General features: G+C 34.4%; 2 protein-coding genes across 2 annotated transcripts; both read left to right on the forward strand.

The window, feature by feature from the left end:
- Positions 1–3,129: 3,129 nt before the first annotated feature.
- On the forward strand, positions 3,130–6,021 carry LOC136235304 (subtilisin-like protease SBT3). The gene has a single exon (XM_066024905.1). It carries the CDS (start codon positions 3,130–3,132, stop codon positions 5,434–5,436), a length of 2,307 nt encoding a protein of 768 aa, XP_065880977.1. The 3' UTR covers positions 5,437–6,021.
- Positions 6,022–26,449: 20,428 nt separating this feature from the next.
- On the forward strand, positions 26,450–28,124 carry LOC136201098 (uncharacterized). Its single transcript, XM_065991675.1, has 3 exons — positions 26,450–27,098; positions 27,202–27,387; positions 27,476–28,124. The coding sequence occupies exons 1-3, from the start codon at positions 26,619–26,621 to the stop codon at positions 27,758–27,760; spliced, it is 951 nt and encodes a 316-aa protein (XP_065847747.1). The 5' UTR covers positions 26,450–26,618; the 3' UTR covers positions 27,761–28,124.
- Positions 28,125–72,089: the final 43,965 nt, after the last annotated feature.

The raw sequence follows: 72,089 nt of genomic DNA on the forward strand, positions 1-72,089 counted from the left end.
AGATATGAGTGATTTTGCAGTTCATAGACGAACAACGTGATAAGCAGCTTAACCATTCTTGCTTAACCCTCCATGGAACCGCAGTAGATTTTTCACTGAGCAACTTAACCGCATATGCCGAGTCAGATTCAATCCATAAATTGTGCCAGCCTCTTTCCCAGGCAGCTTCAATAGCAAAGACGATCGCCATCAGCTCAGCCGTATGAGCATAAGAATCGGCAATGGGAAAGGCGAAACAGCCCATTACAAAACCTCTTCCGTTTCTGAAAATCCCCCCAGCGCCAGCGATGCCAGGAGCACCCTCAGCAGCCCCGTCGGTGTTAACCTTAATCCAGCCTGTCGGGGGCGGACACCAACGCACCGTAATGAAGTCCGGTTCCGGAGGTGGCCTGACCCGAGACGTTGAAGAGGAGGTCCATTTAGGCTCATGGAAGAGGAAGAACAGACGGTTCAGAAGAACTTGGATTGAAGGGAGTTCGTTTTCAAACACAGCCAGGTTCCTGATATGCCAAATATACCAAACCGTAGTAACCGTCGCCAAGTTCCACAAGCGGCGTTTCTTCGATCGGAAGCCAACCGCTCTTATAACGCTAAATAAAGCCTCAAAAGTAGTCACAAAGCAGAGAGTAACCGCAAAGTTATTAAAGACCATCACCCAAAGACGTCTCGCAATCCAACACGTAACAAAAAGATGATCCAAAGTCTCGATATTGCAATTACACAAGGCACATCTCGAAGCAAGAGAGAAGCCGCGTACCTGAAGATTAACCTGAACTGAAATTTTCCCATGAATTACCAGCCAGCAGGCAAACGAACGTCGGGGAGGGACAAATGCATTCCAGATAAAGCGATTCCAGGGAACCGCCGGTGAAACAGAGCAGAGCGAGCTGTACAGGGATTTTGTCGTAAGTTCTCCTGACATGGAATGTTTCCAAATGCAGGTGTCGGTTCCATCCCGATTACCTTGAACCCGAAGAATACGAGTCTGGACTTGTTCGGGAAGCTGATCCAAGTTATTCCACGAGTTATCCAACCTGTAATTTCGCACTGGCTCAAAAAGTGTGCGCTGATTTTTAGGCGGAATGCCAAGCTGATCAGCGACAGACGGGGATATCCACGAGTCGGTCCAGAAATTTAGCCGGGAGTTGTCTCCGAACCACCACACAATGTCCTCTCTAACTTGTTCATATACCCTCCTCATGGAAGACCAGACCGACGAGTTTGAGATGTATGGATTTGGTAAGCCCGAATGCGTGTGAAAGCGAGTAATCAGAAGCTTAGGGATGAAGCCTTCGCCCTTTAAAAGTTCCCAACTGAATTTTCCAAGAAGTGCTGAATTAAACATACCCATGTTTTTAATTCCCAAACCACCACACTCTAAAGGTTGACAACAGATACGCCAGGCAACAGTGCAAAGTTTCCGCTGATCCCTATTTCCCGTCCAAAGAAAGTTCCGAAGGGCTTTATCAATTTTTGTGATAAGCGAGACAGGCCATCTGTAAACCATGAATGAGTGGATCAAAGCTCCCGTTAAAGCAGATTTAATTAGAGTGAGTCTGCCCGCTAGAGAAAGCGCTTGCCCTTTCCAGAGATTGAATTTAGCAATAAAGCGATCCATTAAAGGTTGCAAAAACTTTGCCTTCGGGGCCCCCTGAAAAAGCGAAACACCAAGGTTAGTTATATTTGCAGTTTACTGTAATGTCTAGTTTAATTATGTGGTATTAAATTGTTGTTTGTTAAGTTCCTTGTTCGTTGTATTAGGAGCTGCATGTTATTTTTATTGATGTGCATTTCTATTTGAATGTTAATTTATATGGTTTCATAATTCAATGTGTTGTTTATCTTAGTCATTTGCATATTGTATAGAATTTAGATAATTACAAATTAAATATTTAAATTTTTGATAATATTGAGATATTCGCCTAGAACGGCCACGTATTAATTGCCTGATACCGGAATGTTACGGCGTATCAAGCAAGGGGATCCGACAGGCGGATCACCAAGACCTCACCACAAGGGATCCGCGGGCGAACCTATGTGGCGAATCGCCATAACCTCTCAATCCGCCAGCGGAACAACTGAGCCGATCCCGCAATAAAGACTATTAATAAGCTATTAATAAGCTAACGGGCATACTTAAAGGAACATGTAACCGCCATTAATGAAGCATTAATGGAGACTTTCTAGTTACTAATGGTTACAACTTCACTACTATATATAGCTTCCCCCGTCGAACCCATCCACAGGGACGGAAGCTAATCGGAAATTCTCCACAAGTCATCAATTTTTTAGAATGTACAGCTAATATATATTCAATAATTTATTAGAAATGAAAGATCAAAATATAAATATATAATATATAGCACATTAACATAAACAAAATAATATTCAAACACAGATATCACTTCTTCCAAAAAAAATATCACTCAATTATTCAAAATATTATATATATATATATATATATCTTTTCAAAAAAAAATATATATTAATATCATATTGTAATGTCATATTTTGGTGTTATAATAGTTCCACATTAAAAAAGGCATGGGTTGGAGATGCTTACCTTAAGAGAACATGTACAAGGGCATTTGCAAGTTATATGCGTATTTTACTATTTTCCCAGCCATTTGATTCACCTTTGTTTACAGTCAACTTGATGGTCCTTCCATTCTAACTCCAAGTTCCAACACACAGTATACGAAGAGCATCCAAATCAAAGTAAAATCTTAAAAACGGAGTAGTAAAAGGTGAAAGTCATATTTAAAGAAAGAACCGCCAAATTTGAGTAGAAACTTGACTACCATTTTTAATTATAAAGAGAGGACAGACAAAAAGTTGGAGGGAAGCTGCTACCTTGGATAAAAGAACTGAAGAATTTTCTTTATTATCATCACCGTCACTAACAACTATCATTTTGCCGCACATGCCAACATGGTTTCTTGCATGTTTCTTTTCATATTCCATAATTAGCTGCCAACTAGTCATTTTCAGAATTAAAAATAACACTGATCAGATCTGCATCAGGAAATAAAAACAATTAACGATCAAAAAGTAATTGACCACTGTCTATATAAACAGAAACCAAGTCTACTGTCTCAGCATATTATTTCATATCCTTCAGCCAAAGCAATGTTTTACAATATTGATTTGGAAGTATGGCTTGCTCTAACCACTGCTTTCACACTCTTCATTCCGGCACTAGTAGCACAAACCGACACCTACATTATCCACATGGACGTATCTGCCATGCCCAAAGCCTTCTCCACACAGCACAGTTGGCACTTGGCTACTCTTTCCTCTGTTTTCACAGACTCTACAGCCACAACTTCAATCTCTGCCGCAGCAGCCGCCTCTTCTAAACTTCTCTATTCTTACACCCATGCTATCAACGGTTTTAGTGCTTGTCTTACTCCTTGGGAGCTTGACATTTTAAAAGCTTCACCTGGCTATATTTCCGCCTTCAAAGATGTAAGAGTTGAAGCGGACACAACTCGTTCAACTTCATTTCTTGGTCTCAATCCCAAATCCAGAGCTTGGAAGAATTCCAATTATGGAGAAGGTATGATTATTGGAGTGGTGGATTCAGGTGTTTGGCCGGAAAGTGAGAGCTACAGTGATAAAGGAATGTCTAGTATTCCAAAAAGATGGAGAGGAGAATGTGAAAGTGGAACCCAATTCAATTCCTCGCTGTGCAACAAGAAACTCATCGGAGCCCGGTCCTTCAACAAAGGAGTGATTGCAAATGATCCTAATGTCACTATATCCATGAATTCTACCCGTGATACAGATGGCCATGGGACCCATACATCTAGCACGGCGGCAGGGAATTTTGTGGAAGGAGCATCTTACTTTGGTTATGCCATGGGAACTGCCCGCGGAGTGGCTCCGCGTTCGCATGTAGCAGTTTATAAGGCCCTGTGGGATGAAGGGACTTTTGCATCTGATATAATTGCTGCAATTGATCAAGCAATTATTGATCAAGTTGATGTTTTGTCCATCTCATTGAGCGTATTTGGGGTTCCTTTCTATGAAGACCCTATTGCGTTGGCCACATTTGCAGCTGTGCAGAAGAATATAGTTGTGGCAGGCTCTGCAGGGAATAGAGGGTCTTCCATCTTGACAATCAGGAATGCTGCACCTTGGGTTCTTACTGTTGCTGCTAGTACAATAGACCGAAAGTTCAATGCTGTTATGAAACTCGGAGATGGAGTTACAGTCACTGGCCTAGCTATCTATCCACTAGATTTTCCTTCTAGGAAACTTCCAATTGTTTTCACCAATGGAGCATGTTCCACAGTCGCCGAATTTTCTGATTTTGATAAAAGTGTTGTAGTATGTGAAGAGACAATTGATACCTCACTCGAAATCCAATTTGGTACTGTGGGAGCAACAAATGTTACTGGAGGTGTGTTCATTACTAATTCCACGGAGTTTGATTCGTCTCTCCCTTCCCGATTTCCAGCAATATTTTTGAATTTTCAAAATGGGCAAAAGCTCAAAAAGTACATAAATGCCAGCACTTCGCCACAAGTAAGCATAAAATTCAAGAGAAATAGTGTGAGAAATACAGCAGCACCAAGTGTTGCTGCATACAGCTCAAGAGGACCATCTCGCATTATCCCAGAGGTGTTGAAACCTGACATTATGGCTCCTGGTACTCAAATCTTGGCTGCTTGGCCTGAAAAAAGTTCAGTGGGATTCAAAAATGGTAAAAAGATATTCAGTAATTTTGAAATTTTATCTGGGACATCTATGGCTTGCCCACACGCAGCAGGAGTAGCAGCTCTTTTGAAGAAGGCACACCCTGATTGGAGCCCTGCTGCAATAAAATCCGCCATGATGACCACTGCTGATACCATGGATCGCAACAATGAGCCTATCAAAGATCTTGGTCTCGTTAACCTGCCGGCCACTCCAGTAGCGATGGGAAGCGGCCATATAAATCCCAACAAGGCACTAAATCCTGGCCTTATCTATGACTTAAAGTCAACCGACTATGTCAAATTACTCTGTGCCTTAAATTATACCCAAAGCCAAATCCAAATTATCACAAAATCACCTTCTAATGATTGTTCCTCCCCTTCATTGGACATCAATTATCCCTCTTTTATTGCGTTCTTCAACGGAGAAGAGTCAGAATCCAACTTGACCACCGTCAAAGAATTTCACAGAACTGTAACCAATGTGGGGGACGCAATTTCAACCTATACTGCGAGTTGGACTCCTATTAATGGATTAAATGTTAGTGTTGTTCCAAAGAAGTTGCAGTTTAAAGCCATGAATGAAAAGTTAACTTACAAGCTAGTTCTTCAAGGTCCAAAGAAGACAGAGGAATTCCTAGCTTTCGGTCAACTTAGTTGGGTAGATTCTAAGCGAAAGCACATTGTCAGGAGTCCTATTGTGGTCGCAAGCTTCCATGTGGATAATATAGGCTAGGGATTATCATAGACATAGAAAAAAAGTAGTGCAAAGTGTAAACATTTCGAATAGACTGATTAATTAGAGTGAGCAGGACTCCTACGCCTAAGCTTTTAGTCACAAAAAAAAAGTGAGATCTATCCTGTAATGAAATTAGTAATGAGAAAGTACCTAGTGTTGTCAAGATTCAAGGGATACGACTCGTATGCGTCAGTTTCACAAAAGAAGATTCCTGATAAACAAATGCTCGATGTAGTTGTCATGGAGGACGCAACAAATAAGATTATGTCAGAACTTTATATATGTGTATGTTGCTTTCAAGTTTCAAAACTTAAGATTTAAAAATCCAAATTCTAATTTGAGTCTTATTATGAAAAACAGAGAATTTAAAACGAATATGATTCGTTTGAAAAAAAAAAAAAAACAATATCTAACCAAGAAAAGAAAATTTCAACATAAAGTCCTTTCCCAAAATTAGAAGACAAACACCCAAAGTGAGAAACAGGTGATTTTAGATCCAGACAAGCACAAAACAGTCAGTGCCCAAAATTCCATTATGCACAAACATAAAGTCTAATGCAAAGATGAGCACAGAGGCCTGCTTTCTTATTAACTTAATGAATCTGACCAGATCGTATCTCTCTCCGGAATTGTATTATGACCCACAGAAACATGTTACACAGTAAAATGTAACATATCAGAAGACTAGGAGTTAATATCAAACTCCAAATAGATCAACTATTAATCCCATAAAACTGCATAAGAGCAGAAATAATCCCATAAATTTGTTAGTAACTTAGCATTATTAATTATTATTCCATCTTTTGCAAAAAAAAAACAAATTGAGACAAGGATTTACGTAAAAATTGCATGTAAAAATCATTAGATAGATGGGGAACTAACTATGTGACGTTACTGACCTTGGGAGCAACATCCATATTGTTCATCACTATGAACTTGCAGTGAACCCCTATTAGAGATTATATTGTTTATATATTGTTTATTGATAGAGTCTATTTCAACCATACAGTTAGCTAGTATTAGTTATTCACTACAACAAGGATTGTACTCTGTATATATACTTTCTTTATAATTCAATAACAATACTCAGTGATTCAAACTGTTACATGGTATCAGAGACTAATCTTTCTTCCTAAACCTACCTTCCTCTCCCCATCTCACCGAAAACCCTAGCTTCCCTAAGCTGCCGCCGCCGCCGCCGTCAAACACAGCCCTCCTCCTCTACCTAAAATGACGAACACCACCGCGGCCTCCAACAATTCCGGCAACTCCAACACCAATACAAACACAACCGCGACCTCTCCCAACTCCGATCCTACTCCCACCACTCATCTATCCCTAACTGTTTCCAATATCTCCACCTTTATCAAAATCACCCTTGATATTGAAAAAGGCCATTACCCGACTTGGGCGGCTCTATTCAAACTCCATGATACAGCCTATCAAGTTCTCGACCATATCCTTCCATCTCCAAACCCTTCCGCTACATCTCTCCAAAACACAAACCCTGCACTCTGGTCACGTATTGACGCTGTTGTCCTCCAATGGATCTACAGCACTATCTCCCTTGATTTACTACACACAATCATTGAAGCAGATTCGTCTGCAGCCGCAGCCTAGACCAAATTACAAGACATTTGTTCTGACAATAAGCACTCTCGTGCTTTGTTCCTTCAACAGGAATTCTCAAAAATCAAACTCGATGATTTCTCCGACATCTCATCATACTGTCAGCATCTCAAATCCCTCTCTGATCAACTCTCGAATGTTGACTGTCCTGTTACCAATGATCAGATGGTCCTGCAACTTATTTCTGGCTTAACTGACGCCTACGACACAGTTGGCACACAGATCCGACACGGAGATCCTCTTCCTCCTTTCCACAGAGCCCGTTCTATGTTGATCCTAGAGGAAACAGCAAAATCCAAAAAGAACAGCCCCTCCACCGACACTGTCGCGCTATCGGCATCCTCCGATGTCGCTGAACAGCCGCCGCACCACTCCCATCGGCCAGCGCACAATCGCGTGCCACAGCCCTATCGCGGTGGGCGATACGGCGGCCGTCACAATCGCGGAAGAGGGGGTCGCTACCACAACAGAAACTCGGTCGGCTCCTCTTACCGTCAGCCGTTCAACCCGCCTTGGGCTCCCCACTATCCCTGGGCGGCGCAGCAGACATGGGCAGCTCCACCGTGCCCCTTCCCGACGGCACCTTGGCCAACTCAGCCACCTTCTGGTCGTCCACAGTCGCACCCCGGCATCCTCGGCCCGCGCCCTAACATGCCACAGGCTCATCTGAACATGGCGCACCCAAGCTATGCCCCTACAGACATTGAACATGCCATGCACACCATGACCATCACACCACCGGATCAATGGCACATGGACACAGGAGCCACGTCCCATATGACTGCAAACAAAGGTACACTCAAGTCTTATTTTCATTCGAGCCTCAATAATAATATTATTGTCGGTAATGGTAATTGTGTGCCTATTTGTGGATCTGGTAATGCATCTTTAGCCACCAAACACTATCCCCTTAAATTAAATAATGTCTTGCATGCACCTCAATTGATCAAAAATCTAATTTATGTCCGTCAATTTACTACTGATAATCAAGTGTCTGTGAATTTTGATCCTTTCGGTTTTTCTGTGAAGGATTTACGGACGGGGACTCCTATCATGAGATGTAATAGTACCGGGGATCTCTATCCAGTTGTGTCTAGCAGTCTCCTATCACTTTCTCCTCCTTCCGCTCTCACTGCATTATCTTCCGATGTCTGGCATCATCGCTTGGGACATCCCGGACCTCTAATTTTAGACGCTCTTTTGAATAAAAATTTAATTTCGTGTAATAGGATTAGGAATGCTTCTGTTTGTTCATTTTGTGTTACTGGAAAACAAGTTCAATTACCGTTTCAATCATCTTTTAATTCTGCTTCTATGCCTTTTGACTTAATTCATAGTGATATATGGACATCTCCTACTTTGAGTTCCAGTGGTCACCGTTATTATGTTTTATTTCTCGACAATTACTCTAATTTTTTGTGGACTTTTCCTCTAGCCAAGAAATCCCAAGTCTATTCTGTATTTCTGATTTTTCGCACTTTCGTCCGAACTCAGTTTGAACGTGACATTAAATGCTTTCAATGTGATAATGGCGGTGAATTCAATAATAATTCTTTCCGTCAATTTTGCGTTACTAATGGAATGGAATTCCGTTTTTCGTGTCCATACACTTCCTCTCAAAATGAAAAATCTGAACGCACCATTCGAACCATTAATAATGTCATTCGAACCATCGTAAATCATGCCTCCGTTCCATTTAATTTTTGGCACCACGCCCTTGCACTCGCCACGTACTTACTCAATATATACCCTCACAAAATATTGGGCTACAATTCACCAACTACAGTACTCTATCAAAGGGAACCCACTTACTCTCACTTACGTGTTTTTGGGTGTTTATGTTTTCCTTTGATTCTGTCTTCCTCTCGTCACAAGTTAGAAGCTCGCTCCCGTCCTTGTGTCTTCCTAGGTTACCCATCCAATCATCGCGGGTACAAATGCTATGATTTATCCCAAAACCGAATAATCATCTCTCGTCATGTCGTCTTTAACGAATCTGTTTTTCCATTTGCTGTCAAAAGCGCAAATTCTACCTCTACTCCTAACGTCGACACTGAAATCGGTGGATTATCACCTCCTGTTCCGATCGAACCAAACTCTACGTCGCCCAGTCCTCCCACCTTGTCGTCGTCGAGTCTCGTCCCGTCCGCGTCCTCCGAAACAGGCTTCTCGTCGCCTGCGTCTGTCACTCCATTTGTGTCTGTATCTCCTTCTTCGCGTCTTGTCCCGTCGGCATCCGCGTCGTCGTCCCCTGCGTCCATTGTGTCCCCTGGCTCCTCGTCGCGTCTGTCCCCTAATTCGTCCCCAACACGACCATTCAGTTCTGAAAATAATTCCTCAAATAGAACAGCGACCGCTGTTCCACAGCAATCAGCCACCAATCTTTCCAATCCCGATCCAAACGTACACCACATGACCACACGAGCACAACACGGGATTTACAAACCCTGTCGCCTGCTCAATTTACACACTTCCACATCACATAATATTTCCCCTTTACCCAAAACACCAGCCCTTGCATTATGTGATCCCAATTGGACACAAGCCATGACTGATGAGTTTGAGGCTCTTATTGAAAATAAGATGTGGGTACTTGTACCCCGTCCTAAAAATGCTAATGTTATTCGTAGTTGGTGGATTTTCAGGCACAAAACGAAATCGGACAGATCATTTGAAAGATACAAGGCCAAACTAGTTGGAAACGGGTCAGGTCAATTGGCCGGTGTCGACTGTGGTGACACTTTCAGTCCTGTGGTCAAACCAGCGACTATTCGGGCAGTTCTCAGTCTTGCAATTTCCAAAAATTGGAATCTTCGTCAGTTGGATGTCAAGAACGCCTTCCTTCATGGGGATCTTCATGAAACAGTCTACATGCATCAACCATTGGGTTTCCGTAATGCAAAATTTCCAGATCATGTGTGCCTGCTTCAGAAATCACTCTATGGGCTAAAACAGGCTCCACGAGCCTGGTATCAGCGGTTTGCCGCATATGTTACTAAAGTGGGATTTACCAACAGTGTATCAGACAGCTCTCTCTTTATTTATCACCAAGGCACAGACACGGCCTATATCCTCTTGTATGTCGATGACATTGTTTGTCACTTCGTCTGACAGTCTTCAGCAGTCCATCATCTCCAAACTCAGCTCGGAATTTGCAATGAAAGACTTGGGTCCGTTACATTACTTCTTGGGAATTTCTGTCACCCAATCACATGGTTCCCTATTCTTATCACAGCGGAAATATGCATCTGAAATTATTGAGAAAGCAGGTCTCGGATCCTGCAATGCAGCGGCTACCCCTGTCGACACTAAACAGAAGCTCAGTATATCCTCAGGATCAGCTTATCACAATCCCACTGAATACAGAAAATTGGCCGGTGCTCTTCAGTATCTGACACTCACCCGACCTGACATATCATATGCCGTTCAGCAAGTTTGTCTGTTTATGCATGATCCAAAAACCACACACATGGCTGCCCTCAAGAGAATTCTTCGGTATGTTCACGGCACACTTGACCTTGGTCTCAGCTTCATTGCTTCATCTCCCACCCAATTAATCTCCTACACAGACGCGGATTGGGCAGGCTGCCCCGATACACGCCGTTCCACTTCAGGGTACTGTGTTTTTCTTGGGGATAACCTCATTTCTTGGTCCGCGAAGAGGCAGCCCACGTTATCCCGTTCCAGCACTGAAGCCGAGTATCGCGTGGTGGCAAACGTTGTGTCAGAAACGTGTTGGATTCGAAATCTTCTTCTTGAACTTGGCTGCCCGGTCCGGAAACCCACTATTGTTTATTGTGATAATGTCAGCGCCGTCTACTTAGCCGGCAATCCGGTTCAGCACCACCGCACCAAACATGTAGAAATGGATATTCATTTCGTTCGCGAAAGAGTAGCCAAAGGGGAGGTTCGAGTTCTACATGTTCCCTCTAGATATCAAATTGCTGACATTTTCACCAAAGGTCTACCTTCCCCACTCTTCGAAGACTTCCGTAATAGTCTCAACGTTCGGCCTCCGAACGTATCAACTACGGGGGAGTATTAGAGATTATATTGTTTATTGATAGAGTTTATCTCAACCATACAGTTAGCTAGTATAGTTATTCACTACAACAAGGATTGTTACTCTGTATATATACTCAGTTATAATTCAATAACAATACTCAGTGATTCAAACTGTTACACCCCCATCTCACTGTTGAACTCTTCCCCCAAGTGTGAACCTCCAGCCTTAAAGCAACAAGATTAAAAGACCAACATGAATAAAATGCATAAGAACCTCAGTACATTATTAAGCTGTGAGAACTTCAAATACGCATCATTTCTTTTCAAGATAAAGGTGAATACTACTTAATTTGGCTATGATAGTTATGGTTATATAAGCACTTCACAACGTTGCTGTCTAATATGATCCAGCTTTTATATTCTTGGAAACAAGCATGAAATTCAATCATATCCTTAAATCTATAGGCACAAGTTATTATAGTTCTGATCTCCTCAACTATGGAAAACCACAAAATAATAATAACAACATAGATGAAGGAAGAGTCTACCATGATATTCAACGTTTAGTAAAGCTTCCTTCTGATGCAGCCAGCCAGCATAGCAACATGACACTATTACTGAATATGCCATCAATTCATTATAAGCTTTCTCCTGAAGCTGAAAATAATGAAACAAAATGTTCTTTTACATTAGCAATCGAAATTACAAGGGAAAGTAATAGTAGGCATAGACAGCAACTTTTACCATTAACCAACCCCATAAATCACCTCAGCTTTCTATAGAACCAGAAGCCCAAGGAAACTTAAGATTTTCCAATCTTAATGTCGAACAATTTACCTATTATCAAAGTATATATTCTTGAAATAGTGCTGATCGTTTCAATTAGATATATTCATCAAAAAGATTTTATCCAAACCGGTTTATATAATACTAGATAATTTATTTGAAAATAGACTAATAAAAAGAATACCTAAATGGAAATGGAGACTCCAGTTATCGGTTGGAGTTCGCTCTTCACGTCGTCGGCCCGCCTTTGAAGTCGCTGTTCGGAGTATGTAGACGGAAAGGAGAAATAGAGAAAGAGTGAAAGGGAAAAGAAGACAGATGATAAAGGGAGGAGGAAGAGAAAGGAAAAGGCTGGCCGGTCGGATGATGTCGCATGGTCGAAATGGGAGGACGTAAGAGCAGAGAGGACTGTGGGCGGGAATCGGAATGAGAGAAAATGGGGATGGTTCCCTCCTTTTTATTTTTTACATATACGACATATCATATATTTACTTTTTCAAATTTACTCTAAGAGAGAGGCCCTATTCTTGTTCTTTATTACTTAACAATCAGTTCAGTTCAGTTCACGAGTAATCAGTTCAGTTCAGTATTCAGTTTTAATATTCAATAATTTATCATTATTTATTATAATTATTATATATTATTATTATTTATATATAATTTATTATTATTATCATTATTTATTTATAATTTCAGCAATTTATTATAATTATTATAATTTATTATATATTAATTTATCTATTTTCATTATAATTATATTTATATATAATTTATGTTTTGTCATTATATATATTATCATTATTTATTATAATTATAATTATTTGGTGCAACTTATTTACAAATTTTACGAAAAGTAAATAAATATTATATTAATACGTTTACATTACAATGCTCTAAAAAATTAACTCGCTCAACTACATTTTAATTGTTTTTAATCATCTTCGTTAACTTCATCATCATCGTCAAGTTCATTCTCCACTCTCAATTCATCCCCCGCTCCCACTTCATTCTCGGCTAGACATGATTGCCAAATCTGTTGCGCGATATCATTCCGCACTGCTAACATGGCGTCTTTACGATCTACATTAAACATATCTGAAATATTATTAAGCCTAGATTATATTTGATATTTAATTTAGTTTAATCTTTAATAATATGTTTATTTATTATTGATATTATTTTTTTTGGTAGAAATATTATTATTATTATTATTATTATTATAAGCTTATTAATGTCCAATATTATCATTAAATTATTTTAAAGTCTAATCATCATTATTGTTACGTTCGATTAAATTCGGTTAAGTTCGGTATCATTCAGTTAAGTTCAGTAGCATTCAGTTAAATTCAGTTCAGTTCAGTATTCAGTTCAGTTCAGTTCAGTTCAGTAGCATTCAGTTCAGTTCAGTTCAGTTCAGTTTTTTTCAGTGATAAAGAACAGAGCCAGAATCTCATTAGAAATTATTTTTTTGGGATAAGTAATAAAATAACACTATTTTTGGAAATTCAAAATTTAACTTCAATATACAAAATAACACTATTTTAGTTTAATATTTATAAAATTATATTAATTTAGTTCTAAATAACGGAATTTAGAAGCAATACCAATTGAAACTATAAACTTAAAATAAATAAAAATATAACACAATTTGAATAAATACCGATACGTTTCTTAATCTCAAAATTACAGAAAAATAGTTGCAATCAAAATTTTATCACTGAAATCTTTCAAATGAATAGATTTACATCCATATTATATAGTAAATTCGTAGACTGAATACTGATATAGCAGTAATTTAGAATCTCTTCGCTTATGTGTCTTTTCCACATATTTTTCAAAAATATTCTAATTTTTTAGGCCCCCTCAACCGGTTTACTTTTATAAAGCTGTTGTTTCTCTAAAACTATTTTAATAGTTATTTCTCATATTCTGAATCCTTCCTTCTCCTTCGCAATGTTAGCAGTAAGCAGTTTCATTATTTATATCTCTAACTCCTCATCTCTATCTCCATCTATCGATTCTCTCTCTTTGGTATTTTTTCTTAATTCCACTTCTTTCTTAATGTTTTTGGGAGATTCTCCATTGATTCAGATTGGGCAATCAATAATGGGAATTGGCTATGGCTACCATGTTCATCATTCTTTTATCAGGTATCAAATCGAGTATTTACATGTGCAAAGCTTTTAGGATTGAGCACTTGATCCATTATATCAAGCAGTCGAAAATCACAAAATGAAGAGCTTCGATTCATGGTTTTTCCCAAAATATTATAGATCATAGACATTATAAAATGAAAAGCTTCGACTCGAGGTCAGGCAGAATGTCAACTTTGATGGCACAAATTCAAAAGTCAGTAAGGAGCTAAGGATCACCTTTTTTGAAAGGTATACTTTCGAAAATCAACTTCTTCGTAGATTTCTTATATTTAATTCTAGCCACTAATCTATTCATGGTTCAATGGAAAATCTTATCGACATAATTGTCGCATCTATGGCTACAATATGTTGATTTTTGTGATAGTGTATTTTGCTAATTAATATTATATTTGCCGATGTGTCTAACCTAAGTTTATAAACTAGCAGAAGAAATTGCATATCTGTAAACTCGGTTTATAAGCTAGCCAAGTAAACTCAGTTTCTATAAATTCGGTTTAGAAGCTAACAACTCCCACTAGAGTATCACCATCTTCACACACTCCATGTTTGACTTCCGTTGAACCAACTTATGCTAATTCATTAATCTTATGATTAGTAAAATGTCTAAGAGTGATAGAAATCCTTCTAGTGAAAAGAACTTACTACATGCATTATGCCATGGACATTTATGTTTGGGGCATGTTTATGTTTGGGTTGGTTACGCAACTTTGTTACTGTAATTGATATTGGCATGAGTTGGCTTTACTTTTGTAGTTGTGTTATTCTACGTAGTATATTTTTCTAGAGTTCTAAGATCTTATACATTTTGTCCTGCAGTATCACAAACACAAAAACAGTAAAGTACATGGTTTAAGTATTGAACCATGGTTTTGGATATTGGTCGGCATCAGTTGGCCTATCGAGTTGTATTTACGTTACTGTCTGTATCAGTTGGATATAGTCTGTAACTTCCACCTACTAATTTTATCTCTCGATTTAGCACTTTTATATGTTTATTTTGTTTACAGTAAATCTAAATTTGATGGGGTTAAGTTATCCGATTCTAAAAATCTAAACTAATCTAAAGTAAATTAGGAACAACTTTGATGAATAAATGAATTTTATGGAAATGAAATGGAATGGTTGTACTTAAAGTATGTTTTCATAAACATTTTTTCTGACTTCATAGGCTAAGTCAATTATTGTTTCCAACTTACTCTCTCGATATAAATTTAGAGTTCTTTATAAGTTCATATGAAGCATTAATTCCTAGTTTTCACTTAGAGAATTAATTTACTAATATAAAAAATTACAAGTATACAAGTTAACATACGACAATCTTTCAATAAACCTGATCTCTTTAGGGCTTGATTGGATGGAGGGTTTAGAGGGGTTAGTAAGGGAAGGGTTAGTAAGGGTTGATAGAAACCCTTGTTTGGTAGGAGGAAGGGTTAGTAAGGGTTTCTACAAACCCTTGTTTGGAACACAAAAAAATTAGAAGGGTAAGGGTTTGGAGGGGTTTTGAAGGGTTTGTTTTTAAGAAATTCTATCTAATTTTGAACCCTCAAATTTGGTGGGTTTGGAAGGGTTAGAAATTACCCTTCCTTCCCCTTCCTTCCCTTTCCTTACCTTTCCTTACCTTTCTCTACCATTCCTTTATTAACCCTTCCCTACCCTTCATCCAATCAAGCCCTTAGTGAATATTGAATGATCAATTCCTTATAATCTTAGTTAGGATCAATCTCTTAATCTGTTTTCTAACTTAAAAATATCAATACATGAAAAGATTGAAAACATTCATATAAGGAAACTCTATAATAGAATTTTACTGTAGTAAATAAAGAATATTTTTTAAAAATAAAATAAAATGAAGAATACTTGAACATTGATTTGATGTAAAATGTAATCCATAAACATAAAACATAACAGTAAACATAAATGTATGTAGAGATTCAAGAAAGAAAAAATGAAGTTTAAAAGGAATGATGATCTCTCTATCCTTTACATGTAGTCTTCTTCTTCTTTCTTGATCTATGTTTTCCAAAATTCACTTGTAGAATGATGAGTTGCTCTCTAATTATTTTGTATTAATTCTCATATGTTTTTCTGTCTCTTATTCTGAATTTGGCTTCTCTTAATGAAGTAATTGAAAGGCACCCCTCCACAAGGACATGAGTTTTCAAGACACCTTTCTAGGAGGACATGTATTTTAGGAGGAGAAGATGCAACTTTTGGAGAGAAGCCAAGTCTTTTAGAATGTTTCCGGAATGATATGAGCTTTAGGATCTGGGAAGGAAACCGTTAGGTGAAGTGTCTGTGACTTTGTGTAAAATCTGAAAATTGCACGTTCGTGCAATATGGAATTCCAGCTTTGTTCATAAGCTTGATTCCTTTGCATTTTTAAGGGAAGTTTATCCTAAATCCTTATTGAGTACATGGAAAGAAGAATAAAGCATGTAATGAAAATATAATACTTAAATATATTAATGAACTCTTGATGTATTTAATAAAAAAGACATTAAGGTACTTAAAATATGAACTTCTTGGGTTCATATCAAACAACACATGGAAAGTTGAAAGCTCTTATAACACTAATAATCCTCAGAGGATTCCACATATGCAAGCATGATTATGAATTGTAAAATAAATAATAAAAAATCCCAATTGAACAACATAATTAAGCAAGAATACCTCCAACATTGAATGATTTGGACCTATTAACAAAAATGAATAATTATTATTTGTATAATAATGGAGGAAATGAGAGAAATGTCAATCTTAAAAATCTAACAATGGATACATAAGAAAATAATATCCGTAAACAATATCCAAATTCCAATACATCAAACAATGAATACCAATATGTAAAACTAAGGTTCTTATGGTATTATAGGTTGGTTTAGTTGCTGCTTAATCCAACAGAAAAATCACACATGCCAATGATTTCCTGTTTATAAATAAAAGACAAGACTCAGCTTCATATTCATCAAACAATTACAACAATGTAAATGTAACAAAGCCAAGGAATAAAAAGAAAAATTCGGCAAATCTGTCTATAGATTTATATTATAGTATAGATTATAATGGTAATAAAATGAAGTTCCATGGGCTTAAGTTACATAAAAAAATGTCAAATTATGTAGTTGGGAGGAAGGAATTACTTGACTCATTTGATCCTCCGCTTCAATTTAAGGATAGTGACCTTTTATGTAAGCAAGAATTATTGAAGTTAAAACTAAAACATAAGCAAAAAGGAAAGCACATATCATTAAGTGAAAAAAAGAAACCCTGGCAAAATATGAATGAAAAATAAATGTCGAAGTGAAGCTACTATCCCTTAAATGTAAATCGAACTAAGAGTTTAGGATGCTGCTTGCATTTCCCTTCGATTTAATTAAAAAAAGAGTAATAACTTTGTTCCTCGTGGGATCGATATCTTTTATTACTAAAAGGCAACCATGCACTTGCGAAAACTCTTCAACACTATGCTTGTTGAGTGTTTATCGCTTCAAAATTTAACAGTCTTATTGGTAATGATTTTCTTTTCTAAATGACAAATGCTTTAGGACATAATTTTATCCCACCATTTGCTAGGTATCTTACCCCATTAAATTACATATATTTTCTTACATACTATTCAAATGAATGTTCATATGAGAATCAAGGTTCAGAACATTTTTTATATTCTTACAATAAGGTGTCAAGCATGCAAGTCAAGTAAATGTTAATTTTTTTTATTAATGTTGATCTCCTATTTATTGTGTTCCTTTTAATTTTTGGCACATGTTTATACAGTCACTGAATTCTATGAGTGATTTCCAAGCCAAAACATTTTTGTCAATTCCATTTTTCCATTACTCAAGCAGATTGGGGACCTTTGTTGTGAAAATCGGTAACTATCATTTTCGTCTCTTCTCAATTTGATTGTCAGTGTGTGTAATTTTTCTTGGAACATTTTGTGACAATGAAGTATTCTTTTTTTAGGTTGTAGATGATGAGAGATACATTTTCAGGTCATCCATGCTCGGTTTATAGGTCGAGTATAGAGTTTGGCCTCATGGCATATCCAATAGTGTAAAAGTATTATATTCTACTTCACTTGTGCTATATATGTCACAAGTAAGCAGAGGATAAAGTTGAAGATTCTATATTCACTGTTCACATTTTGTTCTCATACTTCCTTGAACGTTTCTTTTATGTCATGCAATGTTTCTTCCTAATTTTCTTAGTCTTTTTGCCAAGCTTAGAAAATGTTACTTATTTTTGTTTTGAATCGTTGATATGTCAAACTCATATTCTACTTTGCCTAATCTTGAATCTGCAATTAACTTTCACATTGTATGTCATTTATGTGAATAAATATGAAGAATAATTCATTCAATAACTATTCAATAAGAACCAAATGGCACACTATATTTAGCATGGGACAATATCCAAATATTCCCATTTTCAAATTCCTATACTGACCTTCTTACCGAGTGCAAATCTTTCTATTCCTATAATTCAGACTTATTAGCTCCTAATTGAAATCTTGAAAATTTTAACACGTGACTGATATTTAATATCGTAAGAACCCTTTTCCTTTTCATTTAAATGTCATATTATATTATGTAAGCTAATATAGTGAGATTTCTATGTCAAACAATTGGTACAATATTTGAAAGGATGTTATGAAGCAGTTTTAATAAGTGTTATTAAAGACCTAATCCATTCATAGTTTGTTTGAAATGATGAAACACTTCCTCATGTATGCTAATTCCTAATTATCTTAAATGCTTATTTATTATCTATTAATATAATGTAAAGTTGTAAACATATTGTATGTAAAAATAGAGTGCATTTGCTGACATGTGTATTCTCAGTTTTTAGATTATTTTTATTTTAATTTCTCGCTTCTAGATGCATTGTTACGTTTTATTAATTTTTTTACCCTGGTGTTTACCATTTTAACACGTATTAGCCAACTGCTTTGAGTTGCTCCTTAATCCTCTTTCTAACCTCCATTTATGCTATTACGTTTTATGGGCTTCTCCCATAAGTACTGCTCCAAACTATCTTATTTCTATCTGACTAATTCCTCTCAACGTTAGTTATTAATATTGTTTTCTCTTTCATCATTTCATTTATTATGTTTTTCTTTGCTACAACGAATTTCACATTCCAATTTATGTCATTATTATAAAATCTGTAGCATCTATGATGAATTGCTTCTTTTGGAGCTCGAATCGCTCCTTCCATTATGCATCTCATTCTGGTAATCTTCTCATATGTTAAGGTTTTATTTAAGGAAAAAGTACAACAATAAACTTTGTGGTTTGGGCCATTTTCAAACATAAACTATGTGGTTTAAAAGTTTACAAACAGGTACCTCGAGGTTAATTCCGTTAATAAACACAGTCGAAAATACTAATAGTGTTGAAAAATGATGATGTAGCATTTTTAGTAAAAAAAGTCAAAAGGGTAAATCAGTCTTTTTAATTTATTTTTATTATTTATTAATTAACTTTTATTTTATCTACCCACCAATGATGGACACGTAACCATATTTATTCTTTCTCACTTTGACCCTTCTCCTACTCTCTATCTTCTTCCTCGTCGTAGGAAAGGTACCGCCATAGTCGAACCAGATATGAACAATTCGTGGAAATTGCAAGAATATAGAAAATTATGCACCATGCTCAGTTAGTTTCCACTTGAAACTACAAAATCTGAGTGTGTACAATGGTAAAGAAAATGTAGGATAAGAAGCCTCATCATTCTTCATAGATAAAATATGATTTTTTTGTATCTAGTTATAAATTTACTTCACATATACATCATGATTAACAACATCAACACACCAAGTAGTATTAGTCCCCTTTTTATCTCCTGTTTAGCAACCATTTCCACAAGATCTGGAGTAATGTTCTAGTGAAGCATTGACTCCAACTGAACTAACTTTCAAGCCAAGAGTTTCACATCCTTTTTTAAGAACCTGAATTTGAAATCCCTCCTCAGTGCGATTCCTTACAACTCCAATTCTTTCACAAATGGTATCTATATCAGAAACATATTTAGGACTAGCAAACATCTCAAGTTTCCGAGCAAGGTAAGAAATCTGATGTACATGATCTGTTGATAGTAATTAATATAATTGATATTTTGCATATATTTTGCTTTGGAACTTCTCGTAATAGTGGTCAAGTTTATTCGTTTTAGGAACTTCTAATTTGGAATTGGAGGATATGGAGATTGAAATATTGAAGATAGAGAGTAAGAGAAAGGTCAAAGTGAGAATGCATGTGGTGATGTGTAGGTAGACATAATAAAAGTTAATAAATAAACAATAAAAGAAATTAAAAAGACAGATTTAGTCTTTTGACTTTTTGACTAAGAATGACACATCCTCATTCTTTTTAAGAATGCATCATCATTTTTTTAACAACGTTAGTATTTTGGATTGTGTTTGCTAACTGAATTGACATCAAGGTACATGTTTGTAAACTTTAAAAAATGTTTGAAAATGGCCTAAGGTTTATTTTTGTACTTTTCCCTTTATTTAATCATTCGTTTTACCTTCAATTTATCCTTAAAGTGCACGTTTGCCTTTTGTGCTTAGATTCGATGTACTCTGCAATTTCTTATTATATATTGGAATTTTTTAGTTTTTCATTACAGAGTTGAAATTACTAATATTCTTTATGGAATGGTTGTTTGGTCGACTGGAATTGGAACTCACCATGTCGTTAAGGATTTCATGAAGGAAATTGGTTAGGTATATTAATCTTAGGATTTAGATTTATACATTTGGGGCTGATTGTCTCAAGTCTATCTTCCAGCAAGTTAGGTCGAATTGATGTGATCTGAATACTCTTTTATCAAACTCATTTCTTTCAATTGTCTGTGTTTCTACAAGCAGCAAAATAGACGTCCTCTAGTAACTGATGAATGGCTACGAGTTGAGGGATGTGATAACATATATGCCCTTAGTGATTGTGCAACAATTAACCAGCGTAAATTCATGGTATGTTGGGAAAATTGTAGTCACTTATTTCACACCAAATGCATAGATATATGGGTGGAACATTGACATGGACATGGACATTGACATGCTACATGCTACATGTCCTCTATGTAGACTTAAGTTGTTGCCTGATGAGAAGGAAAAAGGGAAGGCAGATCCATGAAGAGAAGAGATGATTGCTTATCTCTTTGGTGAGGAATATGTTAACTTTACTTTCTAACTATTTTATTAAATGGTTATTAGCTCCTCTAAATTAATGGAGAAAGTGAGATGTAAAAGTGGTCATATGATTTTAACTGCACGTACAATTCAGAGATAATAAGACAATTCAAAAGGAGCTTAATTCGATAATAAAATTTTATATCATTTTATTGAAGGAAAAACAATACTGCAAAGGACAATAAATAAAAGCCAAGGACAATTACTAGCACATGTTGGATTATATCTTAATTGATGTTCAACCATGGTCAAATATACGTGGCAGTTTCAAGAGTTATCAACAAACATGTAATTATACTTAAAATGCAAATTCTAAAGAAGCATTTTATAATATTGAAAGAGTTATTTATTATTCTTCAATATTTTAATACGCCATAATAATAAAAAATTATTACACTAAATTTTAATACCTACATATTCATTGGAGTTTCAATTTGTAAATTTCTTTTTTAAACATCTACACAATGGTGATAAAACCAAAATAAAAAAGATCGTGCAAAGCACGTCTGAGATTAATGGCTAAAGGCTTTTAAAAAGGTTCCAGCAGGTAGTGAAGAAATAATAATTTCTGTGGACATAAACGCCTTTTTAGACTCCTTCAACTCCTTGATTCGGGCTAAGAATTGGGCACGAAGAGACATATTGTCAAAATTACTTGCATCCAACAAAATAAAAAAATAGAATTAAGAAGAAGGATAAAATAAGGTCACATTTTTCTTCTTTTCAGTAGTTTTGGGTGCCCTTATAGACAATTTTTCATTTTTAGGTTGTGTAAGCCAAATGAAGGTTGGACCGAATCATATCCACCATGTCTTGATACGACCATTACTAGCTACAATCATAAAGAAGTGGGAGCCCATCTTTCTCCCTAGAAGTAAGTCCACTGGCAGGTTTCAAAGTTTCAGACACTATAGGAAGCTTCATTCCATTTTGTCTCAGAATGATAACCTTGAAAATAAGGACCTTCGGGAATAAAAGAGTTCGGCTTTATCCAAAACCACTCGGGGTTGAAATCTTTAACACTTTGAACCTTCTTGTTGAGAAAGTCTTGGCGATTTTGATGGGTTTTCTAGTAGATCATGTCATTAGTGCCTTTTTTCATAGAGTACCAACATGCATGCCACAATGCCCTAGTCATGTTAACATTAAGGTCATAACACACCTTAGAGAAATAAAGTAGTTCTAGCCAGGTATTTGGAGAAATTTGGCATGGATACAAACGACATTCGTTTAAAGTCGCTACGACGCCTCGAGGTAAGGGGAAACACATGTCCCACTTCAGGAATTGCTTAAACATCCCAAGGGTATTTTCATGCAGATTAAAGGCTCTCTGGATTTTAGTAGGAAAGCTGACAATCATTTTCTCCAGTTCGGGATAATCAACCACAATCTTTATCAAATCCTTTGTAGTTAAAGTGGAGTACCGAGAATAAACATTTAATTTAGCATGCTTAGCTTTTTCAAGAGCTTTTTCGATTAGATTTTAAGAGGCCTTAGGAGATGAAGCTTTTTGGGATTTGGAAGATTAAAGAGCCATGATAAAAGGGAAGAAGAAGAAGATTCGGAAAGAGGTTTGCAGGAAAGACAAACTTCTTGAGAGTTTTTATAGGCTAAATTCTAGTAAAATCGTAACAAATTAAAAGAAAGAATGGGAAAGAACTTAGAGAGATAAAAAGCAGGAGGCGATTCGAGAGGAAGTAAAGGATGTGATATTCTTTAAGGTTTATATTCATAAACTGAAGGAACCCCAATGACGATATATAATAATAAATAACCTATCCCTAGAGCATTCTCGAGAGAAGGTAAAAAGGTAATGATTACCTCTACGAAACGACAGAAGATCAAAAGCATCATTGGGAAGTGAGAATAATCCTAGTTGACAGAAAGTGGGCTTCAAAAGCTTTTGAGCTCATCATCAAGCTTACAAGAAACACAAAAGAATAAAAATGAAGCCCTAAAGAACTTTGCACTAATAGTTTTAAAGGGGCATCTGATATCACATGATAAAAGATCGTAAAAGATGATGAAGTTAGAAGGACACGTGAACCAATGAGGAGCCTTAGTGAAAATGCATAACCGCCAAGGACACATGTCCCAATCATAAGAAAGAGCTTGAAACATACGATCCTAATCTCTAGAATGCGACGTAACTTACGAAAAAGAGAGACATGTGCAAAAGTTCATAGATACGTGGACCAATTAAACATTCCCACATGGAAACCTATCCAACTATAAGATACCCTTCACATGTCTTTATAAATAGTCATTTAAAAGAACATAAGATACAGAGTCACTTTTACTTCTACTTTTAGTCATATACTTACTTTCACATTAGTTTTCACATGGTCAGTAACTGACCAAATGAATTAGTCAGTTACTAGTCACTGTTAGATCTAAATTTGTTAAAATTATATGGTGAAAATTAAAACAATTGTATGGATTAGATTTTCATCTCCTAGATCTAACCGTGACTGAAAATCTCAGCTTACTCTCAATAGCGTTAGGCTCTGTTCTTTATCACTGAAAAAAACTGAACTGAACTGAACTGAATTGAACTGAACTGAATTGAACTGAACTGAACTGAACTGAACTGAACTGAATTGAATTGAACTGAACTGAATTGAACTGAATACTGCTGAATACTGAACTGAATACTACTGAATATTGAACTTAACTGAATGCTACTGAACTTAACTGAATGCTACCGAATTTAACCGAACTTAACAATAATGATGATATTAGACTTTAAAATAATTTTCATGATAATATTGGACATTAATGAACTTATAATAATAATAATGGTTCTAATAAATTTAATAATATCAATAATAAATAAATATATTATTAAAGATAAAACTAAATTGAATATCAAATAAAAGCCCGGGATGATAAAATATTGGCTCGATAAAAGCCTATGAAATTAAATAAAAATAAGTCTAATTTAAATTAAAAATACAAATTACATACAAACACAAATTTATATATAATTTAAAGCTTATGAAATTAAATACAAATCTTCATATGAATACAAACTCTTAACTTTTTATTTTAATTAAGGGTTAAAGTGCAAAAATAACGTTTTGGGTCAGAAGTAATTTTACCTCTAACGTCTAAAATGGTGGAATTTTATCCCTAACATTGATAAATTGGATAAATTTGAGAAATAATTCATAATATGGATGCAATTCCTAATGTTTAAATATGGATGCATACTTTAGTTTTATTTTTTTTTATTAAACCATATATACTTTAATAAACTATCATTTCTTACTTTTATCTAATTTATAGATAATGATAAACTATAAATAATAATAATAATAAATAATGATAAATTATAGATAAATAATAATAATAATAATAAATTATATATAAATAATTATAATATAATAAATAACGATAAATTACTGAATACTGAAACTGAATGCTGAAACTAGATGCTGAAACTGAATGCTGAACTGAACTGAACTGAACTGAACTGAACTGATTGTTACTGAAATTAGGAATCGGATCCTCTCCTATTTTAGTTCAACAGGAGAGGATCCTGTTACTGAAATCTCAGCCCTTGATTCACTTTAAGGGCTGACATTTTAGTTAATTAAAATTAAGACTTCCGCTTAAATAAAAAGTCTAGCATTTTAATTTTTTTTTTACCAAAAACCCTCACTCATCCTTCTTCCTATTAATTCATTATTTTATTTATTTTTTTATATTAAAAGTTAAAAAGGACTAAATAGTTAAACACATCAATTAATTCTTTTAGTTTCTTTGAGGTGATTAATGGCGAAGTCTAGTAAATATGATAAGATGCAAAAATACTCTTAACGTTTATAAACAGGAGCAATTTTACTCTTGACGTTTAAAATTGTGCAATTTTACCCCTTACATTAGCTGCCAAGAGCAATTTTATCCCTAACGTTGGCAAGTTGGGTCAATTTATACATTATTATAAAACACGGATATTTTGTTCCCTGTTTTGCACAAATTGCACGTAAGTTGATTCTAAGAAAACGATTTTATATTTTTTGTGATTTAATAATAGAATTGAAGATTAATATTTTTAAATTCGGTAAAATATCTCAAATTTTTTTCAACTCGTACAAAATACAGTATATTTTGTTAAAAAAATTCATGTTTAATCATATGCTTGTGACTTGTTACTAATGAGTGATAAAATGACGCACATGTGAAGTGTAGACGACAAGGTTCTAATTGAGAAGACAATTTGATAAATAATTTCTCCAATTGACCCAATTTGTCAACGTTAGGGGTAAAATTGCTCTGGCTGCCAACGTTAAAGGAACACAATAAAAAATCTTCAATTCTATTATTACCGAATTTAAAAATATTAATCTTCAATTCTCTTTATAAATCATAAAAAATATAAAATCTTTTTCTTATAATCAACTTACGTGCAATTGGTGCAACACAAGAAACAAAATATCTGTGTTTTATAATAATGTATAAATTGACCTAACTTGCCGACATTAGGGTAAAATTGCTCTTGGCAGCCAATGTTAGGAGTAAAATTGCAAAATTTTAAACGTCAAGAGTAAAATTGCTCCTGTTTATAAACGCTAAGAGTATTTTTTGCATCTTATCACATTTACGAGACTCTGCCATTAATCGCCTCAAAGAAACTAAAAGAATTAATTGATGTGTTTAACTATTTAGTCCTTTTTAACTTTTAATATAAAAAAATAAATAAAATAATGAATTAATGGGAAGAAGGATGAGTGAGGGTTTTTGGTAAAAAAAATTTAAAGTGCTAGACTTTTTATTAGGCGGAAAACTTAATTTTAATTAACTAAAATCTCAGTCCTTAAAGTGAATCAAGGGCTGAGATTTCAGTAACAGATCCTCTTCTGTTGAACTAAAACAGTAGAGGATCCGATTCACTGAAATTAAGTAATAAAAAACAAGGGCTTAGTAACTTAAGTATAAAAACCATCTACCACAGTTGACGTTGCATATGGAGAGAAATCAGAATGTAAAATATATAAATCTTATTTTTGATGGGCAAGAAAGTAATAGAACAATTTGATTGTAAATATTTTTTAGCAGTCAGTTACTTTTATGCCTCTCTGTGTGCGGCGCTTTTGGCCAACTGTAACCTTGCTGGCTGGCTGTTCTCTTCCTGCTTCCGCCTTAATATTAATACTTTTTACTCTCATCTTTGTCGTTACTGCAAACATTGACGCGTTAATATACCATTAAAATATATACATACCATTTCTTTCTCAATTATACACAGCTTAAGTTGTCCCTTCCCAAACAAATCTTTTCTATCATTTTCATAATCTCTCCATCCACACCAAACTCTTTTTTGTATATGACAGCCGATTGAAGAGTGTAATTGGCGTTCCTGTGTTTCATTGGGGACTTTTCACAAACACTAGAGAAAAATGCACGCAAAAACTGACTCAGAGGTTACCAGCCTTGCACCATCGTCCCCAACAAGATCTCCACGCCGCCCTGTCTACTACGTGCAGAGTCCGTCCAGAGATTCTCACGATGGCGAGAAAACGACGACGTCTTTCCACTCCACGCCGGTGATTAGTCCCATGGGATCTCCACCTCATTCTCACTCTTCTGTTGGTCGTCACTCCCGTGAATCCTCCTCCAGTAGGTTTTCTGGATCTCTGAAACCTGGATCACGCAAAATCACTCCCAATGACGGCTCCAAAGGCGGCCACAGAAAGGGACAGAAACAGTGCGATGTGATTGAAGAAGAAGGTCTTCTTGATGATGAAGAACGTGAAAAAGGCTTCCCTCGTCGCTGCTATTTTCTCGCTTTTGTGCTCGGTTTCTTTCTCCTCTTCTCCATGTTCTCTTTGATTCTCTGGGGTGCTAGCAAGCCGCAGAAACCAAAGATCACAATGAAGGTTAGTTGATCTTAATAATCACAACTAATCTCATTAATTGTTTAGTTTATTTTTCTCCGATGCGAATTTAATTAGTTTTTAACTTGATTTTATTAATTTGCAGAGCATATCATTTGAGCATTTCACCATTCAAGCTGGATCTGACGCTACAGGAGTCGCTACTGATATGATCTCAGTGAACTCCACAGTGAAGATGATCTATCGGAATACAGGAACATTTTTCGGAGTACATGTAACATCATCTCCCGTAGATCTATCTTATTCTCAGATCGTCTTAGCTTCAGGAGCTGTAAGTCACTAAGATCGATAATTTTGGTTCATCATCCATATCTTTCTTTTCAATCGGAATTATCTAATTCGGTGTTGCTAATTTGCAGGTAAAGAAGTTTTATCAATCAAGGAAGAGTCAAAGATCAGTGTCCATATCTGTAATGGGAAATAAAATTCCTCTATATGGTAGTGGAGCGACATTGAGCAGTTCAACAGGGATGACTACATTACCAGTGGCTTTAAATCTGAATTTCGTCGTGAGATCAAGAGCTAATGTTCTGGGAAAATTGGTTAAGCCGAAATTCTACAAGAGAATCGATTGTAATGTTACTTTCGATCACAAGAAGCTCAACACTCCAATTTCTCTCAAGCATTCTTGCACATATGATTGATTGATGACCGGAGAAGATTTCTTTTTTTTTCTTTTTCGAATTATTTTCTAAATTATGGTTAAAAGAAAAGAAATTATTTGAGAAACAGCTAAGCGGGCAGCTTTTGGACAGACGGGTAGGCAATGGAAGGACACTTTTTGGTTGCTCAATTGCCCGTAGAGTGGGAAAACAGGCTGGAATTGATTCGCTATAGTGACTTGTGAGTGATAAATTTTCCTTATTTATTTATTTATATTAATTTGTTTATATATAGAGATTTTATTTATTACATGTAAAAGCAAGAAATATTTTATCTATTAGTAGTATATGATTACATAATGTAATTGAATAATCATGTCCACAAATTACGAAATTTCTTTTTCAATTCGTTAGGTGTTTAATTTCAAAGGTCAACTCAATTTGAGAATTGTTTTTTTGCAATTGGGTTCCGGTTTCCAGGTCAAACTTTATGTTTACTAAAATATGAATTAATTATCAATTTTGCTATTCAAGCGACAAAAAAAAAAACCGTACACCATCCATCTTTCAGTAAAAAAGAAAACCCTTTAGTCCGTGAGTACTGCTATTTTCTGTTACTAAAGCTATAGATCATGGGTTCAATTCCATGATTAAAAGAATCTTCCCACTATCTAATTGTAAAAAAAAAAAGAGCAGAAAAATAAACTGGTGCTACTAATTGCTTAAAGTGAAAAAATTATAATTTAAGAAGTGATATAAGGTAAGAAATACACTAACTTTACAGAATTTGGAAATATTAATCCGAAATTAAATTGTGAAAAAGTGCTGCATTATTTCTATGCATGAAATTGACGAATCAATCAAGAATATCAATTCTAATTAAGGTGATAAAAGAAAAATTAGTACAACTTTTCATCTAATAATTGAAATTTATGAGTGGTAGAATTTTATCACCTATTCAATATGACGTGGCTGTAGCTGGGGTGTGTTTTAAAGGATTAACCCCTTGTTTGGGGCCATTTTTAAAAAAAAAATATTCAACTAGACCTGGTTGGGAAATATTCCCCTAGAAGGGGCTATTCCCAACCATGGTCAATAAATTAACTTTTTTTTTGTATTATATTTAATTTTTTTTTTAAAACTTATATAATAAAATTTTTAAAATTTATTATGTTATATTATAAAAATAAAAATAAAATTATAATCGTAACGTTAGCGTTAAATTCCTATAATTTCATATTAGGACTAAATCTGTACTTTATTTGAAACGCGATTAAATATTTAGTGCATTACTAATATATGAAATTGTGCAAATTTAACCTTAACGTTTCAACAGAAGTACAGATTTAGCCATAATGTATGAAATTGTATAAATTTAACCTTAACGTTTAAGCGAAGTGCTGATTTAGTCCTAACATATGAAATTGTGCAAATTTAACCGTAACATTTTCAAGCAAAATCAATTTTAACCAATCGCTACCGAAAATTTGAAAAGACATGTTTGACTGTTATTTAGCTACATCAGACTTTCTAAACCAGTTTGTCGATAAATTGAAATAGTTTCATACATGTTTTTTTAACTATATTAATAACACAGTCAAATATTTTAGACAGTTTAAAAAAATTAAACCTGCTACATATAAATGAATCACATTTTTTGTTTAAAAGTATCTGTGTTATTAATGCACTAAACATTTGTTTTAGTAATGTACTAAATATTTAACTTTAATGTTTAAGCGAAGTGCAGATTTAGCCGTAACGTTTCAATCGAAGTGTAGAGTTAGCCCTAACGTATAAAATTGTGCAAATTAATACTAACATTTCCACGTAAGATCAATTTTAACCATACGCTACCGAAAATTTAAAAAGACGTGTTTGACTGTTATTTAGCCACATCAGACCTTCTAAACTAGTTTGTCGATAAATTAAAGCAGTTTCATACATTTTTTTGTTATTATATTGACACGTTAGTATTAAATTTGCACAATTTCATACGCTAGGACTAAATCTGTACTTCGATAGTGTACAATTAAAATTGATCTTATTTAGAAATTATACCAATTAAATCAACATTAATATAATTTATATATAATTTTATTTTATAAAATAATAAATTAAATTTTATTTTATATTTATTTTATAAATTTTATTTTGATTTTTTATTAAATAATAATAAAAAAATTATATGTATTTGTGTGGGCAGTGGCGTGAAGCCACTGCCCACTAATTGTGGGATTCCTGTCAAATTCTCATTACGGCGCCCTTGGCGCCGTAATGAGTGTAAGTAATTTTAAAAAAAAATTTGTCACCATTACGGCGGATAAATTACACCTATGGCCACTGAACTTTATCCATTTTCACATTATGGCCATCAAATTTTATTTCTTCTCGGTATGGTCACTGAACTTTACACTTTTTAACACCGGTGGCCACTCAATTTTAACTAACATCTAAAAATGACCGTGAACGATCGTTAACGACCTCAAAATGAAAATGTTCAAGAATTAAAATTGTTCAGAATGACATTTACCATGAAACAGCATTTTTTAATTTCGAAAATCACATTTTTTGGAGCTTTCTCTCTCTAAAAATTCACTTTCTCTCCTAACCAAACAACACCTAAATGACCTCAAAACAAAAATTTTCAAGAATTAAAGTTCCTTAAAATATCATTAACGCTTTGGATTTTTTATTTTTAGCCGTCAATGGTCGTTTTTAGGCGTTAAGTGGCCACATGTGTTAAAATGTGTAAAGTTCAGTGGCCATACCAGGAAGAAATGAAGTTCAGTGGCTATAATGTGAAAATGGATAAAGTTCAGTGGCCATGGGTGTAATTTACCCCATTACGGCGTACCTTTTACTATAATAGTACAATTCTAACCATAAGAAAAACAAACAGCTCCTTCTTCTGAAGAATAATCTTTTAACTATGACTAACTATGAAATTATTTATGATTTTTGCCCAAACTGAGATTTAATCCTGTTTTAAATAAGAAAATGACGCCTTAGGAGTACTTCACGGTTAGCATAAAAAAAAATGGTATTGGTAAATTAGAATGTAAATTCTAACCACTAATGCTTTGACACAACAGTTTTCAAGAGGATCTTACTATTAGATTTACGCTTATTAAATCTAAAATAACATTTGATAAAACTCAATTTTATAAGAACTGAATTTTAAGTGTTTACTATTATAAATGCTGAAAGTATCAAATGATATAATTGTTTGATAAATATTAAAAATAAGTATTTAATTTAAAAATATTATAATGTTCAATTTAAAATTTTAAGTTAAATCTTTTGACTTACCAGTATTTAAGTTGTGTTATCAAACAAGATTAAACCCAGAAAATATTGCATTTTCAAAAAAAAAAAAACAGTAAGTATTTAATGTTTTAATTTTAAGTGTTGAAACTGGTTATCAAACAGAACATAAGTCTTATGATGTTTTGAATCTCTATTATAGGGGAATCAATAATTTATATCATAAAAAACGTGAAAATTGAAAAAATTGGGAAAATGTAAAAATACGAAAAATATGAAACACGAAAAACGTGAGTAATGTGAAAACATTACAAAACACGTGAACATGAAAAAAAAAACGAAAAACATACAAACGTGAAAAACACGAAAACAAAAAAACAAACACACGAAAAAACACAAAACATGAATAACGCGAAAAAGTGACAAAACACAAAATGTACAAAAACGTGAAAAATGCTAAAACACAAAAACGTGACAATGCGTGAAAAATGCGATAAACATGAAAATGCGAAAAATATAAAAAACATGAAAATATGAAAAATACAAAAAACATGGAAAAACGTGAATAACACGAAAAAGTAACAAAATGCGAAAAATAAAAAAAACACAAAAAAAGGCAAAAATCGAAAAACAAAACGTGAAGACGCGAAAAAAAAGAAACACAATAATGTGAATAACACGAAAACATGACAAAACGCAAAAAATACAAAAATGTGAACAAACGTGAAAAATAAGAAAAATTGAAAAACATGAAAAAACGTAAAAAAAAATGCCAAAAACACAAAAATATATAAAAAAACGTTATAAATGCATTTTTCACATTTCCATGTTTTTTCCCATTTTTGGGTTTGAACATTTTTTCACATTTTTGTGCTTTTTGTTTGTTTTTTACGTTTTTCGCCTTTTTCACATTTTCGTGTTTCCCCACTTTTTCATGTTTTTAACATTTTTTTTGTTTACTTTTCATGATTTTCGTATTTTTCTACTTTTTGTGCTTTCACGTTTTCGTGTTTTCAACAAAATTTTACGTGTTTTTTTTTGTGTTTTTTCACGTTTTTCTGCTTTCCATATTTTTTCAGGTTTTCATGGTTTTGACAATTTTTACATTTTTGTTTTTTCCACATCTTTTCACGTTTTTTTTATGTTTTTTTTTTGTATTTTCTTGTTTTCATGAGTTTTTTCTATATTTTTTCCTATTTTTACAGCTTTCCATATATCTACATTTTTTCTGTGTTTTACCGTTTGCATATTTTTTTTGTGTGTTTTTTCATGATTTACGTGTTTTTTTGTTAACTTGTTTATATGTTTTTCGTGTTTTCACTCTTTTTTCACTTTTATTTCGTTTTTTTCTTTTGTTTTTGTGTTTTTAATGTTTTTTTTTTCATTTTGTGTTTTTACTGTTTTTCTCCTCTCTTTTTTTTGTATTTTTACATTTTTTTCATTTTTCATGTTTTTCATTGTTTTTTCGTTTTTAATATTTTTTCCCACTTTCACGTTTCCCATTTCTCTTTTTTTTATATATTTTTAAAAATAACATATATTAAATATTCCAACAATTTATAGTAATAATTAAAATTTTAAAAGAAATAAGCAATTATTTTTTAGGATAATATTGTCCTTTGAATAAATAAAATTATATATTTCATTCTATCTTATTTCACCAACCAAACATAGGAATAATTATTACTAATGATTTTTTATTAATGAATTTTTATTCCATTATTTATTATTTTATTCCTTTGGGATGATCATTCTATTCCATTCCATTCCGCGAACCAAACAACACCTAAGAAATGGAGGCTTTGTCCCTTACTTTACTATATGTCTCCATTCCCTTTTTTTAGGTGAAGAACATAGGAGTATTATATCGTTACACGGCAAGGAAAAGAAAAAACGTAATTAAGTGCTATAATTTTACACATTTTTCATCAATTATTTTTTCACATTAAGCTTTTGATTGTTGATTCCGTTATAGATTCGACATTTATTTAATTTCTTCATTAAGTTTGAGTGGCACATGTCGTTAGAGTGATTAAGTTTGTTGGCGTGGACATAAATCATTTTTCAATAGTTTTTCCAAATTTGGTCTTCTATTTTCCATTTTGCAATTTTCAACATTAGAATTGACAAATCGTCTCCCTCCTATCATTAAAATCTATTTCTAGTAGGTTCTTCAAGTAAGATTTTCGACTTGAAAAAATCTACTGGAAATTGATTTATGTATTTTTTTACTTTTTACTCCCCTTTCCTAGTTAAAAAACTTATTTTTTTATTTATCTACATAGAAGTGAAAATGTCTACGCGCCGACAGGCTGAATCCCTTAACACCGCGTATTGTTCAAACTCGATGAGAAAGTTAAATAAAGATCGAATCCATAACAAAATAAATGATTAAGGATTCAATATGAAAAAATAAGCAATGAAACGCTTCATCTTTAAAACACATATGGCCATTATTTTTTAGGTCATGTATTTATTGATAGTGGAATATGTTGGAATGTTTTTACTTGAAAGATAATTCAAGAATCTAATTGACTATTGTCTTCTAATCATGACTTTGCAATTTCATCTAATTTGCACATGCTTACTTTACTGCAATTTTATCCTATTCAGATGGTTATCAAATCAATGAAATCTGTATTATCAAATATGATAAATAATGTAGATTTTTAAACACTGAAATTACATTAATATCCTTAATGATATTGGGGAAAAGAAGAAGGAAATTGAAGATAATTGTTCCTTTTAAATTTTGGGTATAGAAGTAGATTCTTTGAAAAATAAAATGGTGGATGTGAAATTAAATAGATTAAGAGTTTGTTTGGTTTACCTGCTATTTATTGTTACGGTTTATTGTTTACAGTTTGAAAATGTTGTTTTTCGAAAAGCAGAGATTAGCTGCTTTTATAAAAAAATTATTTTTCAGTTATAAAAGTCAAACATGAGTTGTCTAACCAAACACTTAAAACTCTCATTTTTAAAGTGAAAAGACCAATAGGAGGTGAAAAATGAGCAATCAAACACCCCTTAAATTTACTTATTATTGTAATAGTTTTGGTTGAAAATAAATTAGGGTTAATTATAAATAGATGCTCTTGTGGTTTCACGGATTTGATGGATAAATGTAGTATTTTTCATTACAAACACAATTTTGTAGTTTGCAAAATTTACATTTTTTATTGACCTTGTCAAATTTGGCTGCTAACGACATCAAAATGAAAATTTTCAAGAATTAAAGTTGTTTAGTGTCATATTTAGTATGGATCCACATTTTTAATTTTTCAAAATCATTATTTTTGGAGTTTTATCTCTCTAAACGTTAACTTTTTCTCCCATAAAAAATAACATCTAAATAATCTCAAACCTAAAAAGTTGAAGAATTAAAGTTGTTTAAAATATAATTTAGCTCTTGAAAATTTTCATTTTGAGGCTGTTCTCGGCTAAATTTGGCAAAGTCAATAAAAAATGAAAATTTTGCAAATCATGGAGTTGCATTTATAACGAAACATACCGTAATCCGTGAAACCATAATGCATCTATTTAAGAAAATACTTGAAAATTATATTAAAGGGTAATAAGATTGAAGCAATGCAAATCTAAACCCTAACGTTTCAAGCGAGTGCATATTTAACCCTAACGTATTCAAGCAAGATCAAATTTAACCTCGTACTATCAAAAATTTGAAAAGACTGGTTTGACTATCATTTAACTGCCATATAAGACATTCCAAGTAAGTTTATCGATAAATTGAAGCAGTTTCATATATTTGTATTTGTTTTTTTGTAACTATATTATATTAAATATTTTAGACAGATTGATAAAAAAAAATTGTGATTAATTTATATGTAACAAATTTAGTTTATAGCATTCTAATAGAATTTTTTCTAATTTTGTTAAGTCTACACTAAATATTTTAGACATAATTGATATATTTGAAATGTGTGAACTGACAGCTAATTATCTATCAAACCATTTTTTTTTAATTTTTGATAATGTAAGGCTAAAATTGATATTGTTTGAAAACATTAAGGTTAAAATTCATCATTTTATACTTTAAAACTAAATCCACACTTACGTTAAAACATTAGAGCTAAATTTGATTTTTATCCCCATATATATATATATATATATATATATATATATATATATATATATATATATATATATATATATATATATATTAATTAGTATAGAGTCTCAAAATCTTTTAAATTAGAAATTCAGAGTTTAAATCATAATGTAAGTATGGAAGTTTAATTCAAAGAAGAAACCATCTAAAAAAATATTTGTTTTATTTTAAATTTCATAGTTTCAAACTATATATAAAAAGATAAGTGATAGTTTATATTTAAAAATCAACCGTATTAAAATAATAATTTTGTATTAATTATGATTTGATTTAATAGTTAAGGAATTCAAGTTGTTTAATTTAAATTAGAAATTTTGAGTTTATAAAAAAAAAATTAATTGAGAAAAGATCTATATAAATATTAGTTAAGGAATCTCAAACCGAGCAATCAAATAAATATATAAAATAAATAAATAAATAGTAAAATTGTACTTATGGAAGAGAGCAAACATTGTTTTTTGGTTTTGAAATAAGCAACCTGCTTCCTATGTCTCAATGGTTGGTTGGAACGAAGATTTCATGTTCTCAGAAAAAACATTATATGTCTACATACATACACCGACGGGTCGGGTAATATATGGATTTGGAATCTAATCCATGTGTTTGTGTCGGTGCATTAAAAAAGGCCACCATAACCGGAAGATGAATTATTATCACGTGGGAGGTCACTTGTTCCCGAAAAAAGTTGGATGGTTTTTCTTTTCTAACAAAAATTAAAATTAACTTTTATTTTTATTTTTTCTACGAAGGATGTAGGAGATAAAACCATTTTTCAATTATCTTATCCCAATTACAAATTTCTTTTCAATAAGCAACATCATATATTACGAAGCAAATGAGATAATGTAATTTTAAATACAACTAAAGAAATTTTCAACAAAAATTTTTATATTTGAAAAAGAAAATGTCTAAGTAGGTAACATATATGTCGTTGAATCCACTTGACGTCTTTCATGCACGAACTCAATTGAAGTAAAGGATCAGACTTCACTTGACGTCTTTCATGTACGAACTTAGTTGGAATGAAGCGGACGCTGAGGAATCCACTTTGAATATGTTCACACACAAAATGATAATCAAGCTCAATGCATTTTGTCGAGCATGAAACACAGGATTTGAAATGAGATAAATTGCTCCAACGTTATCACACCAAAGCTGTACATGTGTAAGAAGTGAAAACCCCAAGTCTGATAGCAAAGATTGAAACCATAGAAGCCCAGCTGTGGCATTAGCAACAACTTTATATTCATTTTCGGTGGAGGATCGAGCAATTATCGGTTGTTTATGAGTCTGCCAGGAGACAATGCTTGAGCCAAGACAGACACAGAATGCACCCGTTGATCCTCTATCATCAGGGCATCCATCCCAATCATTGTCATAGTAACAGTGGATGTGATCATAGGTTTAGTAGACATGACTATTCCAAAATCAGATGTGTTTTGAATGTAGCGAAGAACCCATTTGGCACTCTTTCAATACTCATCAGTGGGACAATGAAGAAACTGACACAACTTGTTGACTGAAATGCAATATCAGGACGAGTGAACGTTAAATACTGAAGTGCTCCCATAGTGCTTATGTATTCATCACCGGAGGACAAGCTGGTGCCAAGATCTTTGGAGAGAGTTGGTGTAGTAGCCATGAGTGTTGATATGGGTTTAGAGTCAATCATTTTAACCATATCAAGAATGTTAGCCACATACTTGGCCTGACACATATGAATGCCATTCTTCTCATACCGAATCCCAATGCCCAAAAAATATTCCGCCTTGCCGAGATTGCGAATGGGGAACTCTTGTTTAATGGCTGCAATGGTGCTGGTAATGTGTGTAGGAATATTGCCTATGATGATGATATCATCCACATAACACATCATATAGGTCTTCTCAGTTTTCGCACGCCTAATGAATAGAAAGTTATGATCCTGTGACATCTTGAAACCAAGTGAGAGTCAGAACATTAGGAGATGAGTGAACCATTCACGTGGTGTTTGTTTTAATCCATAGAGACTTTTTCTATAAGAGACATGTTCCGGGTTGTCTTGATCTTTGAACCCCTGTGGTTGTTCCATAAAAATAATCTTGGACAAGTTTCTATGAAGAAACGCATTTAAGACATCAAGTTGATTAATGAACCAACCATTACCTATTACAACGGCAAAAATCGACCTGATAGTTGTAGCTTTGACCACGAGACTGAACGTCTCTTTGTAGCCAATGCCTACTTGCTGAGTGAATCCTCAGGCCATCAGGCAAGCCTTGTGTTTGTCACCAGTTCCATCTGACTTCTTCTTTGTGCGAAATAATCACTGAGAAGTAATGGCATATTGATGTCGAGGGCGAGGAACTAGTTACTAGGTTCCATTGTCAAGAAGTGCTTGAATCTTTTCACACATTGCCTTGCGCCATTCTGTGAGCTTGTTTGCCTTGCTAAAACAAGTGGGATCAACTATACCACTGGAATGAGTGGTAAGAAGAGCCTCAAAGCGCCCTCTAGAATGTATTATGGAATGACGAAGTTGCATGTTATGCTGACAAACTGGACCACCTAATGATGTGGATGTGGAATGAGACTGTGTACCAAATGTAGAGAAGGGAGTGGTGGATGAAGTTGGCACAACTTCGTGTACTGTTGACTGTATGGTGATAAGTGTCACATGGGCGATTGAAGTATTCAGTTTTGGTGTAGTCGATGAGTCAGTTGTAGCTGATGAGATGAGGTCCGGAGAATCGACATGCGTGGCAGTCATGTTATCAGACTTCGAGATTAGCACATATGTGGATGGCATATGAGGTGATGAAGTTCGTTGCAGAGCCAGAGGACCAATGTCCATTTTTCAGAATCTGAATGAACGTTCCGAGTGACAGAACCCAAGGAATCGAGATGTACTATTTTTCATACGAATGAAACAATTATCTTTCTTCTAAAAAAACTAAAACTAACTACACTCACTGAAATGTCTATTCCATAGACAAGAGAGAAGTTACATTTTTTTGTGAAGCTAATAATTTAAAGGGTTAATTTCAAATAAAACTCATGTGGTTTCACGTTTTTACTGATCAGTATTTATGTTTTTTATTACAAAACAAACTCTATGGTTTTGGCGTTAGCCATTTTGGGACTTTATCAAGTTTCACCGATAACGTACTCAAAATGAAAATTTTCAAGAATTAAAGTTGTTTAGTATCATATGTATTATTGAACCATATTTTTTATTTTCAAAATCATTAATTTTGGAGTTTTCTCTCTCTAAATATTAACTTTCTCTCTCCTAAAAAACATTACATAAATAACCTCAAACCTAAAAGTTGAAGAATTGAAGTTTTTTAAAATATCATTTAATTCTTGAAACTTTTATTTTGAGGTTGTTATCGTCTAGATTTGAAAAATTCAACCTAAAATGGTTAATGATGTCAACCATAAGGTTTGTTTTGTAATAAAAAAAACCACAGATACCGACCTGCAAAAACATGAAACCGCATCGATTTTATTTCAAATAACCCTAGTTTAAAATTGATGATATTTTGAGTAAATAAAATAAAATTAATAATCTGTGACATTTGAAACTTATAAATTAATACTTTAAAAGTTAAATAAAATTCCATATTAACATCAATATATGATTTACATAATCTCAATAATTAAATTTAACAGAGATAAAGTAGAAAATATCCTTAATGTTGGTAGGGTGGTGAAGCCAGGGGGTGACAAAAAATCACATGACTTTTCAGCCCATTGAAAAATTGTTAGAAATAGTTATTTATTTTAACCTAGTTCAGTCCCTGTCCGCCATGGTTGGAGAACAAGAAAATAGAAATCTCTTTTCTATTTTTTATTTTTTATTTTTGTAAATAAGCCTATTCAAAACGACATCGTTTTCGGCTTCACCCAAAACGACATTGCATGTGAAGTCCACTAAAAAATGAAAAGAAAGACAAAAATAATTATGTACTTCGACGAAGCTTCTTCCCTTTGTCAAAAGGGAAGTTTGAGAAATTGAGTTTTTGTCTCTTTCTTCAGTAAAAGGAAAGAGAAGTTTGAGAAATTAAGTTTTTATCTTCTTTCTTCAACAAAAAGAAAGGAAAATAAAATTCCAAACCCTTGAAGTTGCAATGCTGTTGCGGAGAGAGGAGACACGTTGTCAAAGAAAGGAGATTCTGGTGACGTAAGTTCCATTTCAGTTTTCCAATCTCTTTGATAATTGATTTTAGAGTTTTTTTTTTTTTTAATTTTTTTATGACTAGGGGTTAATGAAGTGTCCATTCATTTATATATGATTGAAATTATGATTTCCTAGTTAATTTTTATTTTTTAAATTAACCCCTAATGTTTGGAAAACTGAAAAATATATTATTGGATAATTGGCTTATGTAGTTATATCAATTATTGATAGGTAATTGATTTGATGTTGGGTAATTGATTTTGATGTTGAAATTAACCCCTTAACTTGAGAATTTCCTCCCTTGTATTTTATGCTTAAAATCAAACAAAAGAAACCAAATCAATAGAATTATTATCCAGTTAGATATGGTCATGATAATCAACAAAATACTTGCTTCTATTCTACACCCATTAGCACAATTTATCCATTCAAATGCAAAATACTCGCTTCTTCACCCATTACTACAATTTATCATTTATCATTTTTTTTTTTCTTTTATTACTTGCTCAGATATGCTTTTTCTTTTCCATAACTACTGGCAGACTCATGATTTTATACGTGGGAGCTAATTTTAGCCTTGCTGCTGTCAGAGTTAGATTTATGGAAATGGAGAAAATTTCTAAACTCCAGCTCCGTTAGGACTGAGTAAAAAAAAATAGCTTCTAGTACCATAAATTTTCGTCGATTCAGTGTGTTGAATAATAAAAAATTAAAAGTGTTCGGTCTAAAAGAAGTAAATATATTTAATATTTTATAAATCAAATACTAATTTCTTAAAAATTATAAAAATCTTATCTTTTTATTTTCAATTAAAAATTTCTTATAATTTTCATAAAGTAGAATTTAATTTAAAAGTTAATTTTTTTTAGTTTCAAAAGTGTAAAAATTGATTTAGGGAAAAAAATACTAGTATACAAAAAGTTATGAAGATATAAAAAGTGATTAATAAAAATAACAAAGTTATTTAGAAAAAAAATTCAAATAGATAAATAAAAGCTTTATACAAAAAAAAAAAAAAGGTGAAGTTCAAGAGATTTAAACTTACTTCTCTTATGATAAAAGGTGTCTCTTAACCAACTTAGCTATATTAAAATATTGAAATTATACTATAAAAACACTAACGTAAACTAAAATTAGAGGGACTATTAAGTACCGAACCAATATTACTCAAGGGTGAAGCCGGGAGCCAGAGCCCCCCGAACCATGGACCGGATCCGCCATGATATGCTAAAGATATTATCATTATGATTTTATTTTATTTGAATTAATATATTTAGATTTTGATTAACATATTAAATTGTTAATTGTTGCTTAAAACATGATTCTTATGTTTGAAATACATAACATAGAATCCACATCTAGACTAAAAATATGATCATTAATAAAATTCACACATTGAATTAAAAACACAAATGAACTAGTGGTAAATGTTTTAATACAGTTCCTTCATACCTCATCGTCATTCTTTGGAACAGCTCCATCTTTCATCTTGATGTCACCCCTCAAGAAGAAGACGAAGACGAAGACGAAGACGAAGATGAAGATGAAGACAGAGTGGGGTAACGTTACATTCTAAGTTCTGCAGTGAGTGATACAAGAGCAGCCTCTATTGTAAGGATTAGGAGGGGGAGAGTGAGGGTCTGTAGAAAAACAATTATGAGTGTAGTAAGAGTTCCCTGAACGAGGTGGGCATGGCACTCTATTCGCGGACAGAGCTCCATACGATATGTAATAATGTGTATTCTTCTCATCATCATCCTCAATCTTATGAGCTTCAACTATCACAGCAGCACCCATTACTATGCAAACAACAATTATCGCTTTTACGCCTGAAAACCCCATTATCAACTCACTCTACTCACTATGTTTTGTTTGGACATGAGATTGATCTTATTTAGGGCTAAGCTCAAGTGTTTGATCACGTGTCAGAGAGGTTCTTTCATTAATTACCATACTAAAATATCAATAAACATTTATCTTGTGTTTAACGTATTGCATTGCAGTAATTAAATGCACCCACTTGAAATTAAATTAAACAAATATATCTGCAATATATTTATCTACTCACTCTACTGTTGTCCATCCTTTCTGTATTTTAATAATAGGCTCAAATGTATATCCATTTTTTTATAAATGAATTTTGTACTTAGTGAATCCCTCACTATGTTTCTATTGATATTGACATTATTATATTTTTTATTGTAACTATTACATTTTATGAAAATTTGAGTAGGATGATAGTGAGAAACAAGACCCTGCCGGCTCTAGGGGAGGCCTCCTAGGGCCTCTGACTTACGGGGCCTCTAATCGGAATTTTTTTAAAATTTGATAATTATTAAAAAAATTATGGTTAAAAGGTATATAGATTTAGATATGTAATTAAAATAGTGTTAGGCTGAATGGTAAAGATATAGTAGAAGTGTTTATGAGGGTGAGAGTTTGATTCCCTGAATTAGCATTTTTTGTTCACATTTTCTCTTATTTTTTCTTTCTTTCTTTGACAACACGAATATATAAATTATTACTTTGTTATTGTAGTTATTTTTAAATTTTTTATTTTATTACAAGATGTTATGAATTACAATTTGTAATTTGGTGCAAAATGTTATCTAGACTTTGATTTATTTAAACTTTTAATATTTGGCCACTAATTTATTATTTGGTCACATTTAGACCATAAACTATTTAAATTGATGAAATTTCACTCAATTTTGATGATTCCTTGTATCAGCATTCGATATCTTTTTATTACTACAAGCGAAACCGTGCACTTACGGAAATCGCTCAACAAATATGCATCCATTTCCTCATGTTGCCTTTGTAATTCCGGTGTCATCGATGCAAGTATGATGCATCCGGCATGATCATCATCAGCCTTATGCTTCTGGTAAGCATCAATTTCCTCAATGGGAACATCATCAGCAGGGAGAGGGGGTATCGATGTATTAAGTACATACCCTATTTTATCGAACTTCAAAACAATTTTGAGGTTACGAAACCAGTCGGTGAAGTTTGAACCATTCAATTTGTTATCGGTAAGAATGTTTTGCAGATCGGTGTTAGTCATGATTATAAGAGTGGGTTTAATTAAACCTGAGAGTAGGAGTAGTAAAACGAATTTCTCCCTTTTGTTTGTTTTTCTTCTTCGAGTTCCCAAACACGAAATAAAACACGGGAAGATTAATTTAGTATCAACCGTTGAATAGCAACCAAAGTAGATTGCCTCTAACTAATCAACACAAGATCAAGGATAAAAGAAATAGATGAAAATTAATTGATCAAACGAAGCCATAGAGAAATCTCGTCCTCGAACTAGGGGTGTCGAATTTTCTCTCTCTTGGACTAGGTGAATTTTGAAAATCACAAGTAGGGTATGGCTTGCTTGGATTTCGAAAATCTCAAGGGAATGGGGTATTTATAATCTCTTGTATCTAATCCCTAGTTAGATAGAATTAGGTTACTGAATAGGAATTCCATTCGGAATAGAATTCCTAATTATTATCTCACTATATATCTAATATATTAAGGATAATAATAATAACCTTATTGGATAATAATATGAGTATATTAATCTAATTAAAACTCCTAACTTAATTATCTCTTAATTAATTTAATTCATATTCCTAATCTAATTAGGATTAGCAAAATCAAATTAATTATTCATATATATCACTACATGAATTTCGACCCCCTTATGTCCATGGGCCTTATTAGGCTCAAATGAGCTTCTATCAATTAATTAACATCTATCTCTCTTTTAGGTTTCAAGTCTTATGTGTGATCCATTAGGTTCTTATTGCTTCTAGCCGTATGCAACGTTATTAAATTAATTTTCAAAGAATTATATTTAATCTTTGCATAACGGAATGATGTACAGAGTATGTGATTAGCAAGTCCGTAATCATTCCCCCAGAGCTATAAGAAGACAGGTTGATTCTGTCGTTAACCTTTCCGTATTAGTTACAGTATAATTCGATCCTTTATCAACTACATCCTTGAACTGAATCTTATGACTATGGGTGATGTCAAGTCACATATAGCGAGACGTTCGTTTTACTTGTACAGGCCGAGTCAACTCAAAAAGATAGGTTAAGTGAAATCTGTATTTCTTACTCTTAAGCTATCACCTTGCAAGGATTTAGAGTCGAGTCTTCCACAAGCGATCCATGGATGTATCTCCCATTTATCGGGAGTGATAAATGCTCAATCCAATATATAACGACTCCGCAATTACTTCCTGTGATACTCAACGTCTACTGTTCACACCCCAGAGTCATCTCTGTTAAGGATCGTGTTACACCAGAGTCAAAGCATCACATTCCGTAATCCAGAATACCAATTAATATTCCTTTGAGTCTGAGGATTAGTTATACCTATTAATACCAATGAGATGAACAGGTGACAAGGATGAATCTACCTATCCTGTTATCTCAAATCGGATCCCCAATCCTAATGAACAACGTTTCATCGGATCTATGTAACTGTCCAGATATCTGTATATATGAAGCTTGTGAGATCAGCTTTCTGTCGGACAGAAGACATTGTTACATACAAGTCTCAACAGTGATATGTCAATCCCAAACATATCACTTGACTTGGGGTAGTTTTAAGTTTATCAGTTTACTATAAAGTTTTGTCTCACTTCATGCTTGTATGAACACTTTATAATCACTTTAAATAAACTTACGGATTTCCTTTTATTAGACTTTATTTAGTGCTTAAAAGAGATTGCTTTTATATAGTTATAAAACATATATCTCATTAAACAAATGATATAAAGAACAATTCATTTACATTAAGTTTGTATCCTAGAACAATTGTCTATAGGACACTAAACCCCAACATCTTGAAATGCCTAAAACAATTTATCGATAAATGAATAATTTATTAATTTATCGATAAATGAATAATTTATTCATTTATCGATAAATAAATAATCTCGTTTAATGAATATTTTTTTCTGGTCCCAATGATATGCATTTATATAGGTTTTACTGTATATACATAAAACTCAAAATATAGTTGATAGTTACTTACCTTGGTCACTAATTGAACAAAATACACCCGATCGATAAGCCGCTAAATTCTGTCTAAGACGTTTCCCTCCAAACACTTCTGAAATTCAAAAACTCTTTGGTTAAACTTAGATCTATACATAAGGATGCTATGTTTGAAATTTCGAGTGATTCGGACGGTCGAATCTCCGTAAATCGAAGAAACGGTGGAGAAACGGTCGAAAAACGATGAAAAACTGATAAAGATGAAAGCAGAAGAAAAAGATAAAGAAAGAAAATAAAGGATGATGGTGATCCGCTGGAACATTTGAGATCATTTATCTCAAATATATAAAATATCCAGTTTAGTCCTCAATCTTTCTATAATCTTTTAAAAATTATCCTAACTTTTAATTTATACATAAAACCATCAAATTAACTCTAAACTTTTCCCATAGCACCAAATTAACTTCACACACTCAATCATTATAATATATACTAATATTAAAATATAAATTCTAAAAATTTAGTCACGGACGTGGCATCAGGACTTCATTTTTTAATTCCTTTGTTCCTTGCTCAGAAGGCCCCGTAAAATCAATTTGATTTGTTTCTCTAACAATAAAGGCAAAAGGTATTTTAAGACCTCTTATCATTTCAGTTTTGCTGGATTGAGCCCTCATATTTAATTCCAACACATCAAATTCTTGATTATTTTCTTTTTTATAACATTAAGTCACTACATGCTAATTAGTTAGCTATGAGAGCATTACTCATCTGAAATTTTATGTGTTACTGTTGAAAATAAAGTTGTTATAGTTTCTTTATAATCATAACACATATATAAAAAAAACCGCTTTTAAACAATTAAATTACAAATTCCGAATGCACGTGAAATGAAGAACTTACAGTGAACCAAATTTTTATGTTCAAACTTGACTTTTTTTTGTTAGTGGAGACTTAGTGGGTGTTTGTTTTACTGCTTTTCAATTGCTTTTTGTATTTAGTTCCTAAACATAAGATATTTAAGTGTTTGATTAGAAATAAATTACAATTGCCTTTTGTTGTTTGAGGAGGGAACGACTGTTGATTCCAACAACAACAAAGTACTGCTTTTCAATTCTTTTCCTACTTAAATTATAATTTACCATATTCTTTCCTTTAAATACCCTCTTATTTACGGTACAATTAAAATTAAAAGTTGCTTAGCCTCCACTTTTATCTTCTGCCTTCTCTTATATCTTACAACGCCTACTCTGCTTTTTCTCTTTTATGTCCGCAAGGTAAGTTTAGAGCTTGCACATCCTTTTTTCTTTTTTAACTTCTATATATATTTTGATGTGATTTTTAAGTTTGAGCTTTTTTTCGACATTCTACTTTTTTGCATCTTTAAAATAATAATAATAATAATAATAAATATTAATTTTTTTGCTTGTATAACGTGGTACATAGAAGTTTTTTTTAGAATATTATATACTTACAATTTTTTTTTCCTTTTTTCATTAATATCATTCCTGTACACTTTTATTATTTGCATAGTCTAATATTATTTTATGAATAAAGTTGTATTTATTTATTTGCTTGTCATTCTTATTTATTTAAAAATTTTGCCATTGATCTTTTTAAGGTTATTAGTTTCATAGTATTAATTATATTGATTTGTATCTTAAAAGCTGATGTATGTCAATTTTGAGTCAAATCTTCTGTGATCATTTTATTTCCAATTTTATGGTTTCAGACATAGTTCGATTGTTTTTGGTGTTAATCGTGGTGCCTATTTGTAAATTTTTTTTAAGTAAAAGTTGGATTACAGGCTAAGATCGGAATGCAAAGATCCCAACTAGGTTGGCAACTTCACAAAACCAATCAAAAACCCAGACCCGGATTTTATTAAAATGAGGAAAAAATACATGAGAAAGATTAAGAGAAACGAAATTGTTCTAAACAATACATATCATCAGAAATAAATCTATTGCAAAAAGCTGGTGCAGAATTCCACCAAACAATATGATCTGTTGTGACACCAAATTTAGCCAATGCATCAGCCGTTCTATTTCCTTCGCGAAAAATATGAGTAACATTTAGATCCATAGAAGAACAATGCCGAAGACAAGCAATCCAATCCTGCCGCAACGCCCATGGAACAACAAGAGAGCGCTTCCTAAGCAAATTTACCACATAAATAGAATCACATTCCACCCATAATTTGTGCCATCCTTTTTCCCAAGCAATCTGAATAGCAAAAATAACGGCTTTCAATTCGGAAACATGCGCAGAAGGGGTATCCACTCGAAACGCAAAACAACCCCGAGCAAATCCTCGAGTAGTACGAAACACCCCCCCTGCGCCCCCCATTCCTGTATTAATGTTTGCAGAACCATCTGTGTTAACTTTGAGCCATCCCGGTGGAGGACGAACCCAAGTAACACTAACAATATTAGGAGCTCGAGGGGGTCTAAGGGGAATGTGTAACTGCCTAAGAACACGAAGCTCATCAACATTGTTTTTCATATGACCTTTATTACCAATACCGCCTTCACGAATCATAATCCAAAGCCTACGAAGTACAAGATGAATTGATGGTGTTTCATTCTCAAATATCGCATTATTTCTAGTGTACCACAAAATCCAAATCAAACTAACAACTCCAACTGACCATAACAAACCCACTTGAGAACTGAAGCTATGATTTAAACAATTCAAGATAAGAGTAACTAGAGAATCCGTCAATATGATAGGTTTACCAAAAAGAGAACCCAATGCTCTCCAAGTAATCTGAGAAAAAGGACAATGAACCAGAATATGTTCAATTGATTCCGAGGCCGCTTTGCATAAAATACAACGGGAAACAGTAGGTATGCCACGCTTTTGCAATTGGTCATGCGTGGGCATGTAACCCAATAAAGCCCTCCAGCAAATGATCGAACGGGAAGGACGAATGACTTCAGACCAGATAAACTTGCACCATGGAACCTTTGTTGCATTATTACCTAATGAAAAATAGAAATTCTTGACAGTAAAAATACCTGAAGAAGAATATGCCCAGACGCAGAAATCCTCATCATTTAAAAGATAGTGTTTGTGAAGATTCAATCGCCAAATCAAAGTTTAGATATCAACTCAGTGTAATATTTAACAAATTAGTCCAAATATAATTAACCGTTCCATAAAGAATATAACTTTTATACAAACAAAATATAAATATTGTTATTAGGAGTCTTATTTGTTCTTAAAAAAATGTTTATAGGAGGCCAAAACTCCTATTATTATTTTTTGTCTTCCAATTTGAATATATTTGTTCTGAATATTAAATTTCAAGTGATTCGTGTTTTATTAGGCAAATTTCTGTATTTATCTTTAAATTTTGTACAGTACTTTAATTCTACTATTTGTTTTTTTTTTCTATCCCTCTCTTAAATCAATCTAACTGAAACTTCACCTTCACAAATCGCATAATTTCAAGCTCTAACTCATGGCAGCATCATCTTCGAAGACATGTATTATCTTTTTCATTTTCTTTGAATAAGATGTTGAGGAATTACTTGAATTTGTAGGTGGATAATATTATATAGGGCGTAGAATAACCATTAAGGTAGTTTATATGAATTTTGGTCTAACACCTACTTTAGAGTCCATATCTTTTTAGATTTAAATTAAAATATATTTGCTTTACATGATCATTTGTAGTAGTGAAATTTTATGTCTTTAACATGCATGTTTATTCTTTAATTCATATGTGGTATGAGTAAAAAAAATGAAACTTCTCAAAGAAAGAAATTGAGTGATTTAGAATTTAATGCTTTTCTTGATATATGTGTCTGAGACACTACTTTTGGTAAAAAAAATGGAGGGGGATGGGGTAATAAAGGATGGTAGTGGGCAGGGCCGGCCCTGGGCCTATGCCCGGGGTGCGCCGGCCTAGGGCTCAAGGCCGGAAGGGGGCCCAAATTTTTTTTTCTTTGTAAATAAATTGTATATGTTTTAAGTGTTATACATTAATTCCAACTAGTATGATGGTAATGCATTGTTTTCCCACTAAAGAGGGTATGGGTTCGATTCTCATCTTTGTTATTTTTTTGATGTATTTTTAATATATAAATGTTATGGGTAGTCAAGAGTAAGAAGACAAGTTTCATTTTATCACCTCATTTTATTTTTTCAACCAATATTACCTCATTTTAAAAGAACTATTTTTAATTTGATTAAATTTAAAAATTAAAAAAAGTTTCATTTTATTACCTTGATTAAATTTGAAAATAAAAAATTAATTTATATAATGATATGAATAAAAATCAATAGGTTAAGGTGCAAAATTACTCATAACGTTTTGGTGAGGAGCAATTTTACTCCTAACGTCTAAAATGGTGCAAATTTACCCCTAACGTTGATAATTTAGGTCAATTTCAGACACAATTATAAAACACATATTTTTGTCTCTAATTTTGCACCAATTGCATATCAATTCGTTCTAAAAAAAAGATTTCATGTGTTTTATAATTTAATAATAGAACTCGAGATTAATATTTTAAAAAATCGGTGAATTTTTTGAATTTTTTTTGTCCAATTCGTACAAAAGATAGTATATTTTTTTTAATTTTTTTTACATCCCAATATATGTTTATGATTTGTTACTGATAAAATGACGCATGTGTGAAGTGTAGATGACAAGATTCATGATCGAGAAGACAGTTTGATGAAATATTTATCAAATTAACCCAATTTATCAATGTTAGGGGTAAAATTGCTCTTGACTTCCAACGTTATGGGTAAAATTGCACCATTTTAGACATTAGGAGTAAAATTACTCCTGATCCAAAACGTTAGGGGTATTTTTGCATCTTAACACAAAATCAATTAGTAAATTTTATATTAAAGGGTCCTTACTACTTGTTTTGCCTAGGGCCCCTAAATTATCAGGAACGGCCCTGATTGTGGGTAGAAAATGAAATGAAGACTATGGGTCACTTATTTACTAAAGGACAGATGAGGCATAAATGGGATTGGATAAAAACTCATTGGAAATTATGGAAAGATCTAAAGGGAAAAGAGAGTGGATTAGGATGAGATCCTATTAAAGGCACAATAGATGCTCTTGATGACTGGTGGAATGAAAAGATACAAGTAAGCTAAATCTAATAATATTTAGTTCAATTATAAATTTTAAATATTAGATAATTCACTACACCGTAGATTGCCTATAGCAACCAATTTTAAAAAATCGTTGCCGTTTGTCGTTGCATTATCTTGCATATTTTTTTCTCTCATGTTTATATAAGTCAAATGCAACGATTATGTATACATTGTTGCCTTTGATTTATTTTTAATTGTTCAATTTGACTAAGGCAACGGTAATATGACATTTACGACATGTCGTTTGTCACACCCGACCCTAGACGACCTCAATCGGCATCGGACGTGAAATAGAAAGATCACAATCAATACTTAGGAGTCTCCAAAGTATCCGAACATCATAAATATCATTTTTCTAGATATTCCTCTTAAATGTATATTCTAAACAAATCCATATTCCTATTACATTAAAGCCTCAACATAATTCTAACAATAAGCAGCCAACTTCCAAACCTCGCCTAATCGGTCGGTAACCTTCTCTATATCCTGTACTTTCTCAGCTAAAAACATTAAAACATTTAAGAAGGTGGGACAAAAATCTCAGTAAGAAACTATCAGCTATAAAAACCAACTTTACAACATAGCTGTATATATACATTTATAAAGGGATTTAATCAAAACCTTATAAAATATACTCGAAACGTAAGTTCATAATATAGTCAAAGTAGTAAACCAAAACCATAAAAATATATAATCTTGTATCCATTCTTGAGTTAAAATATTGTAATCAAATAAGTGTTTTATCAAACCAACTCGTATTTAATCAAACGTAAAACCTTATATCAAAATCAATCATAACCGAAAACATAATCCAAATGAACTTAAAACATTGTATCCATCCTCGAGTTTCTCCCCATAAGTATCAATCCATAATCACATATATAATCGAGACGTCTCTTAACATTGCCTATCCCATATGGTCTTACCCAACACTTCGCTGCCATACCCAATAGGTCTTCAGACTGTGTACACAGGTCATGTCCTTCATTGAACATGGTCTTCAAATATAAAACCACCGATCCGGATAACTCTCGATGGATATAAAATCATAAAATCACAACGTGCTCAAATTTCCTTTCACAATCAAATTCCAAACTATTTCATAACCATAAATCATTTGGCTTCAATTAGCCCTTTTGTATCATAAAAATCATATTTGGACTTCAATCCAAATAATAACAACAATAACCGCAACAGATTTCTCAATCCAAAAACAATTCGTAAGAAATCATCAAATTCATTTTGTTCAATATAGATATATATTGAAACCAAAAACATATATGTATATATGTAAATCAATCAAATTAAGCCTTAAATCAACATAATCAAGTAAAATCTGAAATTCACATAGCAGCATAATCAATAGCTTCATTTGAACCGTAATTTCACAATAAAAAGCAAATAATGAAAAACCTCAATTTTACAAAATTCCAGCATAACCCTAAAATATCAATTTCTGAGAATTCTTTGATTATATATATATCTAGACACATAAAACTCAAAATATAGTTGATAGTTACTTACCTTGGCTACTAATTGACCCGATTGATTCTTCTCTAAATTCTGTCTAAGACGTTTTCCCTCCAAACGTTTCCGAAACTCAAAAACTCTTCGGTTTGGACTTAGATCTATAGATAAGGATGCTATGTTTTAAATTTCGAGTGATTCGGACGGTCGAATATCCGTAAATCAAAGAAACGATGGAGAAACGGTCGAGAGACAACTGATGAAAAAGAAAAAGAAAAGAAAAGATATATATCACCACCTGATCTGATTTTGATGTATATATCAAATTTGACAAATATCATGTTTGATCCTCCATCTTTATATAATCTTTTAAGATTATCCTAAACTTTTAATTTACACTTAAAATCATCAAATTAACTCCAAACTTTTCCTATAACACCAAATAAAAATCACACACCTAATAATTATAATATATATTACTATCAAGGTATAAATTCTAAGAATTTAGACACGGACGTGACAATTCTCCCCACCTTAAGAAATTTCGTCCTCGAAATTCACATTCTCTAATCTAAATTCTCTTCATCAAATAATCTCCAAGATCACAAAATTATTTCAAATTATCAAGATTCCTCATAATCATCATAAGACCACAAATTCTAATGTTTCCTTCCATTAACTTCATCATTTATCCATATCCACATCACTGTAACAATTATTTATACATAACTCGTAGTAACTCTAAACTTTAACCTAGTCAATTCCATCACCAATAAATCCACAATAAAACTTCAAATATCATATATTCATATCTTCCTATCATTAAACCAAATCTCACTTTAATAGATTTAAATCACAATTGATTTCATCAATTGCATATATATCAAATATATTTCACCTATCTCCAAATTCTATAGACTTCAAAAATATCACTTTTGAACCGCTAATATGTACGATATTATATTTTTCTTAAATTTCAAATAATTCGAATCAATAAACATCATACACCTATAATCATATTTCATCATAATAATACTTAAATCTATACTTTTTTCACTCCAGTTATTATTTATATTATAATCTTCAATCATTAGCATCAACATCATCGTCTCTTATAAGAGTCATTTCATAAACCTCAACATCAACATCATCAATATAAACCTTGTTATGATGATACAATTTCCTATCAATAAGACTCATTGCCATAAAATCTTAATATCAACATCACTCTTATAATTCTTCATTTAACTCCTCAAAATCAATTAAGCCAATATGCTATATATATATATATATATATATATATATATATATATATATATATATATATATATATATATTTGTTTGTTTTTTATAATCACCACTATATATACCATCAATCCAACCAAATAAACTTCACTCGTTTCTCCAAATTATATAATCAAGAAATATAGAATACCTAAATTATGATAATTAATTTTTTTTTCCAAACTCCAAATAATATCTTTACACCCATAAAAGTCAATAAATCTATAATATCATTCGATTTTCTTATTTGACCTATAAACACTCAATTTGATCCTTATATAAACTTAAACCATAATCACACAAACTTCAACTAAAAATAACTTCTATTAACAATATATGTAAGACAAAATTTCAATTATCAACATATATATCCTCTTATATCATATTTATCTCTTAATTTCCTACCTCAAACTGTGCTTAAGATCAGCAAAATTTGTCCTCAAATTAATCTTACCAAATTTTCATATTTAATCATCAAATGATGAACTCTAATATATTATCATACTTTACTTCTCATTGATCACTAATATCGGTATCTCTCTAAACATCATTTATATAATTCTCAATAATTCTAAACCTCAACCCGATAAAGTTCAACAATAGACTAGTAATTTAAATTTCAGATCTCATTTATTCAACTTAAGATTCTATAATACACTAAATTCATGTTATAATCTCCCAAACTTTAATCAACTTCCATACCCATTAAATGAAACCTCCATATTTTATCTTTCTCAATCTCATATCTATTATCTTCAATTTATCACTTTATCATTTCCTCAATCTCCTATAGTCCTAAGAAGACCAACTTATCATATAAACCAATAGCAATGTCTCTCAAATAAGGAGAAAAATCAAAGCAAAAACCAAATTATGGTTTAACGCTAAAATGACCAACATATGTCGTTTTTAGCATAACTTTTTCATACGAAGTCCGATTAAGGCGATTCAAAAACCCTTGGAAACGTAAGATAATAATAAAGAACTTTCATCTGGGACTCCATGACAGATTCGGCCTAGATCTGGTCTAAAAATGCATCACAAGATTCAGTTACGAATTTGATTTTTCAGCAGCACCTATATAGACAATTCTCTACCTCTAGCTCAAAGTTATGACTTACTCATAACCCATATCACCCAAATATCAAATAATTTCCTATTTTTCATACACCTAGATATTGCTAACCATCAAATCTCATTTTTACACCTCATTAGCTAGTTACTCGATCCTCGAAAATTTTTAAATTATTTCTTAGCTTGTACCAAATATCCATATGCCTCAATTACTATCGATTATTTCTTAGTTATCACCAAATATTCATATTCCTCAATTACTATCAACCTTAGGTCCAAAGAATTTAATCTAGAGCTCTGATACCAAACTGTCACACCCGACCCTAGACGACCTCAATCGGCATCGGGCGTGAAATAGAAGATCACAATCAATACTTAGGAGTCTCCAAAGTATCCGAACATCATAAATATCATTTTTCTAGATATTCCTCTTAAATGTATATTCTAAACAAATCCATATTCCTATTACATTAAAGCCTCAACATAATTCTAACAATAAGCAGCCAACTTCCAAACCTCGCCTAATCGGTCGGTAACCTTCTCCACATCCTGTACTTTCTCACCTAAAAACATTAAAACATTTAAGAAGGTGGGACAAAAATCTCAGTAAGAAACTATCAGCTATAAAAACCAACTTTACAACATAGCTGTATATATACATTTATAAAGGGATTTAATCAAAACCTTATAAAATATACTCAAAACGTAAGTTCATAATATAGTCAAAGTAGTAAACCAAAACCATAAAAATATATAATCTTGTATCCATTCTTGAGTTAAAATATTGTAATCAAATAAGTGTTTTATCAAACCAACTCGTATTTAATCAAACGTAAAACCTTATATCAAAATCAATCATAACCGAAAACATAATCCAAATGAACTTAAAACATTGTATCCATCCTCGAGTTTCTCCCCTTAAGTATCAATCCATAATCACATATATAATCGAGACGTCTCTTAACATTGCCTATCCCATATGGTCTTACCCAACACTTCGCTGCCATACCCAATAGGTCTTCAGACTGTGTACACAGGTCATGTCCCTCATTGAACATGGTCTTCAAATATAAAACCACCGATCCGGATAACTCTCGATGGATATAAAATCATAAAATCATAACGTGCTCAAATTTCCTTTCATAATCAAATTCCAAACTATTTCATAACCATAAATCATTTGACTTCAATTAGCCCTTTTGTATCATAAAAATCATATTTGGACTTCAATCCAAATAATAACAACAATAACCACAACAGATTTCTCAATCCAAAAACAATTCGTAAGAAATCATCAAATTCATTTTGTTCAATATAGATATATATTGAAACCAAAAACATATATGTATATATGTAAATCAACCAAATTAAGCCTTAAATCAACATAATCAAGTAAAATCTGAAATTCACATAGAAGCATAATCAATAGCTTCATTTGAACCATAATTTCACAATAAAAAGCAAAATAATGAAAAACCTCAATTTTATAAAATTCCTGCATAACCCTAAAATACCAATTTCTGAGAATTCTTTGATTATATATATATATATATATATATATATATATATATATATATATATATCTATACACATAAAACTCAAAATATAGTTGATAGTTTCTTACCTTGGCTACTAATTGACCCGATCGATTCTTCTTTAAATTCCGTCTAAGACGTTTTCCCTCCAAACGTTTCCGAAACTCAAAAACTCTTCGGTTAGGACTTAGATCTATAGATAAGGATGCTATGTTTTAAATTTCGAGTGATTCGGACGGTCGAATATCCGTAAATCAAAGAAACGGTGGAGAAACGGTCAAGACAAAAAAAAGAAAAGAAAAGATGTATATCATCGCCTGATCTGATTTTGTTATATATATCAAATTTGATAAATATCATGTTTGATCCTCCATCTTTATATAATCTTTTAAGATTATCCTAAACTTTTAATTTACACTTAAAATCATCAAATTAACTCCAAACTTTTCCTATAACACCAAATAAAAATCACACACCTAATAATTATAATATATATTACTATCAAGGTATAAATTCTAAGAATTTAGACACGGACGTGACATCGTTGCCTCTTCTAACTTGATTATTAGATAAAGCAACAGTGCACTATGTAAAACTACTATTCCAACGTTGCATTAAATAAAAATACAATCATTATATCTAATTAATTTGATAAATTTAATTTCAACATTTGTTAACTAATGATTTTATATATGGTTTGTAAATAATTGAATTTATTGACTAAAAATAGTGTAATACTTTTTCTTAATAGAAAAAAAAACAATAAAAAACAACTAAAATAATAAATTATATACCACTCCCCCCATACAACATTAATTACACTATTAAAATGACTAATTTACTCTCAATATCGTTCTTCTTAAATTTTATGACTTAATTGAGATTATTTGCAATAATACTAAACTTCTCTCTTTTAGGCAAAATAAAAAAATATTTCTAAAAATGCATTGATAATACAAAACGACATATAAAAAAGAACAAAAAAACTAAAACGTCATATAATAAAAAATAGAGGGAGTAATATATTAAGAATTTGATCTTTAGGATATTAATAATTTATTCCAATTAATTAAAAATTAATCAAGTAATAATACCTATTAAAAATCCTACCAAATTAATATTTTAATTTCCAACCATTAATTTTTACTCTCAATGTTCGTTTCCCTCCAAAAATTTGGTCCAATTTTTACTTCCCACTCAATCACTTATCACTTACTTTCCCGTTTCCCGCTCATCCACTTTCACTTTTTCACTGTCCGCTCTTTCTCCCTATCTCACTTTACTGGTAACTGTTGGTCCCTTATAACGTAACAAGTTAGTTCCAGGGGGGGATAGGAACTATTTAAAATTTTAGTACGTTAAGGCTGACTTCTTTTTCTTTGAAAAAGGATTACACAGCGCGCTGAGTAAATTAAGACACTAGCTTAGTCAACTGGTGACTAAGTCAGGTTCTTTCCTCGAGTCAGGAGATAGCACTTGAGTCTATTCCTGAACTCAGATACTCAATACACACAACTCAGCGTGACCTCTTTACTTGGTCAGTTTTGTTTAAGCAAGCAATATATATATTAAAGAGTTTAAGGTTAGAAAGATGTTACTCAGCAGATTTATCCAGGTTCGGCCTCTAAGCCTACGTCCTGTCCCCGGAACACGTTCCGAGCTTTCGAATTCTCTACTGAGCTCTTTAACGGTAGAGCATCAAACCTTTTACAACTTAGAAGCTGAGTATAACAAGAGTACATTCCTCTATACCTCTACTCACTCCTAATCTCTCGCTGAGTACTGTAACCGAGTACTCAGCCTCTCATTTCTAATCTCTAGAAATGATAAAGATTTGTCCTAAACAACAATTGCTAAGACACCTTAGATGATTGAATAATCACTCTAGACTTTTACACGAAAGATATAGAATTTGGTGTAAGTATTTGCTTTGCTTTTTCTCACAAAACTTTGAGTAGAATTTTGGTCAGCGTAATGGCTTGATGAAAGTTCTGTGTTTATGAAGCATTTGAAAGGCCCTATTTATAGAGACGTCTGAGGCATCAGTCATTTCGAATTTCGAAATAACCGTTGGAGGGAAACGGGTTCCTGTCGTTGTCACTCAGTCCTGCTCAGTGCTCTTGGCCAATCAGATTCAAGTATCTTCTGTCTTCGGTCAGTGCTGAGCAGCTTTTAGTCAGTCCGACAGAATGTCTCTCCATTTATGGTAAGGTCAATTAGACAGCTTTCTGTGTCTTCTGAACTTTACCCAAAGTAGAAATACTTTGTCTAGAAGTTGTTCATGCTCAGCTGCTGTCTTGTACTCTTTGTCGATACAACTCAGTTGTTCAACGAAGGTCTTCTCGATCCTTCTCTTGCTGAGCTACGTTTTGCACACAACGGCAGCGTTTTGCACACGCGGGCCGAATGATCTTGATCTGTTTGACTTGGACTTTGACTTCCGTATTGGGCTTTAAGCCTTTTAGTCTTTATGTCTTATAAACAATTTAACTCAACATTGAACAAACACATTAGTGTAATAAATCAAAGCATTTAAACTTAGTGTGTTTAGAATATATTTAATTTTACTTAAATAATTTTGTCAAATCAAAATCATGTGGAAAGGTGTTTCAACAGTAACCCTAATGTTTCCCCCTTTCTCACTGTTCTGCTCTTTCTCCCTTTCTCAGTTTCACTCTCATCGGTCCTTCTCTCAGTCAAGATCTCAATTTCACTCTCACAGCGGTAACCCCTTTCTCTTGTGTTTTCCCTTTCTCTCATTGTCTGTGTTTCCGCACTGTAACCCTCTTCCTGTCGAATCCATTAGGAACTTCTAGGTTTCTCATCAGGTTCAACGGATTAGAGAATGAAGCTCATTTCTTGCTTACTGAAAAATCCACTATTATCAACAAGGACAAAGACAAAAGAAGCTCATTTCTTACTCACGGCTCGCTGGTATCCAGGTCTTCATCTCCCCCTTCTCTCTATTTATATGTTGCATTTCTTTTACTTGACTTAGTAATTTAGGTTTGAATTCAAGAAACTTTAATTGGGAATCAATGCAAATTTATTGATGTTTTCTGTAAGGAGTACATTTATTTGTTTATTTTAGTTAATTATTGATTTCTGTTGTGCTCAAGTGTTAATTCAATTGGGATGGGTATGCTGATGTTCCCCTTTGATCATTTTGTGTTCCACTTGTGAGAGATAAGAAGGTTAGAGTGGTGGAAGGTTATTATATATCTGCCCCTGATATACTCGGGATAATGGAAACCATCCAGTTGTCAATAAGGTGAGTTTAGCTTGGGGATGAAACTTTATTCATGACTTCTACATTTCCAGTTGCGGAATTAGTCTTGTGATTTGCATTTAATATGTTTATATACCTGCAGTCTCTTCCTGATATAGCCTGGGGAAAAAGAACCCGAGTGATATTGGATGTTGGATGTGGCGTGGCTAGTTTTGGAGGTTACCTTTTCGAACGAGATGTCATTGCAATTTCTTGCACCAAAGGATGAGCATGAGGCCCAAGTCCAATTTGCACTAGAACGTGGAATTCCTGCAATGTTGAATTGGAGTTCCCAGCACATTGACTTTGTCAATTCAGACATTGCTGCATCAACCAGAAAATAGAAAAGAAAAAGCTGCATTAGGAAACATATCTTATGTATTCATGCTTCTTGAGAGAGGAATATAATGAAGAATTAGTCTACCTTTCCAAATTCCACATCTTCTTCAAGCTTTTAGCAGACCAAACAAAATAACCACCAGGTCGCAAGACACGATTGAGTTCTAACAAAAGCTTACCACCTGCAGAATAATTCAAAATGTATCTCTGAATTTAAATGAAACATAATTTCAAAAGGATAACCGGCTATATGTATCACCTTCAATATTCCAAGGAACCCTACTATAAACATTTACTGATGAATCTTAATTTGTCTCGGTGTATGCATTAATAGTTTTATATTTCATATGAACCCAGTCAGCAACACTTCTGAGGAAACAGTTCTTTCATCCTCTTCCAAATTTGTTTTGATTGCTTGGGTTGATCCCTACTAGAAAGTTGATAGTCTTTTGTTGACTTTGCACCTTATTTATGCTTTCTGCAAAGTTTAAAATTCGGAACCTGTAGAGTTTGGAATTTAATGGAATGATAAACTCTTTTGTTTTATTACTTCACAATTTCATGACACTCACTTGTTAATTATTGGCTCACACACAACTCTCATTCCTCACTTTCTCTAATCTCACGAGCACACACTCACATATACTATTATATATGTTTCTTTGATTTTTATCTCTGCCAAAAATTACAACTCTCCCATCACCTAATGTTGGCTATTTATAGTAGTCTAAAATACATATGAACCACTTATCTATGTCGGTTTAATGTAACAATATAAACCACAATTTTTGATTTTTTTTATAGAAGAAACCTCTCACTTCTTCTAGACAGTTCTTTATTAAATGTTTTCAAGAATTTGGTCCACAACCAAAGTCGGTGGTGGACTTTCAATACTCTCCCTCAACACCGACTTTTAGTAGCTCGTACCTGCTTGTCATTCCAAGTTGCCTTCTGAACTGTTCAAATTTTACACCATTCAGTCCTTTCGTAAATATGTCGGCAATTTGATCATCAGTCTTCACATACTGCATCTTGATATCTCCACGTAAGACCTTCTCTCGTATAAAGTGATAATGCACCTCCACACGTTTGGTTCTTGCGTGGAACATTGGATTTTCAGTCAAGTGAATCGCTGACTGGTTGTCGCAGTATAACCGTACCGAGTAATCTACTGGCTGATGAAGATCTTTCAAAAGTTGCATAAGCCAGGTGATGTAGATTAAAATCGACTGGAGGTTTTAATCGTAAACCAACAAAGATTACAAACTTCTCAAGCTTAACTTGAAGGTTGAATAAACCCAAAAGGAATGAATCCTTGCTCCAATGGAGGCTTCAAAATATAATATTCATCAAAAGTTACTCAACATTACAAAAGATGGAGAATATATACTCCTTCTAAATAAAAGATAAAGACTAAAAGGCCACCCCTAGGGTTACCAACAACTAAGGAGCCCTAGGGGTAAAATAGGAAATGCATAAAGATAGATATTAGGGTAAATAAGTTCAATGGCAAAGGTAAATAGTAGAGTGGCAAAATAGTAATAAAGAAGGTGGCAGATCTTGTCCTCAACAAGAAGAACTTGGGGAGGAAGTATTCTCCAGGTCCGATACGCCCCGCGTGGCCTACCTCACGCCCCGCGTGGATGTGTCCCTGAACTTGATGTTGCTGGCTCGAACTCAAGACGCGAGGCGCCCGATAGATTACGCCCTGCGTCAAGATTACGCCCCGCGTCGTGCGACCTACGCCCCGCGTACTCAGCCTCCTGATCTGAACTCTCATCCGAGGTTGGCTCCATGTCCCACGTCTCGCCATACACGCCCCGCGTGTATGACCTCCTGGATGGTTCCCACGACTTCGAGTCCTTCACGCCTCACGTCCCAGCGGACACGCCCCGCGTGCTCTGTTCTTCGCCCTTTCCTTCCTCCTTCTCGGTTAGCTTTCTACGGGTCCCATCCTTCAACTCCGGTTCAATCTTTAGGGACCGGATGCCCTCATCATTCTCTCCTTCTTTAGAGGAGTTGGGCCCCAACTCAATGTTAGTACGAAGGTGACTCTTCCCCAAGGTTGATGTTCCGCTCTCCCCACTAGCAATGCTTGTCTCTTGGGTCGGCTCACCCACACCTAACAACCCGACGGGCTGCTCAACATAGGTCCCCTCTAGCGGCGTCGGTTCTCGGCTAGGGTATGCAATCAATGCCGCTTTCTTTTCTTCCTTAGTCGGACCCATCAACGGTATGAGAATATACTTGACCCCCTCTTTGTAGACGGTGTACGTGTTGTCCCGTCCCGCATGTGAGGCGTCACGGTCGAATTGCCAAGGCCTCCCAAGAAGCAAGTGATACACATCCATATCAGCCACATCACACATAACCTCATCATGGTAGGCCCCGATAGAGATAGGAACCTTGCACCGGTGAGTGACATTAAGCTTCTCCCCCTCTTTGATCCAGCCCACTCGGTATGGCTTCGGGTGTGGTTCGGGTATTAAGCCAAATTTGCTCAAGGCGGCTTTACTAAGGATGTTCTCTTGGCTTCCACTATCGACGATCATCTCACATTTCAATCTGTGGACTAGACCTCTAGTTCTAAACAATTGGTGCCTCGGATCATGCTCTTGTTCAACCGACATCAATACCCTCTTCACTACATGGACCTTCCGCTCATCCTCGGATGATCCACTATCAACGGGTTCACAATATAACTCATGATTACCTCCATAATCACCATCATCACATCGCTCAACCATATTAGCGCTCCTCCTCCTTGGAAACTCATTCGAACGATGACCCGGTTCATTGCATCGGAAACATTTAAACGGAGCCGGTTTTGTGTACGGGTTGTTGCCCTTAGGAAGGGTGGCTGTCCTAAAGGGTCGCACATCTCCGCTAGGTGATTTTCCCCCACTCAAGATCTTGGTTCCACTAGAACTAGCACCACATTTATCCTTGCCCACCTCTTTGGACTCTTCCCCCTCTTCACAAACTTCCTCAATTCTCGGCCTCCGGTATCCGTCACGTGCCCTAACATTCAATTGAGACTCGGCCTTCAAAGCTAGGTTCCTTGGATCTTGAATCCGGATTACCATTTGTGTCCCAATTCTGTCTTGAATATTATACCGTAGCCCCTCTAGATACCTTGAAGTCTTTTGGCTTTCGGTTTCCGACAAGTTAGCCCTTGTCGAAAGCCTTAAGAACTCCGAAGTATACTCGTGCACGCTCCTCGGTCCTTGCGAGCAATTCCGATAGGAGCTGTAAATATACTGCTCGTAGTCGGGTGGTAAAAACCGCTCCCTCATCATCGATTTCATCCTCCTCCAAGACCTAATCGGTTCCCTTCCTCCTCTTCTCCGCTCTTCCTTCACATTATCCCACCATACCGAGGCTCCCCCTTTTAACCTATATGCCACTAACCGAAGTCTCCTATCTTCCGGTATCCCCGCATAGTCGAAGAACCTCTCCACCTCAAGCAACCAATCAAGGAACCCCTCAATGTCAAGTTCCCCTCCAAATGAAGGTAGATCAACCTTGAGTTTGAAAGCATCATCCCTATCATAGTGTCCTCCATAACCCACTCTCCCATTCATTTCGGCTCTATATCCGCCCCTATCAACATCATGACCCCCATACGGATCATTCATTCCATAATTTTCCCTTCCATGACCACCTACATCATCATCATTCAAAATATCCAAATTCCCGGCACGCACATGCACGGGACCAACAACATCATGCATATTCATATTATCCGCATGCCTAACATTCCCAATACCGACATCATGCTTAATACCCATGTTTCTAGCAATCCTATTCAAGTCAAAATCATCAAATAGGTCGCCGTCACTATCACTATCGGCATTTCTAATGACCATGTCGTTAGGATGCCTTACCTCATGAACCCGAGGGTCCATTCGTTTTGGTGCTTGGGTTCTCATAGGAGGTGGCGTAGGGTGTCTATCCGGTGGTGGCCGGGTTGCATCTTCATTTCGCCGGTGAGGGTCTCCGGCGGGTTGAGTGTGGGTATTTCGAAACTCAAGAGCAAGTCTCTCCATGGCAAGGAGTATGTCTCTTCTACCCGCTTCTTGCTTCTCTTCAAGCTCTATCATCTTATCATTCATTGCCTTCATATTTGCTTCCATTGCCTCAAACCTTTGGTCATTGGCTCCCATGGCTTCGGTGGTGATACGTGGTTGAACCATTTCCGAGAAGAAGTCTCCGGTCAAGGAAAACGACAGTAATAAAGAAGGTGGCAGATCTTGTCCTCAACAAGAAGAACTTGGGGAGGAAGTATTCTCCAGGTCCGATACGCCCCGCGTGGCCTACCTCACGCCCCGCGTGGATGTGTCCCTGAACTTGATGTTGCTGGCTCGAACTCAAGACGCGAGGCGCCCGATAGATTACGCCCCGCGTCGTGCGACCTACGCCCCGCGTACTCGGCCTCCTGATCTGAACTCTCATACGAGGTTGGCTCCATGTCCCGCGTCTCGCCATACACGCCCCGCGTGTATGACCTCTTGGATGGTTCCCACGACTTCGAGTCCTTCACGCCTCGCGTCCCAGCAGACACGCCCCGCGTGCTCTGTTCTTTGCCCTTTCCTTCCTCCTTCTCGGTTAGCTTTCTACGGGTCCCATCCTTCAACTCCGGTTCAATCTTTAGGGACCGGATGCCCTCATCACCAGGTACATTCTTGAGCTGCTGTTGCTGCTGCCCTGTACTCTGCTTCAGTACTCGATAATGACACCGTAGGTTGTCTGTTGCTGCACCATGATATAGGTCCCGATCCAAGACTAAACACATAACCTGTAGTTGAACGCCTTGTGTCGTGATCTCCAGCATAATCGGCATCACAATATCCGCGCACCTCACTCTTTCCTCCTTTCTTGTATAAAATACCATAGTCCATCGTACCTCGAACATATCGAAGAATTCTCCGAATAGCTTCTAAATGAGGCTTCTTCGGATTCTGCATAAATCGGCTTACCATACTTACTGCATATGATATATCTGGCCTCGTCAGAGTGAGATAAATCAGGCTTCCAACTAGTTGTCTGTACATGGTAGCATCTTCCAAGTCCTTTCCTTCAGCGGAACATAGTTTTGTGTGTACCTCTACTGGAGTTGTAATAGGCTTGCATTCGAGCATCCCAAACTTCTCCAAAAGATCCTTTGCATACTTATGCTGACACAAGAAAAGTCCTTCCTTCATGCGTTCAACTTCAAGACCAAGGAAATGATTTAACTCTCCCAATGATTTCATTTGAAATCGTACTGATAAGTTGGCTCTGACTTGATTGATCTCAGCAGCATCATCACATGTAATGATCAGATCATCAACATAAACTAATACTATAGCCAAATTCTCACCTTGGACTTTCACGAACAAACTCGAATCAGCTGGTGCCATCATGTAGCCACTTTGAATCAGGAACTCCGCTATTTTCCCATACCATGCTCTTGGTGCTTGCTTCAATCCATACAACGCTTTCTTCAGCTTGCATACATAGTTTGGTTGAGCCTTGCTCTCGAACCCCTGAGGTTGATCCATGTAAATTTCTCGATCCAATTCTCCATGTAAGAAAGCATTCTTCACATCCATCTGCCAAAGCTTCCAATCTTTACTAGCTGCAAGTGCTAGTAGAACTCGTACTGTGGTGATCTTTGCAACTGGACTAAATGTCTCGTCATAGTCCAGACCATACTTCTATAAGAATCCTCGAGCCACCAAGCGAGCTTTGTATCTTTCGACTGATCCATCAGGGCATTGCTTTACTTTATAAACCCATTTGCAGGAAATAGGCTTCACATCTTTGGGTTTGGGAACTAAATCCCAAGTCTCGTTCTGCTTCAAGGCATCTATTTCTTCTTGCATAGCCTTTCTCCACTCCTTAATTGAGGATGCTTCTTCGTACATCTCAGGCTCCTTAATTGATTCTTCAATCACTGCTGCATTAGCATACTTAGGATTTGGTCTCCTTTTTCTTGTTGACCTTCGCACCGGTGATTGTTGTTCTTCTGTTGATTTATCATCATTAACGATCTCCTCGAGTTGACTTGGTCGTTCTTCTTCGGGTGTTTGATGTACTCCTGTACGCCATGGAGATTGAACCTTTTCAGGTGACTTGCTCCCGAGGTTTTCTTCTACCGGTTCCACTTCTGGAATAATTTCTTCCGCCACCTCGTCCCTTTCAAGTCTTTTCTGTAATTTCTCCTCGATTTCTTTTGAATCGGGTAGTACAACTTCATGAGGGGACCACCAGGATGAAGCTTCGTCAAACACCACATTTCTTGACGTATAACACCTTCCTGTTGTTGGGTCACAACACTTCCACCCCTTTCTTTGATTGTCATAACCCACGAAGATGCATCTTATAGCTTTCTTATCAAATTTGCTGCGTAAATGATCAGGAACGAAAACATAACATACGCAACCAAATACTCGAAAGTGACTTACAGTGGGTTTGATCTTCCATATCTTCTCGAAGGGTGAAATGAATCTAAGTGGTGCTTGTGGTAGTTTGTTGATAACATCTGCAGATGTCTTCATACATTCTTCCCAAAATCGAGGTGGAACATTCTTCGCATGTAACATACTCCTGCATATTTCTGCAAGGTGTCTATTCTTCCTCTCTGCTACACCATTTTGTTGTGGAGTATTAGGACAAGTCAACTGTCTTCGAATCTTGCAATCTTGTAAGTATCTTGAGAACTCGTGCGAAGTATAATCTCCTCCATTGTCAGTGCGAAGGCATTGGATCTTTCGATCAAGTTCCTTCTCGACCTTCTCCTTGAACTCTTGGAACTTGCTGAATGCTTCTGACTTGTTTTTCATAAAATATACCCACACGTACCTTGAGAAATCATCAATAAAAGTTATCATATATTGATGACCACTAACTGATGGTTGCTTCACATGACCAAATACATCAGAGTGCACCAACTCGAGCGGCTCCTTTGCTCGATACTGAGAATCTTCATACGACAACTGGTGTGCTTTCCCGAACTAGCATCCGGCACATACTATGTCATCTCGAACATCAAGTTGTGGAAGTCCATTGAGCATCGACTTCTTCATCATCACCTTCAACTTATGATAGCTCACGTGTCCCAAGCGTGCATACCACAGATCGGATGTCTCGTTCTTTCTGGCTTTGTCTACATAGGCTGTTTGTGCTGACATTACGTAGACAGACTCAAGTTTTCTTCCCTCCATAAGCGGTGTGCTCGTTAGCTTCAGACTTCGATACACCTTCACGTCATTTGGACCAAATACCACGTAGTTGCCAGAGGATGTCAACTGTGACACTGATATCAAGTTCTTTGTCATCCCAGGTACATGGAATACATTCTCCAATTGCACTTCCTTAGAGTTGTATCGAGGCACGACCATCGTCTTGCCAACATGTGTGATTGGTAGTTTTGAGTTGTTCGCGGTGACAACAACTCGCTCCCCTTTATACTCTATCATGCTTGATAATTTTTCCTTGTCTCCAGTCATATGGTTAGAGCATCCAGAGTCTACTATCCAATCATTATTATAATTGATAAATTTATTACTTACAGCGGTAAGTGCTAACTCATCTTGTGCATCTGCTTTGGAGGGCATGACTGTGTCACATGTCACTGGCTCTGTAATTGCACATGAAGCCTCGAAGTCCCAGACTTCTTCTCTTTCATCTTGAGCATGTGTGGATGTTGCAGCATTTCCTTCTGCTTTCTTGTATCTGCAGTCTCGAGCATAGTGGCCTCTTTTGCCACAATTATAGCATTGGTCGTTCTTGTGCCGATGTGTCTTCTCGTGTGTTTGCTTGTGGTTGTGGTGAGCTCCCCCTTGTTGCCAACTCCCTCATTGTTGCCTTTTCTGCCATCCTTGTTTGAATCTTTCGCCATTTCTCAATCTCGTCATTTTTGGATCCTTGCTCTTTTTATTGCTAAAAAGAGCTTTATCTTCATCACTGACTGAGACTTTAGACATTTTCTTGTCTAGAGCCTCTTGATTAGCCAAAGTATTTTCTAATTCATTTAAACTTGGCTCTTTAGCCCATCCACGGGTTGCCGTAACAAGTGCGTTAAATTCGGGACGCAACCCATGGACTATTATTCTTCGCATTCTTGTTTCAGTAATTTTATTTTCAGGATCCAATTTTGAAATTTCTTTGCATAAAGTTTTAACTTTAGTAAAGTATTGACTCACCGTCATGTCATTTTGCGAGATCGACAGTAACTCGTTCTCGAGTTGTTGGAGCTTGGCATTATTCGTTCTTGCAAATAATCCGGCAAGAGTGTCCCATGCTTCTTTGGGGTTTTTAGCATCCTTGATGCATTGCAGCAAATCATCCTCCACCGAAATTGATAAAGCATACATAGCTTTACCACACTTGGCCTTCCATTTTTAAGGTCATTTTGTTCCGTCGGAGGTGCAGTTTCGTTTCCTCCAACAGTCTCCCACAAATCTTGGCCGAGCAAATAAAACTGCATACGCGTACTCCAAGTACTATAATTATTATTATTGAGTTTTTCCAAAGTGCTTACCGAGGTAGACATGTCTGCCATCACGACTTGGTTATCTCCTTTAATTAACCAAGTAACACCGATTAATAATTTTTACAGTCCCAGACTGCGCGCTAAAAATACCTCGTACCACCACGATCCCGGATCGCGAACTTTCGAAGCACTTGACTCCCGGTCCCTGACCGCCTGCTTGCACTCGACCACGTACCGGTCCCTGACCGCCCGCTCTGATACCAGTTGTAGAGTTTGGAATTTAATGGAATGATAAACTCTTTTGTTGTATTACTTCACAATTTCATGACACTCACTTGTTAATTATTGGCTCACACACAACTCTCATTCCTCACTTTCTCTAATCTCACGAGCACACACTCACATATACTATTATATATGTTTCTTTGATTTTTTATCTCTGCCAAAAATTACAACTCTCCCATCACCTAATGTTGGCTATTTATAGTAGTCTAAAATACATATGAACCACTTATCTATGTCGGTTTAATGTAACAATATAAACCACAATTTTTGATTTTTTTTATAGAAGAAACCTCTCACTTCTTCTGGACAGTTCTTTATTAAATGTTTTCAATAATTTGGTCCACAACCAAAGTCGGTGGTGGACTTTCAATAAAACCATGAATTTGCCACATGGCACTGAATTTTGTGTTGTAATTGTTTTTCTTTTATTTGGATTATAGCTTGTAATTTGATATGTGCAGGATGGCTCTGGCATTCCTGCATCATTGTTGCATCTCAACACGTCTAAGAATCAATAAAAAAATGGAAATGAAGTTGAAAATGAAGAGCCCATTTCAGATGCTGATTTTGAAAACGTTGTTGGTGTTGGAAACAACTCTGAGTAAGAGGTATTGCCCTTTATGGAATTTTTTTTTGTTGTTGTCTGATAATCATATTTTGGAATTACTTAAGACTTGTTACGATTTAGGAAATGGATCCTCCTAGCACACTTCAATGTGAACTCCGGCCCTACCAAAAGCGGGCTTTATATTGGATGACTCAGCTTGAGAAGGGAAAACACATAGATGAGGGAGCAACAACTCTTCGACCGTGTTGGGAGGCTTACCATCTATCAGACAAGTATGTTGAATTCCTCTAGCTTGGAGTTTGTTTTCCCTAAATTTGAAGGACTGTAATGGGCTTTAGTCTTGCAGAAGGGATCCCATTGTCCATCTGAATACGTTTTCTGATGTTGTTGATTGAGCCTTCCTTGTTGTCTGGTGTTTTGATGTTGTTGATGGAGCCTTCCATGCTGTCTGGTGTTCTGATGTTGATCTTGTCATTGAGGCGATGTCATGTATCACGGGATAGGTATTCTATATCTTTGTGAATTGTATTATTCCTTTGTCTATGGTTCTAGAAGTTTGGTAATTGTAGAAGGATAAGTCGGTCATTAAGAGAAGCATAAGGGGTTCTTCCACCTAAGAAAAGCTAGGCAGTATGTGAAATATGCACCCTTTATATGAAGATTCAAGAAATTAACAGCTGAAAATGAACTGGCACTATGACCTTCCATTACCAAATTCAGAACTCCGTAGTCATAGACTTTTGGGAACTTATCACCTAAAAGAACTTTGTTTGTTCTGAAATGCATGTGCAGAAGATGAGGATCTATACTGTGAAGATATTCAAGGCCTGAAATTGAAAACTTTAGTGCATGAAATAGAAATTTGAAGTAACATTAATTGACTAGTGCATATATATGCCTTTTGCAGCTGCTGAAGCAATTGTTAACCTTTGCTTCATGTCTAGCTTTCCAATGGGTAAGCCTTCACTATCTAAGAACAAGGTAAAATATGAGAGCACGCTTATCCTTTTAATGCTAATATGTTTTAATCTGGATAGAACCATTACTTCTTATTTTCATTGCAGGTTCATTAATTGTGATTATCCTTTTAATGCTAATATGTTTTAATCTGTGTCAATTTACAACACTTCAAAGGTTAAAAAGGTTCTCTCTTCCATGTGAGATATATTGGGCAATCCAAAGATTTGCATGTGTTATATTTTATTATAGCTTTGTGGAAACTTACTGTGTTTCCTCAAAGATTTTAGATTCAAAATGTGTCACTATTTTTCATTCCTCTCTATGAGATTCTTTCATGCTCTTCTTAATTCTCCAATTATGATTATTCCACAACTAATAAGTTCAATTTTTTTTATTTGCATACACCTTTCTTTCAATTAATTGGCAGTTGAGACATTTTTGTATTCCATATGATGTTTATCTTCCAAAACACATACTTATTTTTTGAGCAAACTCTAGATTTTTAGTTATGAGGAATGACATAGTATTATTCTTATTCAAAGAGGTTCAAGTTGCATTCTGTGGAAAATATCTTATATTTATGTATTCAAATTGGATTGTAGAAATAACCTTTATAATTGGTTACTCTCCGCCTCCACTACTGTACACCTTTAGCTACTTTGTAATTGAACATTCTTCACCTCACCATTTATGCTACCCAGCTATATGTTAAGTTAGCTTCAATATGATTATGCAGACTGGTACTGTGACCAATATTACTTGACAAGCAGGCCAAAGAGGGAACCTTCCTCGTTAATCAACTTCATTGGGTCATTATGAATCCGGAACAAGTTGGTATGTCAGACTAAACTATAAATTCTATATTTTATAAAGGGATAAGGTGCCAAAATAGGTCTATGGTTTTTGGAGAAGTGTCAATTTAGGTTCTACGTACAAAACAGTACCAATATAGGCTTAACGTTTAAAAAAGTATCAATTTAGGCCTCGAGAACGGAACAAGACACGTCATTCTTATTACTCCGTTAAGTTAACAGAGTAATATCAATGAGGTGTCTTGTTCTGTTATCAAGGCCTAAATTGGTACATTTTTTAAACGTTAAGCCTATATTAGTGTTATTTTATAGGTGGAGCCTAAACTGATACTTTCCCAAAAACCATAGGCCTATTTTTGTACCTTATCCCTTTTACAAATGATATTATTAGTTTAGGTATGAGGGAGAAGAAGTTTAATGCTATAGGTTTAAGATTTCAGAAGAAGCACCTACATTTTTTTGGAGTTTCAATGGCGGGGAAGGTAAGGGCTTTGGGTATTTTCTTTTTTCTTTTTTTACAAATTATATAACATTTCCAAATCAGCGTATATAGTTTGCAAATTTTAATTTTTAATTTGCCACATGTCTTTAGGCGAGTCCACATGCCAGACGAGTTTGGAGGGATTAACTTTCCATCCAAATTGAGTTAAATCTTACTAAATGGAATAGGTGAAGGGCTAAATGTGATCAAATAATAGGTTAGGAGCCGAAAGCATAAATTTGTTTATAGAAATATAAGTTAGGAGTAAATCTATAAAAAAAAGTAAATTAAATTAGATCCCATTATGTATTGGATAGAAATAGAAGGGTCGACTTGCAATTATAGAATTATAGTAATTAGGTTGTCTGTTGAGTAATAAGAAAGAAGAGATGGGATGGGGTTGAGAAAAGAAATGCAAGTGGAAGTGGCAACACAATTATTTGTTTTTCTGCTATGCAAAATGTCCTTCCTTTGCTTTCCTTCCCTTCCTTCCTCGGCATTGACAACAGAACAAAACACTAAATTGATAGGTAAAAGCATCAGATCACTGCCACTCCTAAATAAATAATAATAAAAGAACTAAAGTAAAATTAAAAAGGAAACTTGCTATGCCTATTCTTTTTACTATTTTAGACACATCCCTAGTGTCTTCCTCCTTACCATTCACTACTCGAGTTTGCTGTAGAGGGTGGCCTTAGTAAGGTTATAATTGAGCCAATAAAAACCGAGCTGAACATGTTCATATCATTAAAAAATTAAGGGATAAGATTCAAAAATACTCTTAAAGTAGACACTGAAGAGCAATAATTCCCCTAAGGTTTAAAATGGTACAATTAAGGTCCCATGGTTGATATATTGGTTCAATTTTATCCATATTAAAAGACTTTTATCCACACCTTTAAAATTTCTGTTTAGATAGTCTACTATGTCTATCCGTTCAAATCTCTTAATCAATTCCTTCTATCCTCTTCATCTCTAGATTTCACTTTGATTCTTTTTCATATAGTTCATCTCCATTTCATCGCAAAAGTCGACCTCCATCTGTTTTCTGAAATTCATTCATTTTTTTACTGGGATTTCTAAAGGTGATTGTTGTGTTAGGGAAATAGTTTGTCATTGGAGGTTTCAAGAGCATTGATTTTGTTTTTTTATCTCTTTCAATGAGTTTTGGTTGATATTAAGATTACTATGTAGATGATCTGATAGACTTGCAAGAGAAGATGATACTCTTCTTATCAAAGTGGTCAACCATGTCAGCTACAATGTCAGCACCCATTGGTCTGTCACAGTCACGGTCACTCTAATTTCTATTTTATAATTACTGGGGAAACTACATATGATATGGTGTTGTGAAATGCAGGCACGGGGTGAAACAACTTCAAACATGATGGGCAGATGGTCCAGCATACATAACACAGTGTTCGATTCAGCCGGGGCACAAGTATGTGTACAATTTCAATGTAACAGGGCAGAGAGGCACCCTTTGGTGGCATGCTCATGTACTAATCAGTTTGCTATTAATGAACATTTTTCATGTTTTAATTTTATAGCCAAGAATTGAAGTGTTGTCATCTAGCGGGAAAACATTGAGCAGGGTGATGAAATACTCGGAGACACATCGTCTCATGGTTGTGAATGGATAGTTGGTAGGATAGGCCTATGCCTGAAGATGCAATGGACCAATTCTAAATAGAAATCAGAGACAAAGTGAAGAATGAGATTATAGAGGAAGTGAAGAATGAACTATCAACTCATTGAATTTCTTGTACAAAAGTTGAGCCTTATGAACCCATCGCTCAATCTAAATTTGGATGGTGTTCTTCCTACAGTCGGCTCAGATGAATGTGATGTTGATTGAATTATGCTTGTGATGGTACTCTAGGATTTTATTATTTAGGTACTATTGGATGTTGATATTTAGATATTTTTGGATTATATTGCTTGTGGAGGTTTATTTAAATAAGGGTTGCCTTTTGGATTATAAATATCATTGTTGCCTTTATGTTACAACAACGTTGCCATCAGCTTTAAACGTCGTTGCATTTGTAATAGATAATGTAGCTATAAATTAAATTCATTGCCTTTGCAATAAAATCGTGTTGCTTTGTTAACCAAAAGCTGTTGATTTAGAAAACTATTT

The sequence above is a fragment of the Euphorbia lathyris genome, chromosome 7 (genome assembly GCF_963576675.1).
Source record: "Euphorbia lathyris chromosome 7, ddEupLath1.1, whole genome shotgun sequence".
Taxonomy (NCBI): Eukaryota; Viridiplantae; Streptophyta; class Magnoliopsida; order Malpighiales; family Euphorbiaceae; genus Euphorbia; species Euphorbia lathyris.

Coding starts and splice junctions, on each gene's coding strand:
- LOC136201098 (XM_065991675.1), top strand. CDS start 26,619: ATGCACGCAAAAACTGACTCAGAGGTTACCAGCCTTGCACCATCGTCC. Junction 27,099..27,201: donor AACCAAAGATCACAATGAAG/GTTAGTTGATCT, acceptor ATTAATTTGCAG/AGCATATCATTTGAGCATTT. Junction 27,388..27,475: donor TCGTCTTAGCTTCAGGAGCT/GTAAGTCACTAA, acceptor GCTAATTTGCAG/GTAAAGAAGTTTTATCAATC.
- LOC136235304 (XM_066024905.1), top strand. CDS start 3,130: ATGTTTTACAATATTGATTTGGAAGTATGGCTTGCTCTAACCACTGCT.